At 39.8% G+C, this 72089-nt stretch overlaps 1 protein-coding gene across 1 annotated transcript; it reads right to left on the bottom strand.

Annotated features, from left to right (window-relative positions):
* Positions 1-24997: 24997 nt before the first annotated feature.
* On the bottom strand, positions 24998-30666 carry slitrk5 (SLIT and NTRK like family member 5). The gene is made up of 2 exons (XM_088408660.1): positions 30248-30666; positions 24998-28669 (listed from the first exon to the last, which is right to left on the bottom strand). Exon 2 carries the CDS (start codon positions 28609-28611, stop codon positions 25984-25986), a length of 2628 nt encoding a protein of 875 aa, XP_088264786.1. The 5' UTR covers positions 28612-28669; positions 30248-30666; the 3' UTR covers positions 24998-25983.
* Between the last annotated feature and the right edge of the window lie 41423 nt (positions 30667-72089).

Genomic DNA, 72089 nt, shown 5'->3' with positions numbered 1-72089 from the left:
AGGCACCAGCGGGGCAGCGACCCTTTTGAGGAGAAACGGCTACAGAAAATAGATGGATGGATAGCTCTCCTGTTACAAAATTAGTACTTGAAATACAGACTGTCTAGGTTTGTTTATTAATTGGACAAGATCATAACATCCCAAAACAAATTTAACTGTATGGGCACATGCCACAGCCATGCTAAGGTACAGAAAAAAGAGCATCCCCGTGTCTTGGTAAGGGTTAGGAAGACTTATAGGTGTGTAACTTAAAGAGAGTATGTGTAATTTTTCGCATTCACCTGTGGGAGCTTTAGGGGTAACACACACTCCTCCTCCTGCTGTCCGTAGCTATAACAGACATGGCGACCTCCGGAGGAGTGGCACCCCCCATGTAACTAGATTTACGGCCAAGCACAACTAATGATGGATTATTCACTTGTTAAGAGATACTGTTTGTGCAAATACTTACTGTATCTTCAACCATCAAAACTGGTTGTCAAACTGGTTAATTCTGGCCATACGTTGATCTTTCATGATTCTCTCTGTCAAGCAGGTGAGGAATCAGAATCCCTTTTGTCTGACAGCATGCAAAGAGATGAGCTAGAATAAATCAAATGCACCCAAGTGTCACAGCCGGCGAGTCACAGAGTGGTTCACTTTCCTTGCTGTCACCGTGCTATGGCGTGTCATCCAGTCCCGACTCTGACAAGTAAGGACAGTGCGACCAGCAGCATGTCGAAAAGAGTCATATAAGAAATGCTGCTCCCCGTGGCTGAAACGAAGCATATTATCATGCGTGGTGCAGTGCCACACATGGCTTGGACCCCTTCTCCTTCAAGAGCATGACGACAAGAAGTCACACTGTCAGTTGTTACTGCACATCTGACAAAGATGATAAGTAAAAAGGGTGGAACCGCACATGATTTTCAGTTGTCCTTAGCTTTGTCACCTACACTGTGTCATGCTAGAGTGAGAAGAGTGAGAGGATATGTGGGTGAGGTGGGGGGAGTGCCACAGATGGCTGCTCCTGCCTGATCGTCATATGAATGTGGGAGGACTGAGACTTTTTTCTCTTCATAGTTGGCTGGTGAAAAAGATGAAAGTGGGTCCTGAAGCTGTGCTGCCACTAATTTCTGCATTTTCTGGAAATACAATGTGCATTCTTGTAAAGCTGGGTCCTAAATGCCAAAGGAATCAGCATTAAAGGGACACCCAACATTTTTAGTTAATTAAGCTGCAAAAAGTGTATATTTTGTCTGTACTTAATTTGATGATTACTGTATTTTACAATTAATGTATCAGGAAAAAATAAATAAAAAAATTGCCACTTGCTAGGTTTTAACCGGAGCCCAAAGTACATGCGTGTTTTTTGGTCAAGAGAACGTGGCAAAAATGTGTCTTTGAAAGTATGAATTGGACTTGAAACTTAATTTAGCTATCAAAATATTTGTCATAAATTGACTTTTTCCTCCTGAAAAATCCTTGCCATTATACTGTATGTTGTGCAGTCCACAGTCATGGTTTCACCAAGTGATGTACATTCGTCTACGCTATTTTGCTCAACACATTCATAGCAGTATAAAGCAATGTTTAGGATTGTTGGGTATGACAAAAGTGTGGTTAAAATAAAAGTACACCCCATTTATTAGTTTGGTATGACTTAAAGAAAAAAATGGCCGACCGACGATGAGAGAAGAGGGCCCAGGACGGTGATGAATGATGAATGACAGACCAGCCAAAATGTGTACGTTTCCTACCTCTGTTAGTCAGATTCTTCACGTAAAGCATCAAACTACTCGAATTTGTGTTTTGGGAGTAGTGGCTATACTGTGTATGTTATTTCTTTTTTTTTAACAGTGAACATATTCTAAAGACTGACATGATTTGTACATGGGTTTGAAAACAAATCACATAATCCTGTGAGAATATACCCCTCCTTTCATCCTGTATATACAATACTTCATAATTGGGACAGGGGCATACATAGGAGGAAATATAACAACAATGTGTACATATATATAATGTACTAGATCACATCTATTTGATCAAAGACAAATGGTGCTTCTCCTGAAAAAAAACATGCTGTGATGACTCACCTGTTCCCAAAGACTAGTGACTAACATGACAGAGCTACAAATGGTCAGATACTGACATCCAAAAATGGCACAAATGCGGCACTCGCCCTCTTGGCAGTGGATCAGACGTGGGAGGACTGTAATCCCATGTGGCATCTCAGAGAGAAGGAGGTAGTAAGTATCTCTCGACAACACAAGAAAAAATATATAAAAGAAAGGCCAGGCATAGAGCTCTGGTGCAAAGAAAATTCTACCAGAAAGATCTTCCTGGAGGTCTTCTGGTAGTAAAATGCACAAGAGGATCGTATCAAGGATAATACTGACAGAGAGAGTGCATGGAAGCAAGTCAAGCAAAACGGTTTAAAAGAGAGCTGGTATGAAGTGACGGTGGGCCACACATATTGATGATGGGGAATTCAAGCTTTATCCCCCTGCTCCATCAAATTCACTTAAAAATTGTCAGTTGTGTCTATAATATCATCCCTAACAAATATCAAAAGCGATTTGGGATACTTTAGCACAGTTTTAGTGACCCGTCTGGTAAAACATCCATCCATCCATCCATCCATCCATCCATCCATCCATCACTCTTCTGACTTATCTAGGATCTAGGGTCGCGATGGTAGCAGCCTCAGCAAAGAAACCCAGAAATCGCTCTCTCTGGCCACTTCATGCAGCTCCCGCGGGAAGATCTCCAGGTGTTCCAGAGCAGACACAGTCTCTCCAGCATGTCCTGGGCTATCCCCGGGGCCTCCTTTCAGTGGGACATGCCCGTAACAACTCACTAGGGAGGCGTCCGTGATCTAACCAGATGCCCGGACCACCTCAACTGGCTCATCTCCATGCAGGGGTGCAGCAACCCTCATATAGTCGAGTTTGAGATCACAGTGTTGTGAAGAAGATAAGCTAACAGATTGCTTGTCAGGTTTGTCAATCGTCAGCTCTATCAAGACTTAACATCAAGAGAATAATTATTTACTCTACCAAGAAAAATGAATGGAATGCCAAGTGGCAAAGTGGACAAATGTTAACAATGCAACATAAACGCGCCATATATTTTAGGTGCAGGAGACAGCGAGAGGTACTCATACCACTTTACGACTCCATTTTTTTGCATACCATTCATCCCAAAGAGATTTGAGAGGGCCTTAAACAGACCTGCTCAAACTGACTTTTAATAAATTGGAAAATGCAATGCAAAATGACCTGTTACATAAGGCTCCTTACACTAACACTTTTGGTCAAGTGTTTCACTTGTCTAGTCCAGTTCCCACTCAGTGACCGTGCATATGTGACTGGAAATATTGTAGTTGTCATTCTCTAGATGTGACCAGTGTACTTCAAACAAAATGACAGTACACTCAAAGGACTGAGGAGGGCAAACATGGCAGCAAACTGTTTTGTGAATTGAATGTGTTTTCTGTTTGCACAAGCTGCAGATGTTTGACGTCTCTCTTATTGGGAACACAGTGTTCAGCATGAGTCCTTTTCAAGCAAATGTTGGAAATATGTGTCTATTTTTAAACCACCACAGACATAACGAAATGCCAGGGATGTGTTTGTGCGCGTCTGGCGAACATTTCCTTTTTCTTCCATGCCAATCCAGATAGATGAGTTTCAATGCTAAATGTGACATTTCCCCAAGGAGACCACTTTTAGAAGAGTAATCCATTTTTTGTCACAAACCACCGGGACCAAACACAATGAAAAGCACTCACTCATTGTCTTTCATCTTAATTAAGTCATCCATCACTTGCTGTCTGATGCGAGGGAAGAGTCACCGGCAAAGGCATGAGGAGACAGTTGGAGATGTCTCCCACCAAGCCGTCAAATTATTCTACAAAAGAAGTAAATGAATTTTGGGAGCAATTGTTGGCAGGCCCGTGCACGTTTGTCCACCAAGCAAAGTCGCACTCATATTTCCACCGAGGTTCAGCAATCCAGATTTGCACTGAACCATTTTGTGAACTGGGTGCAGCTCATCAATTAGGCGAATGTTAAGGGGGCTGGACACTAGGGGACACCAAAACGCAGGTGAAAATTCACATTCAATAGATTTATATTTTTCTACAGTAATAAATCTAAAATTTAAAACAAACCAAAATAGGAGTTAACCTTTTTAAATTAATATAAACAATTGAATAAGGAAAGAAACAGGATGACTTTATTTGATAATCATCCTTTCTGCCCACGCATGGTGTTTTATCTGCATTGAATGATCACTTGAGTCTGGATTGGTTTCTGTAAATTCCTAAATTTACTATTTTGGTAGATGCATGTTCAATGGTTTATGAAAATGGAATGATTCCATTCCTGAATACCTTAAGTTGGAATTATGTTATGTAGTGGAAAACAAGCCATACTAACAAACAACAAGAAAACATTTTACATGATTTGCTCTCAATATTTAAAATTAAAACCACCTTTTCCCCATTTGTTGAGAAAAGTGTAAGATGAAGTAACACTATGGCAGTTCAGAAGTAAAAAATGTGTGTATTATTCTGTTACTAGTCATTATACTGTACACAGGTACATACTTATACGATATACTTATTTAAGATAACATTTCCAGGTGTTATGCCAATGTAACTTATTCCCAGTGATGAATATAGGGCATAAAAACTGAACGAATTGTCAAACTACCAAAAACTAAAAAGAAACTCAGAATTTAAGTTACTTAGTAATTTCATTAAAGCATCCATCCATTTTCTATCAGCGCTTATCCTCACTAAGGTCTGTGACTTACTCGTCCCTTGCCAGTTTCGGACTGGTTGCCAGCCAATCCCAGGGAACACAAAAACAAACAAACATTCATACTCACGATTACACCTAAGGAGAATTTAGAGTGCCCAATAAACATGCTATGCATGTTTTTGGAATGTGGGTGGAAGTCAGAGCGCTCGGAGGAAACCCACGCAAGTACGGAGTTTGCAAAATCCACACAGGAAGGCTGAGGTGAGCTGGAATTGAGCCCGGGACCTCTGAACTGTGAGGTGAGCACTTTAACCACTAGCCCACCGTGCCACCCTTCTTTTTTTCCAAATGATAGAACATTTTTGCGGCTCTCTTGAAAAGTGAGGATTTTGGAGCTATGAGGATTCTGCTCGATGTTGGTGATATGCAAATCAACTTAACTAGATGCCTAGATGCAAAATAGTTTTTTCTCATTTTATTTTTTCCTGATTTGTAGATTAATGACATGAAGACATACTGATAAATAAAACATATGTGAAAATGTATCTCCTTCACAGTCATTGCCTAAATTTCCATGTCTCAGGATTCACATTATTGACATTATTGGGGTCTGGGCGATGTCGCAACCCAGTAATTATGGGCTTGATCCCTGGCCATTGTGACTATGTTGAAGTATCCTTGAGCAACAGACTGTATCCCCAATTGCTCCTGATGCTGCGTCGTCAGAAGGTGAAAGAGCAGTCGAATATTAAACACTTTCAGGAACTAAGGTGTAAGGTGGAAAAGTGCTATATAAGAGAATTTCCATTAGCATTCATGACCTGAAATGACTGAGTTCATATCTGGGCATTTCCAAGAATTGATAGATTGCTAGAATTACTTGACCTCATAAACTTAGAGACAATTTGAATTTGACGGTGTGTTTTCGAACTTTTGTCTGGTACTGATCATTTTATACAAACAACCTCAAGTTTGCTTTATCATTCACCGCGACAGGAAAGCACAAAACACCCCCATATTTGTGGGGTGATAGAGACTTTATGCTGTTTCCTTGCAGAAACTGGCCCGAGTGTCACCAATCACTTCAAAAGGAAGCTAGAATTGTTGTTTTTGTTTGTTTGTTTGTGTTTCAGCATTAAAAGTCACTCAGTCAAAGCTTCCCTGTGACCCAACATTCTCCCAGGTAGGCCTGTTGCACCATATCAAATGTCAAGTCATGTCAATGAATTGAGCACATCACACAAATAAAAGATGCACTGATTAAGTCTGTCAAGGTTTGACTACCAATGCAGGCTTTTCATCCTGTCAAACAGCGCGTTACCTGTCAAGTGTTCATTGACAGGTCAGGCGTCGAAAATTCAGGTTGGCTAATGAGGGTTAGAGGGTTTTGTGCCAAATCAAAACACACGTTGAAATCAAACAAGAATAAATGCAAGAAGTAGCCCACTTTCTGTCCTTTCTGGTGAGCAAACGACTAAACTTTGTGAATATGTGTCTCGACTATAAATGGACAGAGGAACGTGCAATATGACAAACAAATCATTATAATATGAGTTGCTGCGTGTGGCTTCTAACTGAACGTTTTGAGGTTCACTTGTCTGGTTCAATTCCTAATCAGTGTTCATGCAAATGTGACTGATTAAGAATGCATTTTTGTCTCTATATTTGCCCTGTGACACTGAACAGGACAACTGGGATAAAAATGGAGGGATAGATTGTTCCAATTCCACAATTTCTGCACTGCTGAAAACACAAAGCAAGAATTTTAGGAGCATAAAAAGGTAACACCTTCAAGTAGGTTATTCTATTCTTTCAAGAACAGAACTGTATCAAGAACAGATACAGTATGTTTCTTCAGCTATTATTTTGAGGTAAAGGTTGAGTACTCTTCATTCGATGGACAACATTGCCATCTTCAAATCTTGGTCAACTGTACTGGGAAGTGGAAGAATTGATTTTGTGGTCTTACTAATATGAATAATAGCTGTCATTATTTTTTGGTTTTCACTCCAATGTATCTGTCAACGTACATGCACCAGGCCACAAATAGAACATGGCCACACACATGCAGAATTGGGAAAGATTTCAGAGTAAATGAATGTTGAGAATGCTTATTAAAAATGAGAAGCTCTGAGAAAAGTGTTTGAATGTCTGCAATTTTGTACAACTTCAAGGACATATTAGTGACTGAAAATGTGTGTCTTACTGATTTGTATGACCCATTTGTCTTTGAAGGTTCCACTCTCGATAATTCAGTATTGCCATGGCAACAATGCAGAAAATCGACTCAATCAAGCAAAAGTGTAGTCACTGTGATCTTGACGCTTCTACTTGTACTTTAATGTGCTTTCTATTCCTTTAACCTTCTTTCATTGTTTAAGGCTCCAACATTCTGCCATCGTACTGTGTTTTGCTACACGGTATGTGTTTCATTGCAGTGTCTAATTGAGTCACTAGTGTGAGATCACGCTGCGCAGACCATATCACCTTTCAACCTTATCACTAAATTGATCATCTGTAAACTCATGGCTGCACTGATTAAGACAACACATTGTTGGGGAAGTAAATGGTTGAAAAGTGTTTGAGTTACTTGTCTAATAAGAAACACTGATTTTGAGGCAAATGTGTTGCCATCCAGTCGCATCATCAAATTGGACACGAGTTGCTAGCATGTGTTTATAGGTTGATGAGTTCCAGGACAAATTATTTAATTTCTGAATGTTATGCAATGTAGCATTTGAGTGGAATTTCTTTTATTTTAATGTTGCATCTTGGCCGGCATGGTGGAAAAAGTGATTATCACGTCTGCCTCACAGTGCAGAGGTCATGGGTTTAACTCCTGCTCCGGCCTTCCTGTGAGAAGTTTGCATGTTCTCCCCATGCCTGTGCAGCTTTCCTTTGGGTACTCTGGTTTCCTCCAACATTTCCAAAAACATATCGTACATGGAAGGAACATTGAACACTCCAATTTTCCCTCAGGTGTGTTTGTGAGTGTCAATGTTTATTCGTCTACGTGTGTGTGTCCTTGCGATTGGTTGGCAACCAGCTCAGAGTCTACTCCGCCTACTGCTTGAAGACTGCTGGGTTAGGCTCCAGGACAGCTGAAACCCTAGTGAGAATAGGCGGCTAAGAAAATGGATGTATGTTGTATGTTGCCTCTTTTACTGTCCAGAAATTCAAACACAATCCAATGGATGTGCACAGGGAGGGAGGGATATCAGAGTGAGGGCTGCAAATGAATGAGTGCCCCAAGCAGTTGGCTAGTTTAGTGCTTTGCCTAAAGGCAGGTGCTTGAGACGCCACCTGGCATCTTTCCAAAAACCTCTCTGATTCTTTCAGATGATGACACCATCATTGTAGAGCTGTTTTTTTTTTCTGTCAAATTACGACATAAAAACACACTAATTTGGAAGAAATTCCAGGAAAACTAAACGAAGAGTGAATGATAAAAGAAAATTCCAATTGTTCAAGGTCTAGTTGGGCTGGGACAGCTGGTCTAACTCAATGAATGTATGTATAAGGATGCACAACTGAGAGCTGAACTGGCTTACTAGAGTCATCCGGTTGTCAGCCTTTTTTTTTATTTCAGCCATTCTTTTGTAACACATTTGTAAAGGACACATTTATTTTTAAATATAAAAATGTCCCTGAAGAATTGGAAATTCTGTTCAAATATTAACATCAGATATTCTCCAGGTTTTTTTTACACTCATGTGCAAATTACAACACATTTGTCATCAGATTGTGCGTCAGCTCCTGATCAACATTCAGCTTGTTTGTCATCAGATCTGAATAGACAGCCTTTGAGGCACATTGCCCAGTAATTTACCTCTGTGACGTGAATTCAGACTGACTTAACTCAAAGGATTTGCATGAAATTACTCGAATGACAGATACGGGATTGTCCCTGACAATGGAGGCCATTCAACTGATGCTTTTTTAAAGGCGATGTATGATAATCTGGTTGCAGTTATCTCCGCAGGAGAAATCGCAAGGGACTGTGAGCAAGTGAGCGAAAGCATTGTCTGCCTTTGGCCGAGGCTCAGGGTATAATATTCAGAATGGATTCAAGTCAAAAGATGAATCTCGCCAAATATGTTGAAGGATGATTATCTCTAACACAGGCTGAAGAAGCAATGCATTAAAGTACAGTTATTTATGGCACAGACCGAGCATCTCTTAAGCCCATCTTCGATGCAGGTATCCCCATCGTGTCTACACACTGCATACCAGATCGGGATTTGCTGTCTCAAACTGCCCTGTGGTAGGCTTAGCTGAACAGTTAAGCCTGGTGGAATTCAGTGTTTTGGCTAATAGTAGAACAGGTAGTGTTCACCTATCTCCTGAATGAGATATTGATATTTGAAGCTTTAAGACTGAGCACAGTCCACAGGTTGAATTACATTCTAAAAGCAATTTTACCCCATGAAGTAATATGGTATCTTGAGGTACAAATAAGAGAATAGGTGTCAAGGGGGTGCACGGCGGGAGTGAATGCCGGCGTGGTTGCGGAGGAGGAGGACCCAAAAGCAGGGGAGCGTCGGGACAGGGGGTTAATGAAATCCATTTTTATTAACTCAACGTACGGGAACAAAAGCGGAAAAACAGGACGGCAAAAAACTCGAACTAAGGGCGCAGGCAGGCTGGCAAAACAGAAAGCAAAGACTACGGGCAGGCTGGCAGGCAAACACAGAACTGAGGGACGAAAGGCGAGACGGGACTACGAAAACGCGACAGAGACGATATGGCATGACATGACATGACAATGATCCAGCACGGGCTGTAACGAAAACCAGGTTTAAATCCATTCAACTCTAATCAGACAAACACACGGCAGCTGGGCAGGGAACAATAGGCTAAGGGAGTGGATTGGAGGACACACGAGGGGCAGGTAACATGGACAGGTGGACTAAATCAAAACTAACGCAGGGAGACGCGACGGGAGCAGAAACAGGAACTATATACGTAAACAGAAAGGAACAGAACCCCTCAAAATAAACCCACAACCCAAAATCCAACAAACCATGACAATAGGGGTAATATGGCTCAGTGCTACAGTGGTTCTCACAAACCAGAGATTGAGGTTGAGGTTTGAACCCTAACCCTGTGACCATGTCGAAGAATACTTGAGCAAGACACTGAACCCTCAGTTGCTCCTGGCGCTGCATCATAAGTAGGTGAATGAGTAGTCCAATGTAAGGGGCTTTGATGGCCTTGTAAAGTGGAAAAGTGCTAAATAATGGAAGTAACATTTCAAATTTGAAGTAATTCGGACACAAACGCAACAACTAGCGAACCCTTCAGCGGCACACTGATGAAATGTTCCCGTAATCTCACAATATTTGCAGGGATGGCACAGTTACATGCAGTTTGAATTTAAAAATTGCTTGTAAAAAGTTTCATTTTTTTACTTCACAGATTCCACTTTGCAGTCATTCATAAAGCTAAAGAGCCTGTATCATAGAAATTTATTTTTTTAGACTTTTTAACCATGTTACAATGTTAATTTATCACCCTAAACACATCCAAAGTGTTATTTTCCTTCATAGATGCATTTCTAATAATTCCTTGCTCATTGTGTGCTTCCAGCACTGGCCCCACCTGAGCCGATAAATATGGCTTGTAAGAATTAATATGACGATAACAGGTCATGTTTTTTTCATCGGGTGAAGCCATCGCCTGAGCCAATATAAATGGCTTGTAAGAGGCAATATGACAACAGGTCATCATACCGCCTCGACATCACCCCCATACAGTCCATGCGAGAATAGTCCCAGGAGACGCTTACATTGTTTACTTTTGTTTTCATTTCGCGGTTGAGGAGGGAAGATTTTGCACTGATTCGGCCAAGTAAACAGCAGCGTTTAATCATTTAGTTACAAAGGTTTTGAAAATGTGTGTTTGAGAGCACACAGCTGGACAATCAACGTCGTAGTACATAATTCACCTGGAAATGTTCTTTCCCGAGGGGATCGATTTGATAGGAGGAGCGGGAATTACTGTGTGCGCTCTGTTGACACGTCTTTTGCCTTGCTATCAACTCCGGTTCATTTCAATGTCACTAAAACGCCTGGTTTAAGCTTCTTCATTCACTCTGCCACTGACTCCCATTACTGATCTCTACAACGTTAGCGTTTTGTTGTTGTTCATCATAGCGGTCGGCTTTACAAAGGTGTTATGAATGGGACGCGGCAGCGAAAAGATGGCAGGTGCGGCTTCAGTCAACGAGCCATTTCACTTCCTAGTTAGAAACACTGTAACAACAACAACAACAACAAAAAAAAAAACGAAACGTATAACTGTGCTTTAAGTTGCCCATAAGTTAGCCATTTGTCATAATTTAAGTGGAGTGATTAACTACCCCAAAAAGCAGGGTGTGGTTATTGTACAGGGCGTAAACATTCACAGCCCATCTCTGTCACTGAAGTAACCATTTTTTATGGCAGTCAGTTTATCATGTAGAGGTCATGTCAAGTACTTTGACCATGTATTGGATTTGTGAGGTATTTGTGCAAAGGGATCGGGATGGGGGTGAAGTCTTCATGTTTACGTAAAGTCATTATGACCCGAACTGTGGATTTTTGAACATATTGGAGCTTTTGTAGGCTCTTGTCAAGGATGCCTTGTGTTACAGGAGTTTAGCCTTGATGAGACAAAGGCATGGAGGAGCATCTTTATAGCCAGACAGACGATAGTTCACTGGAGTTTGCCAATATTATCGTGGCGATAGAAGTTTTGAAAAATATGATTGTAAAAGCTAAGATGAGAGTCAAAACTGACTCCCTAATTGATCACGGAAAGGCACAAGGAAAAGTCGTGGCCAAGAAAAAATGGCTTCTGTATTGGAGCTGTTCAGTTGTGTGCAGTTATCCTTCATATGAGCCTTTATCTGTCCAGGCAGGTTTCCAGTTAAGTGACAGAGAAAGCGGGAGTGGAGGAGGTGGTGACCTTGAAGTAGAGTTGTGTGTTGTCAGCATTGCAATGGAATTGTATCCCATGCCTGATGATGACACAACCATGGGGAAACATGCGGATGGTGAAGAAAGTTGGACCCTGCTCAGAGCCCTGGGGGACCCCATAGAGAACAGTGTGGGGGCAGGATACGGGATAGGAGGTATGAGTGAACCCATCGAAGGGTGGTGTCAGAAATTGTACAAGTGTTGTATTGGAAAAAGTGAAGGAGGATATGGTGATCAACAGTGACAACTGCGGCAGAACATTTAAGGATGAAGAGTGGTGAAGTTGGACTAGAGCTGTCTTTTTTTTTTAATAAACACTAAGTTAAGATGACTGTGGAATTGGATGGATTCCATTTGTTCAATCATTCAAGAGATTGAAAATCAGTTTGAAGTTTGAATTTACGTTCTTTTATTAAAACATTATTTTTAACTCCTGCTGCTGCTCTATGAGGGAGAAGCGAGTACTGAGTACCTGTCGGCGTGGGAGAGAATTATGCAGCTATTGTGTATTTTGGAGGAAAAAATACATGTTAATGGTTTCGGTGTGGTGTAGTTGGAGATGGTGTTTGGCGGCATTGGTTGGTATTGATATACTCTGCTTTCCATATTGTAGCTAAGTCAAATGAGTTTTAAGCATACACATTGTGACAAGCAGGGAAGAGGAGCATAACGTCAATAATAGGAACTTGCAGTAGAGTGGATAATTAGCCTTAAGCAACACGATCAATTATCCCTCCACCCCCACCTCAGGTGTTTGTGCAGAGTAAATCCTGTTTAGTGCAGGACCTTTAGCTTGCTGTTTACCAAAGGGTTACAGGGTCACTCATCAGGCAGGATTGGAGTGCAATCTGGAAAAGGAACATATTAATCCACTATTGTATGCAGCGTAGATACAAAGTTTTGGGTCCCACCTTTTTAATGATTTTTTTGTTTGTTTTTTTAAACTGGTGAAATATTTCCCACAAACCTCCGCTTGACTTTGTGTTTTTAATGCCTGCTAAACTAAAAGTAAGTAGCCACCAGGAGACTGTATAGGCACAGCTGAACAATTTAACGGCTGCCTGTAAGATCAACATACAGACGTTTTACGGATTTTTTTTTTTTTTTTTTTTGCCAGATGCTGAAGAAGGTCTCATCTGTACAATATTCTTCTTATTCTTTAATTGACTTTGCAGCACCATACATGAGGATGGCTCTGCCTTGCCCATGTGGCAGTGTGTGACTTCACCGTGTTAAGTGGAGGAACTACAAGAAGACAATGACATATATGTTCATGTTGAACTCACGTCACCGTCGTCTTATTCTAGCTATAGAGTGTTCTCATCTTTGTTATTGGAAAGGTCCTTTGTTCGAACAACAGGTAGTCACTAAACAACAAAATTTTATGCTGAATCTTTTTTTTCCATTACAAAAGATACCAAGCCAGGAAAAAGTTTACAGCAAAGATGTTCAGTCAAATATTGAAAAATGTATCATTTTCGACTGTGAACTGTGATTTTAGACTGACTAGTTAGGACAAATCCATTGTTAACGCATCTTTCACATGAGGATAATCTTCTAAACCAATCTTATAAAACATAAGTTCTTTACGCGTTAGGTCATCTTTAGTTGAGAGAGAAAAAAAACAGCCTGATTTTATTTATTTGTGCACCGGGCCTTAAGCATTAGCTAATTAGGAAACATTTAAATGATTAGGAAAAACTGTGATATTGTGTGCCAGGTTCTTCCATTGTGCACTAGAGAACTCTGATCTGAAAACATTTATTTTTTTATTTTTTTTTATTTTATTAGGTGGACTTATCCCAAAGATATACTGCATAATCCACCTGAGAGATGGATGCAAAACACAAACATCATAGACTGTTATTGTTTGCAATATTTTCAATGGCCATTTGCAGAGTTTTACATATAAGCCTTGACATGCTGAATACTTGATGTGTACGTAATTAGGCAACCTAAAAGGCCAAGACATATTTCAAACACACACACCACTCAAGATCAATGCAGAATTTGATGGCGCAAAAAGGTCAACAGATCTTTTCTGAACTAAAACACTTTTGATTTCAACAACAACATTCAAACAAAGTTCGCAAAGGTCACAAAAGACGACCATTCAAGTACACATCACTTTTTATCGGCACTGTGGTACGCTTGATGAGCCACTCTCACAAAAATTACAGAATACTCTGCTTTTCATTTGTTGGATCAAATGATAACGCTTTTAATCACCACTATTCTCTCCGTGAAAGGCAGTGATGAGCTTCATTGATGTGTCCTGTCTGCAAAACAACCTGATATCCATTGAAAAAAAAAAAAAAAAAGTCTGTAATCTGTATTTTTTAGAACTCTTGATTAGCAAAACGTGGGTAATCTAAAAATCACAAATTGATTATTTGAATTTTAAAATTAAGCCGGAACCTACCAGGACCCCAATTTCCATACCACTTGAACATTATTCCTTATTTGAAATCAAGTTTTCATTTATAAGTTACAAGCAGGTTTTCACACAAATTGATGTTTAAAGCAGTGTGGCTTGCGATAACTTTATCTTGATATGAATAATTAATTTTGTCCAGCTGACTGAAAAGAAAATACAGTTGCTTCAGCTAAGGGCGGCGGAAGTGCTAAGTGGGATAAAGGAGCGTGCTAAGATGAGTGGAGCAAATAGCAGCTGCAAGGCGGCATCTTGAAGGAATAATGATTTATTTAAACGACAAACCACATCGTCACTTTCATGCCACAGGTGCATGAAAGTGACAGTAATACTGACTGCATACAATAGTTGTTATGGAAAAAAGAAAAGAGAATTGAATGTTATTACTGCATGTTTCTTTTATCCAAAGAAAGGCCAAGTGCGTAGTTAGGTGGGGCCGGATACCGTGATAAGAATTGCATTATGTAGCATGGGATGTCATACTTGAACGTTGGACTTCAAAGAAGGAGTAATGACAACAGGAAGAGTAGATACTTTAGGCCGTGAATATATTTATAATTAATCATCTTGGAATAAACAATTCTAGTGATTTTAAGTGTGAGGGAAAGATATTATCCATTGTCTAGGTTTAATATCATTGGCTAAAGTGGCTGCTCTGAAGTCACCATAGCAACAGCAAATATAGTCATTTGTGAGTGTGTGTGTGTGTGTGTTTCTTGAAACAGTATACCACTGAAATCACATAAAAAGTATGTTATTTCAAGGCTAAACTACTACCCAACTGCCTATATATTACCAAATGTATTACTGTTTGAAACTTTACATGAAATTCAAATTTGGTTGAACATCTGCTGCAAGGTTTTTCCCAAATGTAATAACTAAAAATTCAGTGGCAATGAAAATCCATTCAAAAATAATTTGCATACACCAAAAAAAAATAAATAATGTTTTTCTTTTTTATTCCTGCATCTTTTGGTTTTGCTTTACGGAGCATTCAATTATGTGCAAAATTCATGCAGGCGCTTATTTGTTGAATGAGCTGCCAGAGTTACACAAGAACAATATGAAGTGCATTAATAAAGGCCAGTTAGTCAACCGATACATCAATTTTCATTGGATGTCAATGTGAATTGGTTTTAATCTATGGAGTGACCAACAGACTCAATCACTTAAAAAAAAAAAAAATAATAAAGAAAAAAAAAGATCTAACATTTCCATTATCATAAAAATAACTGTCCCTCAACTAACCTGTAATATATAGAAAAAAAGAGAAAATAAACCATGGTCACATGCCATATTGAGGTTAGTTAGATTAAATCCACCCAACTAACGGTTTCATTTTGGCATAATTTAATAAGCATATGCTCCCATGACACCCCACTCATTTGAGGTCTATAATCGCGTCTTGACAGTTAGATGAATTTGGAATCTCATGTGGTTTCAATTGCTGCTAATTCTTTCTGTTATCACACTTATGTCTGGCAAATTAGAATGACCGAATACTGTCTTGATCTCTTGTTTGACTTTATAATTGTAATATTTCTATTTTTAAATGACTAAATTTGGTAGAGAGACATTTGATTGCTGTGATTTATAACATGCTGCAGAATATGACATGACGACTGCTGACGAGAAAGTGCAATAAAAAAAAAAAGACAATAAAAAAGTTCAGTTGAATAAAAAAAAAAGACATTTCCTCTTTGCTATGGTTGTGGTCTCTTTTACACATGATGAGCATTACTTTTATTTAATGTGTACGATGAGGAAAGACCACTGTCAAAAGATATATTTTAGTGTAGCACAAGCAGATACATTGGGCCGCACGTCAAGAGCCGCAGACGAGCAAAACCGTTGGATTTGTCCGTTGTTTAGCCATACGAGCACCGTCCTGATTTACGTTTCTGTGACTAAGAGCGATCTTTTTTTCTGCCTCATGCTGTATTATTATGCGAGTCCTCACTCAGCATGCACTCTAATTCCTGACGCACAAGCGTTGCTGCACTTTGAAAGAAAAAGAGATGGAAACTAAATGAAAGCAAGTGAGGAGTCTTACACGTTCAGAGAGAGCGAGCAAAAGAACAGTCAAATCATACAGTAAATCGAAGGCCCGTTAAAGCCTGAATAGCATGGAGCCCACCCGCCTGGAAGGCCACACACCTCAGAGTCCCTATGCGATGCCATCATAAACCTTGACAGAGGCTCATTCTGCCAATTACAAGGGAGCATCTAATTGTATGCCGGCTTTGACAAGCAAGCATATCTTCATTCTGACAAAAATTGAATTAACCTGCGGGGCAAATAATAAGTGACACACCTAATTCACAATTCTGCTTCAACGGCATGCGCGAAACTTGCAGTGAGCAAGTCGTCACCATGGAAATGCGCGGCACTGCCTTTTGAGCGAGCTTGGTGAGGTGAGGATGAAAAAAATGGTGACATGAATCAACAATATGTAACCATTAATTATTGTAATTATTTGCATTTGTAGCCAAAATGGCACATTGAACTGATTGCACAGTGCGAAACACTCCATGTCTGGTTCTGTATTATGTTGCAAGCCTTGTTAGAAGGAAAAAAAAAAAAGCTACTTTCATGCTGCAGTGCATGATGCACAACTCTTGATTTTTTGTTCAATCCGACACTTTTACGGACGCTTTCCAAAGCTGTAGTCAAGTCAACTTCATTGATTCCAAAATCAAGGTCAAATGACATAAATCAGAATCACAAAGGTACGACTCCAAGTCAATTCAAGAGTCCATAAGGTCAGAGTTCAAGTCTAAAACCAAATCGGTTCAAGTGTAAAACCCTCAGACAGAAAAACTATTTTTTACTGTCACAAAAGTTCAACATGTTCCCATATTTGTCTGAAATTGTTTTCTCATTGGATCTCCATGTTTTTTCATGTTTGTATGTTTCCTTTAAGATGTTATGTTTGATGCTAGTTCTCGATGAGTGGTAAAAACCACATTTTTTAACCTGCACTTGGCTGACATGACTAGAAGACTAAGATCATATGCTTCAGCATTCACAATCAGGTTAACCTGATGCTCTGAGATGATTATTTTGACTATCTGAAAAAAATGCATTTCAAGTTTCCAACCAAGAATGAATACATAGACAGCCTTGGTCGAGTTGCTAAAAATATTTTGTGAGTCCAATTTTCACGTTACGCAATCAAATGCACCTTCCAATGAGAACGTCCATAATGTCGTGTATACAAACAAAGGACGATATCCAGTAACATGCGCAAAACGTGTCACACAGCAGTGTTTATGGGAGTAAATTATTCATATTTCAAGTGGGATTCAAGCCAAAAATAGTCATCAATGACAAAAAAAAAAAATCTCAATTTAAAACAAACCGAACGGGGCTGCAGCGTCAACATCAACTTAGTAACGTAGTAAAAGAAAAGATCAGAAAAGAGGCTTTGTGACATCATTTGAGAATTCACGTTTAAAGTGACACTGTGTATGATATAGCTACGGACAGCAGAAGGAAGAGTGTTTATTGCCGCATTTACCGTAATGCCGCTAAATCTCCCACAGGCGCATTTGAAAAATTACACATACTCCTATGAGTATGTGTAACTTAGGGGCATTACGGTCAATGCAGCAATAAACACTCCTCCCTCCACCTGCTGTACGTAGCAATAAAAACAAGGCGACCTCCAGACGAGTGCCACCCCCATGTAATACAATTTAATGATAACGAGACCTACGAGTTCATATAAAACATACTGTTGGTCATCAAAAACACATTTATTTGCAAGATTTTGAAATTTATAATGTATTGTGTTCATTTTTAATGAAAAACGGTCCAAATCTTACACAATGTCACTTTAAAAGCTCCATCATATCCTACATTATACTCTATGTGAGCAAAGGACAAAATAGGACGGATTCCTTGAGAAGACTAACATAAGGCTCCTTTGATTAAAAAAAAAAAAACAATCGAAGGTCGGGAGTCAGTTAGTCTGTTCTTTTCATTTGATTTGAAATTTAAGGGCATTTTTATGAAAACCATTCCAACGGTTTAGAACTGGACAAGACATGGCCACGTGCTTGTGTTGAAAAGTCATTTTAGCCACACTTTTTTGCCATAACTTGAAAGCAGTCTGCACCCCCTCCCACCCCCAATAAAAAGAACTTCATTGCAAAATCTGACTTGTAAAAGAGCAAGTCCCTCACGTTAAATATTGTCTGCCAAATAAATCATTACCATCACCAGAGCAGCCTCGGGTCATGAGCAAAAATGCAAATGACTTGAGTGTTTGGGCAAAAAAATAAAACATGAAAAGTAGCCGCTCGGCATGTTTGGCACAGCGAGTTGAGGACTGCGGCGTGGCGCTGCCGTCGCTGCACTTCCAAGTCAGTTGATTGCTGATGAACATTTGCGCATTTCTGTATGCCTGAAGGATTTCCATTAACCACTTTGATGAAAGTAATCATGGGAGCCATCGGAGCCTGTCGGATGCCATCCCTGCCCTCTCAATTACCCGCATCACATTGAACTCAATTGCTCAGATCAGGGTGGCGGGCGCTTGGTGAGCAGACACTGAAGCATATGGAATGTGTCCACCTCCCCTGTGTGTCCATAGAGGCTGCTATTAACTTCATTATCATGCATACTGTACATATGGCCGTCATGCCAGGAGACTTTACAAGCACTTATTTAATAGCTCAACGAGGTAAATGAACAATGATAATATCTTTTAGGATGAGATTTACACTACTTGGTGTAAGTGACCTCATTTCCGTGTGTGTGTGTGTGTGTGCGTGTGTGTGCGTGTGTGTGTGTGTGTGTGTGTGTGTGTTAATCCTGCACAACCCACTTCAAATGTACGTCATGGGGACATATTCATTGGGGAAAAAAAAGAAAAAAAAATCATCTGCCACATGCCAGTAGCGTATGTTGACGGATGAAATACATGATGGCCTCATATGCTTGTTGTCCAAGGAATTTACTCGTACATGCACGACAGTACAAATGGGTCACTGATATGCCATTTGTTATTTCTGTGTGTGAGTCCATTATTTAATAACAAAATAGTTGAAATAGAAATTTTAAAAAGTTGCAATATTAATCATTTCAAAGTTGTTGAAAAAAACTGAACATCTTTTGTCTGGAATTTGACATTGCCTAAAACATTGCACTTTTATTGGGAAGGAAAAAAACAATTGCTGTAAATACGACGTAACATCTAATAAGCCTTGGGACTCAGCTACAAAATTTGCAGCTCTTAGTCAAATACTGATACAAGTTCAATGTCCATGTCCGGTGGTGCAACCGTAATATAAAGAGACTAAATGCTAAAAACACAGATAAAACAATTTCATTTCTAGGTTAGGCTAGCTTAGCTTTCTTCATTTTCTTGTGACACCATCACGCTGACCAATAGTAGACCAATATCTTAGGGAGTCGAGACGCTGACCAGTAGCAGACCAGCATTGTAGTGACGTGTTGCAGCGGAGGCATTTTGACAGTAACAAAAAATAAGAGCAATTACCGAAAAACGCCTAAAGAGGGAGGCAAAACAACAAACAAAGAAGCCCACAGGTCATGACAGTTGTCGATGTTAATCGTAAAGCGGGTTAAATGCCTTAAAGAGTGGATGAAAAAACTCAGTATTCCACACTGTAACATGAAAAAAATCGTAAGCCAGGGACGCCGTAAACAAGGGGTCCACTGTGTACACACACACACACACACACACACACATACATACACGCATATATATATATATATATATATATATATATATATATATATATATATATATATATATATATATATATAAGCCAACATTATCTCATAAAGAGATAATCAGGTGGTGCAACCGTAATATAAAGAGACTAAATGCTAAAGACACAGATAAAACAATTTCATTTTGGATGGAGTAATGGATATTCAAATTAAAATCAAGACTGGGGTGTTTTTTAATAAATATTTGGTTGCTATTTATGTTGTGACATTAAAAATATGTTTCAAAACAATGAGTAAATAAGAAAACATTCTAATTTACTATATTTCATTTCAGTGACCCAGGTTCAATTTGATTCAAACGAGCAAATACGTAAACAAGACATGTTCCAACATTTGTCTTACCTAAAATAGATATATGCATGTGTGTGTGTGTGTGTGTGTATATATATATATATATATATATATATATATATATATATATATATATATATATATATATATATATACTTAAAACCTTACACAAAAAATGCTTTCTGGGTTTTATTTGCCAATAACTCATTATACAGAAAAGTCATAGAAAAAAATACAATGAATGTTAGGGTCTGCAGAGGAGCAGAAGAAATGAAGCTAAATGAAATAGAACAATATCATGCAGCAAAGTCAATCAAGGCAAAACTGAAAGGTTTGTGATGTGTTTAGTATAGTTGGTAACATCAGTTGTGTTTTTTATAAAATATATAATTAGTTAGGTCACTTGAAATCAGTATTGATTAAAGAAATGGAATCAAGGCAGTGATTCGAAATCAAGCAATAAGACTCTTAATATTCAGTAGAAATAGTTAATAATATTGGTTGCTGGTTCTGATGAGCCTCAATTAAATGATGTACCTTTTCATGTGAACCTCTAAGGCGGGTTAGGAAGAAAAATAAAGGTTGATTCACAACATGGGGGCCCTACTGCTCAGAAGCATCTCAGGGAGCAAATTTAGCTCTACGTGCGTGTCCTGCATCCGGCTGATTCATTCACCACGAACACTTACAAGTATCTGCTAAATCATTTTTAACCAAAAAGGGTCCAAAAAGTAAAGCATAATAATGTTTGTCTTTTTAAACCTTGTGTATTCAAGAGTTAGAATACGTGATTCCTCATTTCCCAGGGTTCTTTTTATGAGCTAACTTAGCCCGCATCGGCACATACAACATGCTTTGCCTTGCAGAGCTCGTATTTTGACATCTTTCACAACAGGCAACGTTTTACTATTAGCGGATGAAGTGTTTCTTTTTCCCACATAATAAGGTCTTATTCTTTAAGTTATTCTTAAACCATTTGAACCACTGACAACATCGGATGGTAGCACAACACGGCAGCAAAACACACTCAAAGCTTTTGAGAGATTAATGGCAAGGGATCATAAAACCACCTTTTGTGCCTCCATTTATGTTAAGACTTAAAAAGCCCATTGGCTGATTAAAAGCATTATTTTAACTGGCAGGATTCCACACGGACATACACACAAACACACACGCACAAAGAAGCACATGACTTGCAATGTCTCCACAAATGTGGACAGTTCCCTTGTTCATAACAGCGATTGAAGCTTGACTTTCAAGGCTAGCACATACCATAATTCCTATAGTATGAGACACTCGTGTATACTATAGCAAAACGGAACATATCTCAGCTTTTGTAAACTCTTCATATTATCTTGTGTTCATATCCATAAGTTAAGTTTAAGTTAAGGGTCTTTCAGATTTCCTATATTGTCAGTGGTCAGTGAATGCCTCACCAATGTAACGTTGAATGCGCTCGAAATGCGTTTTTCCTTTTGCTCGCGACATTGGTTCAAGTTCAGTTTACCTTAAATATCTGACGTTATACAGTATCCGTTTCACCAAGTTTATTATTGTGTGTATTTGCCAAAAGACCACGATGAATAAACGAGTTAAATTAAATGCTTTTCCAATTTTGGTGCATTCTTAATTGAATCAACTGGAGAAATCATAATTTTTACATGATCCTCTCCATTTTAGTAATATTCCGTTGTGTGAAAAATGATTGACTCGGACATTGGTTCAGTATGCTCGCTTCTTTTGTCGAAAATAATGCCGTAACAACCTCAGCTGTTAGCTGCAACAGGCACTTGATGCTAACCGCCACCTGACATCCGCCCTCTTGATCATCTCATGACGGGAACTATTGTAAGAAAGAATACGGCCGATATAAAAGTACACATCTATAAGTCGGAATTTATGTGGCTGACAAATCTCTCTTTTCTGAATGGTGTCAAAATATATGCTTACTTTTCTTAGAATGCACTCCTACTTTTGGCCTTCATTTTTTGGGCAAAAAAAGTACATCTTATATTTGTGGAAATACGGTACTTGCACACACTCACAATTAAATGAAACTGTTCCTTCCGCAGTTGGAATTGTAATGCGAATTTGCCGTATGTTGGGCAATCCAAACCCGTGTTCATAAAAAAAAGCGTGTAAAACCCCAGGTAAAAAATAAAAATGGTATATACATATTACAAATTGATATCAAATTAGTATAGTAGGTGCTACTTATATATAATATACATGCATACAATTAAATAACATCATAAATAAAAAATATATAAAGGATTACTTTGCCTTTGAGTGACGCTTGTTATGGCCATATTCCCTAGTAAGGGTAGCCTAGGCTAGGCTAGCTTAGCTTTCTTCGTTTTACTTGATTATCTCCAGTTTTGTTTCCATATAAATCATCGTCTTACTTCTCTCTTTAACATCACTGGCAATCTTGCGACTCATGGATAACCGATTCAAGTGTGAATTCAGCAGTAAATGCATAATAAATTCGATATTGAAAGCATTCTCACACGAGATCAAGTCTTTAGGCAGCCATCTTTGTGACGCCGTGCGCCAACCACTAGCAGACCAGCATCTTGTGACACCATCACGCTGACAAATAGTAGACCAGTATCTTAGGGAGTCGAGACGCTGACCAATAGCAGACCAGCATTGTAGTGACGTGTTGCAGCGGTGGCAGTTTGACAGTAACAAAAAATAAGAGAATTGCTCTTATTTTACCAAAAAACGCCTAAAGAGGGAGACAAAACAAGAAACAAAGAAGCCCACAGGTCATGACAGTTGTCGATGTTAATCGTAAAGCGGGTTACTGTAAATGCCTTAAAGAGTGGACGAAAAAACTCAGTATTCCACACTGTAACATGAAAAAAAACGTAAGCCAGGGACGCCGTAACCCAAGGGTCCACTGTGTACACACACACATACATACACGCACACTTATATATATATATATATATATATATATATATATATATATATATATATATATATACACACTCTTTATTATGTCAGCCAACATTATCTCAAAAGTCAAATTGTGCTCACAGAAAAACACACCCACACAGTTATGATTCACTGCCCCTGCTACACGTTTGTGATATGTCCACAGCTGCACTCAGGTCCAAGATTCCTCATCTGTCTTCTGCGTGCTGTTCATGAAAAGATAGTGGCTAGTTTGAACACAAAGGCGACCACGAGACAAGACATAGCCAAACAAATTCAAATAATTTATGCTTGTCACATCAATAAACCTTCTTATTGAGTGAAGTTAAGTTAAACCACTTGCTCAGGATCTTTACATAGGGAATTAAACTAGCATACACAGTAAAAAGAGCCAACAGAACATCCAGAGGCAGTTGTCATTAGAATACACTTGAAAGAATAATGATAATAAAAAAGAAAATCCTCTGGAATGAATTTGCTACGTTATTGAGTATTAATCTTGACAGCACACTCATTAATTGGAATTCACGGTTCCACACCTCATTGAGTCACTCGATGCAGCTGAGTGAATGACTGAAATTGTATCTTTGACCGTCCACAACATAGTCAAGGTCCATTATAATTGGGTTACTGAATTACTTAGTGATAGCATTAATAAAAGAAAAAAAGTTTTAGGCTCACTTTGGTCCCAAATTATCAATAACAACATCCAGTATGGGACTTTCGGGGTATGCTTGTCTGTCCCAGGAAAGAATTGCCTCACTTCTATTTTTTTTTTTCCCAGACCGGGACGGTCCTGAACCCATCATGTATCTAGGAAAGTTGCTAATTGTCATCTCATGGTCTATCTTTTGATTTACAATAAGTATTCCCACCTACCGATCTCTGTCAAAAGGAAATTCACAAGCCCAGAAAAAAACGTATGCAAAACGTATGCATTACATTTTCTATGACTATATTACATTAACGATCGATCCCTTGGAACGGAACGTCCGGTACCCAGAACCCGGAAGCTACTGTATACGGAAACTCACAGTGGCGCAAATGCCGGAGGTTCCAGCTGCAATACTACGGAACTGTGTGTGCTCCAAATTCTTCAGTCTTTTATCATTGGATCCAAAACGGTGACATGTAAGTGACTCTTTAATGTTGCCAGATTTTAATGGTGTTCATTTACGTCCTGTAGATCATGGTGTTCATAAGAACAAGAACGGATGAAGATGATGAGCCAGTTTAACTCCTGATCGAAAGCCACCGTCCAGCTTTTTATGCACAAAGACATTAGCGATGGTCAACGGGACACTTACTTGCAATTAGCAATGCATCTGTATGATACGCAGGCAAGTATTTTCATAATGCAAAAAATGGAGCCAACACAACAAGTCAAAAAAGACAAAATTCAACATTAAAAATACAGTACAATATTCAGTATTGTACTTAAGTACGGTGCAATACTGTACTGTACTGTATTGGTGTTATTTGAAAAAAAATGTACAGTATTTGGACCATGTATTTTCATTTTCCAGTACTGTGTTCATATACTGTACATGTTATGAATGCTGCAGTTTTTGTTTAATAACAGGTTTTGGACAATATATTTTTGTATTTCGTTGCTTGTGCTGTTACAGAAGTATGGTATTTTGTTAACGCACTTACACGTTACAAGCAGGACATGTACTGTTGTTTGGCACTTAAGGAAAATTCTGTTATAAGGAAAGATTGGGAGACGCAGATATGATTCCTTGCTAGAGAATACTTACTGTAATACATGAGGCCATTTTGGGAACCCAATGAACATTTTACCCCCACCCAGCCCCTCATATTATCAAATCACTAAAAGTCTTGTAGGACATATATCATGAGAACCGACATCATGTTTATTTGATGACAACAACATAGTTTGGTCAATATAGTGCAAGAAGTGCAAAGCAATCCAAAACATAGATTCGATTAGGGATCGAGAATCTGCAAATGCTTGTATAAAAATAAGTGTTACATAGATTAAAATAGCAACATTACACAACAAAATCAAAACTTCAAATATCATTGAGGATGTTTTTTTTGGATAAGTCTTTATATTCAGAATCAATATCCCAATTCATGTTAAGATAATCTTTTATACGAGAGCACGTGAACTTGCCTTCTAATTACAAACAGGTGCTGAAAGCGTACAAATACACATTATTTCTTCATCCTCATCGACAGGCACAGTCTTTTTTTATTTTTTTTTTTATATTAGGGATGTGCCACTTCCCTCCAAAACTAGAAAGCCACTTTACAATGCCAAGCTACAGGAAATTAAACTATAAACAAAAGCCTTTTTTCTTTCTCCAGAAAATGGTGATGTATGACGACACAGGCAACATTGATGTAGAATCAAAAGTTTGATATTGAAAAGACATGGCAGGTTATATCAATAAATACTTACTTACAGACTACAGCAGGAAATAATCCTACACAGTTTGATCATCTGCTGTACAGTGTTTTTGTTTCTTTTGTGTTGTTGTTTTGTCCAGGGATGATTGTATCAACATTTTTTTTTCTTTTCTTACTGACAATATACCCTATGCACGGTTATATTCCTGAATTTGAAGCTGGACATACTTATTCATTCGAATTTGTGATCATTGCTATATAAAAATAAAATTTGCATCATTAGTTAGCAATTGTGTTCATCCCCCATTCTTGTAATGTCATGTTGCACAAATAAGAAGATTTTTCGGCACACCCTGCAGGACTTCTCCACTTTCCTCCTGCTTGTCCTTGTTTGTGCCAAGGCACCCAAGAAACAGAGTTTCTTAAAACGGGACAAAATGCTTGATTGCATGAATGACTCTGTGGCTCAGAACTGGCTGAAGGTGGTCTGTTTCTCAAGAACTTCGAGGTAATCAGGCTCAGACTGCAGTTTTGCTTTTAGCTCCAAGTATTCGTTTCTGTTGGGTTCCACAAATACAGTACTTGGCGACGTGCCGTAGAGCACTGTTTCTCTTATCCTGTCTGGGTGCAAGAATTGACGCCTGACATCAAAATTGGGATTATAGGTGTATGACACTGGGCCTGTATACTTATACTCTAAATTTGGCCCCACTGGGAGGGATGGAATGGACTGGTGAGGGGACTGCTTGTCTGCTTCAAGGATCCCTCTGAAGAAATGGTCTGAATCCTGGCCCGGGGAGGGGTTGTCTCTTGGTTCAATGGTGCTCACGCTGTATGCGGGGCTCCTCATCAGGCTGCGGTTCCTCTCATCTTCTGCGCTACTTCTGTAAGTTACCTTGAGCTCATGAAGGTCACGGTAATCCTCTACTGCGTTTCCTTCCCTTGATCTGTAAATGGGGTTTTTGCACATGTGACCCATCGGATGCGGAATATACTCGTAGACGTGGCCAGCTGGTGCTTTCACTTTGGTGCCTGAACGGTTGCTGTAGAGGCTGTACTGCAAGTTGAAGGAGCTCACGTCAGAGTTGTTGGTGCTCGTGCGGTCGCTTTGGGATTTCTTGCGCTTCTTCATCACCACGACAAATAGGCCGGCAGCCACGAAGACTGACATTATAAAGACAAGCAAGAGGCTCAAGATGAGGACCGACAGGGGGACAGTGCTGCCAGAGGAGCCAAACTTGAGAGGTGGATCTGTGGGGATGACCCGGTCGTCTAACGCCCCCTCAGTAGGAGGGGTTGGTGAGACGTAGGCGTCGGAGTAGTTGGGGCACAGCTGCTCCGATGAAATAGCGTGAAGGCCCATTTTTGCATGGCGTTTGGGAGTCTCGCACATCACATCGTTGACCACCGTGCCTGCGCTTAGTTGCTCAAGCCATATCTTCATACCTACTATATCACAGGAGCAGTCCCAGGGGTTTTCAAAGAGATCTATTTGCACCAGTAGCTTGAGCTGATCCAGAACACCACTTACAGGCAGGTTTTGGAACTGGTTGCTGCGCAGATTTAGACGAGACAAGGAGAGGCTGGAGAAAATGCCCACAGGTAAAGTTTTCAGGAGGTTGTTATTGAGAAATAGCAGCTGGAGATTCGTAAGGTATCGGAATACGCCGGCGTCAACCTCCTTAATTTTATTGTACTCTAAATAAAGATATTGTAAATTCTGCAACCCAAAAAACATTTCCCCCGTGAGCCTGTCCATGAGATTACCATTTAAATACAGCCTACGCAGATTGGTTAAATCCCCAAAAGCCCTGTCATGGATCACAGTTATCCTGTTGTTTCCCAGGTGAAGCAAATCCAATCCAACGGCGTCGACAAAATCAGATCTTCGTACCACGGGGATATAATTCCCAGTGAGATACATCTTTTTGGGATTGTATGGCTTGGGCTTTAGGTCAGAGATGCTTTCGATCTTTCTCTCTTGGCAATTTACATTCAATCCAATTTCAGAGATCTGCAGGTTGCACGTGCAGGCGGTCGGACAGTCCAAAGGCACCGGCGATTTGGTCTGAAAAGCAATGATGGGGCCATAGTTGTAAGGGCTGCCGCCCGGGAGTCGAGACGTGGGCTTTAACCGGGTGCGGTTAAATTGGCGCGTGCCCTTGGTAGGTCTGGAAGAGGACCGAAAGACCGCAGATGAGGTGGCCGAAGCCGTGATAGCGGGCTGCGTCGTTTGGTAATATCCGTTGGTGCTGCTAGGGGGAGCGGGCCTTACCGAGTCCTCTTGGGGCCTCCTCGGGCACAGTTCCTGCTTGGACACCTCGTCCAGGTCCCTCCCGTGCAGCCTGAATGGTGTCTCACACACCACTTCTCCCACCAGAGCTGTGTAGGCAATGCTCTCAAGCCAGGCCTTGAGAGCAATCAGATCGCATGAACAATTCCACGGATTCTCTTCCAGCTGTAATTCCACAACCTTGTCCATGTGCTCTAGCAGGCCGACGTAAGGAAACATTTTTAACCGGTTTCCCCGCAGGTCCAAATGCGTAAGGGGCACGTTGCGAAAGATGTTGGGGGGCAGGAAAGAGAGCAGGTTGTCATTCAGAATCATCACTGTCAGTTGGTGCAGCTTGTTCAACGTGTTGGGCTCAATGTTGCTAATGTAATTATAATCAATTTGGAGATATTCCAAACTCTCCAGTCCCACAAAAGTGTCATATCTCAGAATGTCAATTTTGTTGTTATTCAGGTGCAACCTCTTTAATCCCTGGAGTCCGTTGAAGGCACCTGTCTCTATCTCTGAGATGTCATTGTTCCCCAAGTGCAGAATGGTCACTCCAGTGTAATTGATGAAATCATTGACAGACAGTTTTTTCAGCAGGTTTCCTGTTAGCAAGAGATGGTACGTGGAGAACTGAACCGGGCTGATCTCTGTCACTCTGATGATTCCACGGTTCTCGCAACTGACGGTGAGGATGCCTTCCTTCTCCTCACATGTGCACAGGTTGCTACAGATTTCCCCGTAATTGTCATACATCTCGACCAGCCTCGGAGATGACGCAATCACAAGGATTATATTCAGGGCCCAGATATGCATGGTTCCTGGGAGAAGGTGCCCCAGCTCACTCAAGTGCGTTGTCGGTTTGAGGTGTCATCTAAGGAAGGAAAGAGAAAGGATGGGTGCCGTTTTACACGTGTACAACTGTCACTGTTAAAAGCACAAGTTGCCCAAAATACATATCCATAACCCGCCTTGGAAAATGCAAATTAAAGCAGCCCTACAAGGTGATCATGCAGACAAGGCAGCGTAATGTCAGTATTAGGGCACTCTGAAGCACACGAGCAAAACTTGAATACATGGAATATCTAGAAAAGAACCATGGGGTTTCTGGTAAATATTTTAATAATCTATTCATCAATTGTCGATTAATAGATTGTTAGCATTTTAATTTCCATCCATTTGTTTAAACCAGGACATGTTTTTCCATGTCGACTTTACATTTTTATTGCTGTTAATGCTTTGGTTGCTGTGTCTGTTCTATAGCATATCAGACAATCACCCAAAAATACGAATAACTGTTTTTGAAAATAAAAGCAGATGCATGCAAATGTTTTATTTTGATTGTATTGTATTAGATTGTATTCTATTGATAGTAAGTATGATTTCATACAGCACTCAAGATTGCTCAAAATATTTCCAATCCAATGGCAGAAAGTCTGTTCTTTGGACAATGTCATGTGCCTAAATGACCAACGGATTATAAAAAAAATAATTATCAATGTAAGTTGGTAATTGCTTGGTTGTCGATTGATCAACCATTGCACTTCTAACATATATGTAAAAGAAAGTTGTTACAATCTACAGTCATGATCGACTCTATTGATAGAAGGACACAACAACACCTGCCAGCTAAAATGTCATGGCTTGCTCATCGACTGCTTGTGTGAGAATCTATCCACCCAGATAATTACTATTTATTATTTTAATATAGAGCTAAAATGTAATTTCATTTTTTTTTCAAACAAACACTGCAATCTTAATACCTCCTCACGATTCCCAAAATAGTTATCACTCATCCCACATACCATGCATCACTGTGAGGGGATCCACATAAATTTGTGCTCCTATGGACAAATAGCCTGTACTTATTGATAAGAAAAAGCGGAAAAAAAATCTCAAAATGGAAACCTCAGCGGGCGTTTCCATTAAAACGATCAATCAGAAGGAAAATCATTTCATCCCAGTGCATTTAAGGGGGTAAGTATTCCAATCACGTCATCTACCTGACATTTGCTTTATAGAAGCTTACATAGTTTCCTTCTCCAATTTTGCCTTCTTTCGCACACTCATGCACGCACACGCGAAGGAACACACGCACACACATCACCCCGTCCCCTCCTAAAAGGACCACAAAAGCTTACACATCAGCGCAGCAAACATCCACAAATCTGCACCGTCTAACACCAGCAACATGCCATTGGCGTTTATGTGCTACCCGTCGATGAGGACTTTATATCGGGTGAATCTTGACACCCTTGCGCAATGAGTGCGTGTATGCGCGTACGTTTGCAATGCGTAAAACTGCCGTGGGCATAAACACGTTGGCTATGTTTTCATCGGCAAACACCTTTCGATACAAAAATTAACTTCAGTTACGTCAAATCCGTTTCAGAACCATGGATAGCTCAGGCTTACGGTATTTGTCTGGTCGGGTTAATAATGATCCGCTTACCGTGCAGATGCCTGTAAACGCCAACGCATCTCCCAACAACAACAAACATTAAAATGGAAAAAATATATCACGCCCATAGCCCGTCTTCGGACTCCGGTCTTGGCGCAAACATGAATTTTGGTACACCGCTCCGGTGTCGGCTGCAGGAGAATCTTTAAGATTCAAGTCTCCTCTGCGTTTAGCTCCATAACACAGTCTCATTGACGAGTCAGCTGGCGCGCCGATTTTGGCTCCAGTCTTCTTCCAGCAAATGAATTTAGCAGTGTCATTTCAAAAGAAAGCCACGCACAGCCAAAGTTGTGAGGCAAGACGAAAAAAATAGAATGTCGTTTGGGGTAAACAAAGGAAAAGGGTAAGGAAAAATGCACAGTAATCCCACATTAGAGGAGACCAGCGCCGTGACTTTCATTCATGTGCACGCAGGGAGAAGCACCAATCTCCCCCTCCCTCCCTTCCTTCCTCCCTCCCTCCCTCCGCGTCTGCTGCCACTGGTGCTGCGGTGTGCACCAGCCCGTTTCTTGGTGTGCACGTTCCCCCTCACGCCAAGCATAAGGCGTCTAATTCGGGGCATGTGTCCATGCAAGTATAAACAAATCGTCTTCCTCCAGCGGCGGCAGCACGGAAGCGTCCAGCTCATCGGCAACTAGTGGAACTTGGTGTTGGTTGATTGGTTTGTTGGCTGATTGGCGCAAACTGATCTGCCGCCCAACATCGAAAGCGCCATTCGCCCCGTGGAACAATTGCCGCCGAGTGACTGCATGCGCCAAAGGCATATATCTTCCATTCGGCTGGCTGCCACGGCAAGGGAGCGAAAAGTGATTTAATGCAATAGTCTATAAAAGGGGTACGTTGAAGGAGAAAGCGAGGTAACCGGGAAGGGGAGGGATAAAGTTGAGGAGGGGGTGTCTAAAGACGACCCATAGGGGGCGGCACAGTGACAAAGAAAAAAAATGACATGGAGTTTTTTGTGTTAAAATTTGCATTCGTTAAACGTACACCAGAATTGTCTGAATATTAGCACTTATGTAACAGGTCTGTTTTGAAAACTACAGTGACCCTGAAGTGCAAATCACACAAAAAACTGTCTCGGTGAGGCACGGCGGTTTGAGGCGGTGTGGGACGTGGGAAAGGTGGAACCAAAAAGATGCAGGGCAGACTGGGATGAGGCTCAAATGAGGAGGGTTTAATAGCCAACAGAAGTAGGGTTGTGAAGAACCAAAAATACAAAGTGCAACAAAAACACTAAACTCAACTCACTGGGGCAACAGAGGAAAGGGAGGCAGCACGGGAAGGGCAGGTACAAAGGAGCATGAGACAAGAGCGGGGGAATGACGTACAATGACCCGACAAGGGATGAGGCAAAACACTGGGGCTTAAATACTAACAGAACTCAAGACGCAAGACACCTGGGAACAACAGGGGGCGGGGAAATTGACTGGAGGAAACACACGGGCGACGGGAGAGGTTAATTACAGTGATGACACGCGGGGGAAACACAGAGAAACTATAACAGAAACTACCAACCCAAAACCCACAACAAAAAACATACAGATCATGACAAAAACTAAGCAAACAAAAAGAGGTAAAAAAATTGCAAATACACCTTACATAAGGGAAGCGGATAAGAAAAAAAGCACACAAAGAGCACGTAAGAAAAAAGAAGCATATGATCAAAATGAGTCTGTAAGAAAAACAAATCATGAAAGACATAAAAAGCATGCAAGAAAAAAGATGCACAGAAGAAAAAAGAATGAACGAAACAAGAAGCATGCAAGCAAAAACAAATACAGAAGAAAAAAGAAACACAAAAGAAAAAAGCACACAAGAAAAAAGACACAAAATTTAAAAAAGGCACGCAAAAAGAATCGAAGAAAAAAGAAGCACAAAATAAAAAAAAAAAGCCATGCAAAAAAAAAGAGAAATACACACAAAAAAAAGAAGACTAGAGCAGGTACTACACCGTGGTGAATAATTGTTGTAGATGAAATAGTCGGTGGTGTAATGGGTTTGTCTTGTTTAAATACAGCATCCTGGGTTTGAGTCCTGAATGTGGCAGCTTTTTTTTCTCTTAGGTTTTTTTTTTACTTCATTTACAATTTCCTGCAGACAATCAGTAGTTGATAAGCAGCCAGTGTTTCATGTATTTATTGATGAAAGAACAGTTAGGCCCTACGTGTTCTGTTCATCACTAACAGACATAAGAGCAGTAGTGTGCAGACTTTCCTGTGTCCTTACTGTTCTGTTCATCAATCAGTTAGGGCCTCAATGTGCTGTTGTCTGTCTGCGAGAATTGTAAATAAAGATAAAGACAGAAAAAGAAAGCTGCCGTCAGCAGGACAAGAACCTGTTCAAAAGGAAAACATAATTCACTACAATACTTGAGGAGGTCATGAAACCACATCTCCAATAATTATAGTTCAGTATAGTGTTTGGTTCACCATTTTGACTGGTTCCAAGGAAGTAATATGACAGGGTAACCCAGAATAATGTTTCAATTGGTAGTAGTGACCATTTTAAAATGAAAAAAAAAAAAAGTAAAAACAAAACATACAGGATTAACATCCTAAAAGTTGTACTTTGTTTACGTCCAATCAAGTGGCTCCCTGTCATCCAATCAGGAATGAGTCCACACCGCTCTTTCCCACCTATACCAACTACTTCTGGTAGGGAAAATTAGTGTGCTCCATTTTTCCTGTGTGCTCATTTTTGTTTTCATTCTTTATTCTTGTGTGCTCTTTTTTATTGTGTCTGTTTTCTTGCATGCTCCTCTTGGATTGTGTGTGTCTTCATTTGTGCTTCTTTTTTTTCTCATGTTTCTTTTTTCTTTTGTGATACTATATTCTTGCGTGCTCTATTTTATTGTGAGTCTTTTTTTTCTTGGTGCTTCTTTTTTTCTTGCATGCTTTTGTATTTTTTGGGTCTTTTCGTGCATTCTTCTTTTTTCTTGCATGCCCTTGTATTTTTTGTGTCTTTTCTTGCATTCTTCTTTTTTCTTGCATGCTTGTGTGTTCTTTTTTATTACATGTGTCTTTTTTGTGTGCTTATGTGTTCTTTTTCATGCATGCTGTTTTTATTGTGCTCTTTTTCAAGTGTGCATCTCTCTTGTTAGGTGCTTTTTGTTTGCAATTTTCTTTTTTTGTTTCCTTAGTATTTTGTTTGTGTGATTTGCACTTCAAGGCCAATGTAAAAACAGGTGTCAGCACTAAAATTCACGTGGAAATACTCTGTGGTTCTTTACATTTTTTATTTTTTTTTGGGGGGGGGTGATAACTTTCAACATAGGCGTCTTGCTGGCACAAAGGTTAACATGTTTGCCTAAAGGCTTATGGACCCAAGTTCTAATCCACCTCACTCTGGCCTTCAGCTATGGAATTTGCATGTTCTCCCCGATATCATGGGGGTTCTTTCTGGGCGCTCCGGCTTCCTCTCACACTCCAAAAACATGCATGGCATGGCGTATTGAAATAACGAAACTGTCCCTTGTTGTTACTGGGTGCGCAAATGCTTGTTTGTTTTTGTGTTGGCTGCAGATGGCTAGCAACCAGTTGAGTATTGCCAGCTTACTGCCTGAAGTCAGCTGGGATAGGCACCAGCAAACCTGCAACCTCACAGGCCTTGCAAACACACAGCTATGACTGTCCCAAGACCATGCACCTTACTACAGACATTTGTTTTGTACTACTATTTATGCTACTCCTTCCTTTGCACAACACGTGTTAAATAACGGTTCCTCATCTACAATGCACACATTCACTTTATTTTTATTCACCATGCACACTTGCACTTAGTGTAGGATTCTGTACAGAAGCTACCCACTTATTCCATTGTAAGGAGAAACCTGTTTCAACACTTTGCAATGAACACGTTGTATCTTGAATCTTTGACTAGAGTAATCGTCTCTAGCAAATAGATGAATGGGCATTCAACACAAGTGGACACGCCTCTAAACCCAATTTAGATGGACACTTTATTGACACATCAAAAACAGATTTGTCAAAAACACTTCTTGTTTACATTAACCAATAGATTGTCTGGATAGTGACAGGGATTTTTATCGGACAACAAATTTTCCTGGTTAGCCAAACAGTGTACACTTCACTTTAAACCTAGAAAACAAGAATTTAAAACAAATTTAATTTGATGTCCAGTTCTGATTTAATTCGGACTGAACTGCGGCATACAGGTAAGCTCAATGTCCTCACACTGCAGAGGTTCTGGGTTCAATTCCGTGCCTGCGTGGGGTTTCTCCAGATATTCCTCCAACATTCCAAAGACATTAAACAACATCAAAGATATGTCGGAGAACAATGCAGCCATTTTTTGCCCTGTATGCCAGCTTCCACAACTTTGATGTTTGTTGCCACAGCTTTAAATAATTATTTGGTTGAATCTGTAGTTAATACGACAATTTTCTTTTACCGTATTTTCCGTACTATATGGCACACCCAAAAAGCCTTAATTGTTTTTTAAAAGATGACGGTGCGCCTTATACTCCGGTGTGCCTTAAATATGGATCATATCATGTGCTGACTGCTTAAGCTATAGTTTATTCCTAAAAAAATCCTGTTCGAACTGACCTGGCCCGAGGGTATTAAAGCCTGACTTGGCCCAGCCCGATTAATTAACTTGATTTGCAGGCCCAAACTGATTTTTGACGACTCAGAGTGTGTGGCACCACACTCATGCTTGTCTTTTCAATTTCCCTGTCTTTCATTTATTCGTAAATTCTTTCTGCTTCTTATTGGAATAGCAGGTCAAAAATATGTAATGCATGCCGAGGGAAAATTAAAAAGACGGTGGCACCGCGCGTTCACCTGCGCTTGACACTTCACTCATACAGTTTTATGTTCGTCGTTTAAATTTTCCTGACTTTCGTTTATTTGTAACTTCTTGCTGCTCCATATCAAAATAGCGGGTCAAAAATATATAATGCATACCGAGGGGAAAATTAAAAGGACTGCGGCGCCACACGTTCACGAGTGCATGGCTTGATCTGTATCTATTCTGCGTTCTGCAGCTCCTGCTTTGTAGTTAAATCGCAATTACCAAGAACCCATTCTGTTTTATCTAAATGTTTTTTAATAACAAATATTCCTTAGTATAATAGCCATACAACGCTTATATTGTATGAATAAAGTTTATATTCTATAAAAAAAGTTTGATGACTTTGCTGATTGTTTTTAATACAGTCCCTCTAGCGAAGCATCATCTAGTGGCTGCATAACGCAACTCTAAATAGTGGATGCATAATGCAACCCCAGCCAGTACTATGGTTTCAACTCTATGTGCGCCCTATAATCCGGTGTGCCTTATATATGACTTTATTTTTTTCGAAACTCAGCCATTCATTGATGGTGCGCCTTATAATCCGGTGCGCCTTATAGTGTGGAAAATACGGTACATCAGCGGTATACTGCCAAGCTAAAAAAAACCTTGTCAAGTCCCCAGCAGTTGTTGTTTTCATTTTCAAGAGTGCAGGCAGTCTTCCATTGTCAAACCATCAACCAACAAGCATTTTTTCTTTCATCTCCAAGTTTATTGAAGAATTTTTGGCAACTCAGCGAATTCATCTTTGATCACATCCAAATGTGTGTCTGTGTTTTTTTTTTTCCACCACTGGTTGTGTTAAAACGAGAGAGCTGGTTGAATAATTTTTGTGTGTATAATAATAATAACAACAATGATAATAACAGTGGTGGATTGGTGATCATGCCTGGCTCACAGTGCAGAGGATGTGTGCTCGCTTCTCGCTTCGGCCTTCCTGTTTGGAGTTTGCATGTTCTCCCAGCGCGGGTTTCCTCTGGGCACTCTGATTGTCTCCCTCATTCCAAACATGCTTGGTGGTAGATATATTGGACACTTTAAATTTTTCTTTGGTGTGCAAGTGAGTGCAAACGGTGCCCCACCGTTGGCTGGCAACCATGTCAAGGTGTACCCTGTCTGCTAACCAAAGAAAGCTAAGATAGGCTCCAGCACGCCTGCAACCCTTGTGGGGATTAGAGGTCGAGATGGATAACTAATAATAATCAATGAATGAATAAAACAGCTTACATTACATTGAATAAATTAATACATCCATTTTCTAGAGCCACATTTTCTCACGAGGGTCACAGGCCTGCTGGTGTCTATGCGGGGGAGACTCTGAACTGGTTGCCAGCCAATTGCAGAGCACACAGAAATGAACAACCATTCACTCACCCTTTGACACTTAAGGACGATTTAGTACGTCCAAGAAATCTGCCATGCATGTTTTTGGAGTGTGGGAGGAAGCCAGGATGCCTGGAGAGAACCACGCAGGCACAAGGAGAACATGCAAACCCCACACAAGAAGGCCGGAGCAAGCTGGAACTGAACTTGGGACTCTCAACTGTAAGGTGGACGTGCGAATCATTCTTCCACCACAGGTTAAAGTATTTAAATAAATCCCAAAGGGCGGCGTATACATGACATTAGGTTAAGTAGGCAGTTGGAACAAATGAAATTAAGTGAAAAAGTCATTTTCTGTTATTGTTTTCCAACAATGATTTTGGTGTAAAGAAACCTTTTATCTGCCTGGTGTTGTAATCAGGGGAAAACGTGCAAACTGCACTCAAGTTTTCAACTTTTACGGACGTGTTTACGCCAGTATTCCATTTGAAATATCCTTTGAGCATATAGACTGCAAACAGAACAAACTGCCGATGCAAATAAATTGCAATTAAAGGTGCAATCAGCAGTCACAGTTGTTCTTTGTGGATTTGGTCCAATGTGTTCGAATACCTAATACAAAATCAACTTTCAAAATCTTGTCACATGAATTCCACAGCATTCAATTCTGGATCCAGTTCTTTTACTTCTCATACAATTCATCTCAACATCCGGACTTCTCTGCTGAGAACCCAACTCCGAATAAAGCACATAATCATGGATGGACGGATGAATAAAGTAATGTTCAATTGACAACCACAATTTTCAACAGTAATAACTTTAGGGTTATAATGGTATAGAACTCAGAAAGACTGGATTTACACTGCGCAATCCAAGTGACACAATTCCAATTTTTTGCCCTCAAGTGGGATCAGAATAAACCCTCATCCAAATAAGGGTAAAATTCAGATTTGTATCAGATGTTTGTCGTTGCACCTGCAAGCTGAAACAAACTGTGTATACCGCATCAATGTGACCTTGAGGTCACAACAGTGAATAATGCTCTTGCATGCTTTTGCAGAGGTTCGTTGTATGAGAGAGCCTACACTGATCGCTAATATAACGGCGGTGTCCTAGGCACTTCATCCACCCCTGGGCCCCAACCTACATTCATCTATTGAGAGCTCCGCGAGGCAAAAAGCTCAAGGTGCCAAGCTGGTGAGGTTCCCTAGCATACTCATACAACAGTGCAACGGAGTGTAACTCGGGTCAGACGTCAAAGGTGTGAGCCGTTTTACGGGCCAAGAAAATAACCATCTGTATATATCTTCTCTTGACAAGAATGACATGAAATTAAATCTATAGAAGCACAACCTTAAGAGAGATATGTTTTGAACAAAAAACAGTAATTCTCTGAAGGATTATACATCTGTATGCAATGCTGAGAAGCACAACCAAAGAGCATCTTATTTGTCCCATGGTGAAAGTGTTACCCTTTTCGGTGCGGAACAAGACATGTTAAACCCTTTAAAAAAGAAGCGTAGAGAAAAATCTAATTAAAGCAAGCATATGGTGGCCTGCCATGTCCAAGAGATTTCCCACTTAGTCTGTATTGTGTGGTAATAAGTCAACTCTTCCCGGCTTTTTTTAGCATGTGGAGAATGGTAATGAGCGGATGTGGCTTGTATGCCACCTCTCAGACATTAGACACGAATATGCATGGGTTTATCTTAAAGTCTTAGGCGCTGTAATCATATTAAGAGTGGACTATCTCCTTGAAACGGGTAGGCTGGAATCAGATGAATTCTGTCTGGAATAACACAACAAAGAAATTGATGCAGCAGGGTTAATGCCGCAATATCAATCAGCACACAAAACACACTGTACGCGTGTGTGCGCATGTCCATGTGTGTGTAAAGACATACAGCAGCATGCCTTCATAAAAGCTAATAGGTTCGTGCAAACTCAACACAATTATCATAAATCAACTGCATAAAGCATCATATGATAATTGAGTCTGAGGTTAAGTCATTAATGCAAATGAAGGTTCACGCTAAATTTAACTAAATTATCTTTTGCATGAGCCCCACTTGCTGTTTTATTTTTACTAATCTTCTGGAACTATAATTATTTATTTGGTCTTGAAAGGATGCAAAGTACTTGCATAACATCTATTACATAATGAAAAAGACATTGTGCCCAAATGATGGACATTTCTTTAAATATTTTTGAAATGTTAATGTCTTTTGAAGGAATAAGTAACATAACTCTTCCTGCGATTCTTACTGGTCCCAGCTATTGACTTTTTGAATGGAACCCACAGGGCACACATTGTCCAAACGTTTAGTGTGAAAATTCAGCGAGCCAATTCTGCCAGTTTCCAGCAGATCTACAACCAATCAACAGTAGAATGTCGCAATGTGTTCAAATGAATATGGAAATAGAAAGCACTGACAATGACAGCATAATGTTAACAAGATATGATGACAAATTGGAAACACTTGTACCAAGCAAAAATTACTCTCCATAAACAATGAATGGGCCTCGCAATGCATGAAAGCTAATGAGACAAGTGAAGATGGATGGTAGGGAAAAATGGAATTGGTCGGTTGTGCCACACACCCGTCACTCCAGTAATCATGCTAGAAATTGGTTCAAGCCCTTGCTGTGCACATGTTCACACACATGAACGTTAGCTCCTTGTCATTTTGACAGCTATGTTTAGCATGTTTGAAATAAATACTAACTCTAATAATGTATGACATTCACAAAATATCTGCACGTGTCTCCCTGTGAATGTAGTTTCCGTAGATGAAAAGAAACATGTGTGGCATTCACTTTGTCACTGTGAAAACAAGTGAAAACTAAAGAGCTCTAGAATGCAGCTATTTCTCAACATGGTAGTTGGATTTTAAGTCAGCAATGAAACTCATCAAAATGCCACAAGTTCAAGGTATAATGAAGGTTTTTGGGGAAAAATAAAGCATCTTAAATTACATCACAAAATATATAAGATATAAAATATAAATATAATATATAAAATATATATTTTATATAATATATAAAATATATAAGAAGGAGAGCAAAAGGCCCTGGAGCACAATGGTTTTGTAGTTTTTCAGAGGGTACCCCTGTGATTTTTTTTTTCCCCAGCCCCCCCCAAAACAGCGAAAAGCAATTTTGGTGGAGAAAAAAGAGTGCAGTGCCATTCATGTCTGACTTATTAAACTTTCAAACTTTCATTTTGTAGTGGTATCTCTTAGGTATATTTTATTCAACAACTCCAGAAGATGGATCTTGTAACAGCATCTGCTTTATATCTGGCTTGTCCGCAGGAAAATAGTTACTAATGAATATTATTATCAATATACAACTTAAGGGAATAACTCCAGCAAATATTAACAATGCATTGCTTTGATCATTTAGATTTAAAGAAAAATGTATAATTGCAACAGTAAAAGTTCCCAACATGGATATGAAAGTGGGATACATGAGTGCCGCTGATTCTGGGAGCATGCAAAAATTGTTAATACACATGAATTGGGCTTGTGTGCTTGAGCCACACACAAAGGAGTTGATCATACAAAAATGAGACGATACCAGGTATATCTCGAAGAGCAAAAGGAACATTATGCGCTTCATATGAAATACAGCGGTAAAAGACATATGAGGACTGACTACCAAAAGACACAAAGCCAACCCCTTCTAACACAAGCCCACATAGAAATATTGGTTCGTTATCAGCTAGTGGTTCTCTCTCCTGGAAGCCAATTGACAATCAGGCCTCTTTTTCTTTACCAATTGGTGGTTTGAGTTGAGAACGAGGTTCACCAATCAAGTGGGAGCAGTTGGAGCTTGCCAGTACAATACCGGCTCACAATCGGACTAAACAACACGATGCAATTTAATGGACACAAAATATCATGGGCCGTAACAATTCAGTCGCAGAGTGAGGTCGATTGATTGGGCTGACAGGATTAAATGTTGGAGAAGAGCTTCCTTGAGTTGCTTTGTTGGTCATTGATGAAAGTGTCCTCAGGTTTATTTTCATGTGTGAGAGGACATTTTAATATTCTACATGGTTTGGTTATGTTACGAGATGGAGTTGGATCAAATTGTTGGTAGCGTATTTACTCAAGATACATAAGAGTGCCACACCTAAAAAGAAGTCCGCTTTGTGAAATAGGACCAGTAATTTGACAAACCATTCAGAGCAGGGCCGTAGTAACGTAAGTTGGTGAAAAGAAAACACGCAAAGCATTAGGGATAGCTCTTCGACATCAAGAGGTTAGAAGATTCGTTAGGAGATATGCTGCCGCTTTCCAAAGTGGATTCACCAGAATTTGGAAAGCTTGTCAGCAAGATCCCCGTCGCAACTAGCATACAATACAAGGTAAGCTAATGCTAACTTTCACTGTACAATTGCTATTGATTACAGCTATAAATAGTTCTGGTAAATGTTTATCATGATAACACATACACAACTCATGTTAGCCAGTACATTAAACAGCTTAACAGTGATGTAGGCTAGCTGCTAACGTTGGCCCCACCGGAACCATGTATTTTTGAACCATTTGTCTATAACCTACACAACTGATTTGAATATTAACATTGAAGTTGTGAAATGCAGCGTTTTTGCCTACAGCATGAACAATGCATCACTATGCTGTGAAGCTAAGTTATAAAGGGATTAAAATACAAAAAAAAAAAAAAGATTCTGTATCTTGTCTTTAAAGGTTTACAATACAATACATATTTAATCATTTATACAGCATTTAGGCTTAGCCCAACCTTCCATTAAATGTGTAATGAGTCACATTTAGAATGGCAAATCCATATTTCCAGTTCTGGTGGTGAGAGTAATATAAAAGTAATGCAATAGTAGTGTAATACATTGCATTTCAAATACATTAATATTGTAACGTAACATTACTTTAAATGACAGTGATATGTAATAAATATTGCATTACAGTTTTTAAATAACTTTCCCAACACTGTTTAAAATGATATAGGCCTATGACACATTGAGGTAGCTCAAAAGTCAACAATTACAGAATTTTGAATTGTTGAAAATACCAACATTTTGCCAGAACAAGTCGTGCTATTTTAACGATCGAGTGAACTCTGAGAACACAGGAATGTCCACAAACAAGATTTGAACACAGAACTTTAGGCTGTGAAACAGGCATGTTAGTCAAAAGTCACATCAGAGAAATGTTTTTCTCCATCATAAATAAGTGATATTTTACAATTCATCCCTACTACGCAGCTTCCGTTTCAATGACTTGATTGTTTTTGCTAACGCCTGCAAATATGTCGATCACAGATCAGGTTGATGCAGAGTTTCACAGCCGGTCTCTGCAGCGCAGCAAACTTGCCGTCTGGCAGATCGAGAATGATTGATGGCGGAAGAAGAGTGACAGTTTGCAAGGGGAGCCCTTCCCTTTTGTTTCCCCAACGGCAAGGCTCATGTGTAAAGCATTGAATCAGGGACACGCAAAGTTAACCGAGGAGCTTTGATGAAACAAGCTGCTGATAATGCGATAAGTGCATCCTGGTCGTATCAGGGAGTGGATGGGATTGACTTATGGAGCTCCCCGCACGGAAGAACAAAAGCGCCCAACCGTGGCCGAGTCAAGTGCACTCATTTACACTGCAGTTGGGGAGGATGAAGGCTCTTAAGGTTATCAGTGAACCTCAGAGCACGATGCGAGAAGTTTAACTCACCTATCTATCAATATTTTACTCTGCCAAACATTAGCTGAGTAAATGAAAGCTGAGGCTTTTAAGGCTATTTTCTCATTACCTGAAAGATGATCGTTACAAAAGGATGCCTTGGCTAATTGTGTTCAATATGAATAACTGCGTGAGTGCACATTACCCTAAAGGTTCAACAAAGAGGAGGAAGTGTGTCTGAGTTGGATGCACTCTGCGCATCGTGAGATACCTCATCAGCACCGAGTCTTTCAATCCATTCACAAAGTGCCATGCTCTATTTCTGCTTCATGTGCACTTGTCTGAAGAGCATCTACTAAATCTAAACTGAGCGCCACCAGCTGCCTTTTCATGGAAGGCCTCCGGGGCAAAAACAACAACAACCGGTTGGATCTGAGCTCGCAAGGTGGATCTATGCAAGCTGACAGGATGTTTTCTCCAAAACATGCAGCAGCTGCCATGCATGATCCCCTGCATAGAAGATGCCTAAACATGCAGAGCTATCCGTAAATACTCACACTTCCTGTGGATTCCAACAAACCTACGTACTTTTTTTATTGAGCCTCATTACCTAGATTGCACTGTCTTCCATTTGCAAATGAAAGAATCACTGGGTTTTAATCTTTGAGCGAACAAGCAAGGGGAAGAGGGGGCGAGGCTTGCCAAGCCAATTAGGCAGGCAATAATGGATTTGCAAGCCACTGGAGGAACCATTTGCCCTCTATTTAAACAGTCAAGATAATTAAAGAAAATTCAAAAAATAGAAATGGGAGCGTGTACAAATCAATCCAGTTAGCAGCTCTCTTTGATATTTCTGTCTCAATCTTATCAGACAGAGACGTCTTTTTTTTTTCTTTTTTTTTTTTCTGGGGAGGTGTCAGCACCCGTGTGGCCTCAAACCGTTTTATCAAAGCTAAACACCGGCGACTGTTCAAAGACGACACGGAAAATCACATATTTTCAACAATTGATACAAGTAAAAGAAGAATCGCAAGAAGTAACAGTACCCTCAACAGCTGATCAAACTTCAATGATTCATTAAAAACCTCATGTAGCATTATTTAATTTCACACGGTTAGTGTGTCCTTTCCCATTCTCTTTCAATTTGATTTTCCAATGTGCCAATTGTGTAGGGCCAACCTCACGAGGGCTGAAAAGATCCAGGAGGAGCCGGGCAGTGGTTGTCTGGGCACTGGATCATTCAGAGGATTTGGATGGAGGGCGATGGGGCTGGGCGCAAATGGCTGCCGGCCGAAACTGTCCCCAGGAGGTCTACCGACAGAGCAACTTGCTCTATACACACTAAGAGCTTCTCTGTGTGTGTTTGTGTGTACCAATGTGGATAACCAACCTCCCGGTGGACTCTCAGATTACCCAGGTCCAAACAAACTACAAGCGTTCACAAAGAAAAGAAAATGCCAGGCTGACATTGCATTCATCATCATAGTGGAAGATGTCAGTCACAGTACAAAAATCAGCAGTATTTTATCCACCAGCGGGAAGGAACGAAATGACAACTCAAAAATGAATTGAATGAATACCGCATTTTGCCGACCATGAGCAACACCTAAACCGTAAATTTTCTCAATGGTTGACAGCTTTCCTTGTAATCTTAAACAAAGCAGAATCCCTTCACTTGGTCATCCTTAATTGAAATCCCTTTCTATTACATTCATATTCTCAGTCTCACCCGTATGTAATCACTATCAGCGCGTTTTTTTCATACTGGATTGTGAAATATTTCCTCCTTCTCTTAATAAAAATCATGGTAACTATAGTCCTATTGGCCTAATGCTGCGCCGAAACCAACACAAGTGGTGTGTTTCCAGTTTTTAAAACGAACAATCCTTTCCTCTGCTCAAAACAATTCCCATGTAGTTGCACTACGCGCAAAAGCAGCCGAGACGTGCGGCTATGGTAAATGTCGTGTTCTTTAAGATCATACCACTAAATGCAGTAAATAAAACCATGGTGTAATTACAGTATGGTAAACATTTTGACAGACAAGTCTTCACAAAAATATTGCACCCAGAGAGGCATATGTATGAAAATGATTTAAAATAGACCCATTCGTTGGTATGCGCCGAATTAAACTGTGCGCCTAATGGTCTGTTAACTGATGAATTATACACAATAATATAACCACAATAATGTAATGTAATAATGTAAATCTTTTGTTCCCTTCTATTTTATATCTGTAAAAATGGGAAAGATGTAATCAGGGCTTGCCATTGTAAAGATGTGGAAAGGACAATGCCCCTATCAAAGAATCTTTTCATTTAGACAATTGGATGGTAAGGTGCCACTTTTCTCTGCATTACCATACTTCCTCAAGTATCAAGTGAAACACGCAATGAGCACAGTGAGGACATCTTTGATGAATAACAATTGTAGAACACTTATACTCAGCTGGGGACTGCATCAGCTTGGACACACTACAAAGTAGGCCTCCTTTAGTCACCAGTGACCGAACACAATCGGACAACAGCAGCTGTTTGTTCTGGGCACTCGGCAAAAGTCTAGACTCTCAAAGCCACTTCCATCATTTGCTTGTTCAAAATGCTTATTGAAAAAAATATAATGATACTGGTCACCTCTGTACTGGTGTATTCTGTTAGTGTGTTTGAAGTCGACTAATTAAATATAGGTCTTTTGCCTACTTTTCCTCAAGAGCTTTCTTTTCTCTCATCTTGTGTTTTATGTAAGAGAAAGTGGGCTTCCCAAATATATATATATATATATATATATATATATATATATATATATATATATATATATATATATATATATAAACAAAGATAATTTTAATCACAATGGCATATTACAATGGCTGCAGCAACTCATTCATGTTGTAACTGTCACACTAAAAAGGCAAAAAAAAAAAAAAAATAGAATAACCATGTTTGTCAAATCAACACTCCAAAGAGGTGGCACGGCCCAAGGTCAAATAAGACTTACCATCTAACCAGGCGTAACAAACAACATTTTTTACAGATATGCTTGGTAACCTCCATCAATGTGACTTTTTGACTTGTGTGTCCTATCAGCCTTGAATCTCACCAGTAAGCAAAGAAAATTACTCAGCTTTAATCAATCCTACAAGAAAACACCATTGTGGATTGCCCTTTGACATGTTCAAATGAATTCAAAATAAATACAAAGGCTGTTGCCTTATGTTGGAAGGGGCTGTCTCTCTCAGGCCTTTCTACTGAAAATTAAATGGGGTTAAAGAGAGACTTAAAAGAGAAGGTCTCCCAGAGGTAATTACATATTGATCCACGTCACAGAAGATCTGAATTGTGACACCATTTTATCTTTGAACAGAATTTGTCAATGAGTTTCTGACTTTTCCTCCATTCAATTCAACTGTGGTCAAATGATATTTGGGTAATTGCATTTTCATGGTGCCTGTCCCTCATTACTCGCCTAACACTCCAGTCGCTCTTGTTCTAGACTTTACTTGATAATTAAATAGGGCTGGGTCTTTCACTTCTCATGTATTCAAAGTCCTTTGATTCCTACTTTGACTTTTTTTAAATTACTCAGTTATTTTTTTCATTTCAATCTAGTGCTGTTCATTCTTTTCTTCCACACCACAGGCCCCATCTGTCTGATGATACCGAACAGCCTTAAATGTGACCAAAAGCCCAGAGCTGATCAATTAAATCTGTTCCTTTTTCCACCGCCTTGGCAAAGGATTCAAAGTCAGTAAGCATATACAGAAATTGTCACACATTGCTCTTTCTGTTTCTTATGTGAGGGAAGCAGTGACATTTCAGGGACGTAGCCATTTGTGTCAAAATTCTCTTAAAAAGGCCCTGAGGAAAACAGCAATAAAAACAATAAAGCTGTCAAGCTTGTGCGGTGAATAGTTGGTGACATCATTCATGGCAATATCATTCAAAAAAGAACCAGCTAAATATGTTTGGGTTTTTTTTCAATTCACATTATGTCTTATTCCGAGTCCTTCCAACCAATTCCACCCCACCTTCCACTGTCATTCAAACAGCCCGTTTTATCCTGGTTAGTTTCTTTTCCCCAACACTCTCTGGGCTCTGTTTCTGAATCCCAGGCTGCATCACAAAGCCATGGAGTATGGATGACCCGAAAAGCATTCCACACTCTTTTCAAATCCAGCTCCAATGGGAGTGTGAGTGGATGAAACCAACACGATCAAATCCTCCTCATTCGATCAAATAGTGGCCTCTACTCTGATGCATGCCATGGCTCAATTAAATGCCGGGTGTGCCTCGCCACAAGAAGTAAAATACACTTTTTTGTCTTATTTTCTGCCACTCACACATCCCTCTGCTGTATTGAAAACTACTTTACATCATAAGGCAATGTTTCAGAGGTGAAATAGGCTCCACGTGTATTAAATCTGGCTCAAGATTGATTTGCCTGCCCTTATCTTCCTAAGAGCGAAGCTCTTTTTATTTTTTGTAGGTGACCACACTTGCAGCAAAGCGTAACAGACACATAACGAGAAAGAAATATATATATATATATATATATATATATATATATATATATATATATATATATATATATATATATATATATATATATATATATATATATATATATATATATACACGCACACAATTAAATAAAACATATAAACGATACAAAGAAAATATCATAAAATGTGATTATGCTAACTTTACCACGAGACTCAAAGGTGTAAAATCACACTGCATTATCAGTGACGTAATGTGTGTTTGAAAATGTTTAATTTTGGAAATGTTATGTTCCGATTATAGGTCCAGGAAGTGAAAATGCACTGATTCCATTAGCAAAAAATAACGCCTCTTTTATTCTTCACACATTACATCAGAGGATTTGAAGATGCAGGAAGAAAAAATATGCTTTGACAAGCGCTGAAAAGAATAAGGATAACAGGGGTCCCAAGGTACGGTGCCTTTGAAATGGGGCGAGTGTTTGTTATGGCCACTGGGAACATAAATAACATAAGGTTAAAACGAGTAAGGTCAATGTGCAATATACTGTAACTTTTTAATGAGAAAGTACATAATGTGGCAAAGTCTTTATATGCTGAGGCCTTAGTTGAAGAGTGAAATAAAACACGGCTCAGATGAGAGATGCTAATCCCCGGAAAAGGTCAAAATTGTAATTAATGTTTTGCCGTTTTTTTTCTCTTGGAAATGCAAAGGACAATCGAGATAAAGAAATCTCATCTCATTAAAGAGTAGTTCAATTGAAAAATCCAGTTATTGAAGATAATTAACAATATTTTCATTATGATTAATAATTTTAACACAAAGGACACATCATGCAGCGCAAGACCTGCCAGAGTACACAGGTATACTTGAATGTAGTCCCTTACACTGTAGCTCTTTTCCGACATGAATGACCTTGGCATTGTAATCACAGATTGTTTTTTTCTTAGATATAAACGCAATTTGCTTCGATTCAAGAATCTTGCACCGCTACTTCATGCATGAAGAAAAAGGAGCGAGAATGAGAGCCCTTCTCTTGCCATAATTCCTTCTTTTGAGGACAATAATGACATATCAGAAGTGGGAATGACATCTTTATCAAAGACGGCAATTTGCACCACTTTTGAAACTTCTTAAGACATGAAGAAAGGATCTGCAGCGATGAAGAGGACAAGTAGCACAAGGGTGTCAAAAACATTGTATTCACTTGTTAAGCACACTCCAAACTGATACACCTCCAGGCACGTACAAGAGAGGGGAGCATATTTAAAGGCTGTGCTATTTTAACCCAGACAGTGGTTCGTGATTGCAGCATGCTGTGCATGAAGAGCTCCTTAATCAACTCTGCAAAGCCACCAAATGCATAAAAAAAGAGAGATTGGACCCACAGTTGCTAGGGCAATAACAGAACAGGAGGAAAACATTATAAATCAATATTAAAGATGATGTTTGGCTATTGCGGCAGTGCGAAATGACTAATTATTGGGTTGTGTACTTTTACAAGTGATTGCATTTCAGGTGAGCGTATCTAAGCTGTGTGGGCGGACCTTTCCTTTACCTCCTCCAAGTCATTCTTGTCCAATTCAAACCTTTATTAGTTAGGGAAAACTAACAAAAATCAAAGTAATATTGGGAAGAAAAAAACACTTTCATTTATGAAATAAAATTCAGATCAAATAAAATGCTTAAATATGAAACAAACTAAATGACACTACAGTACATCTTACGTTTAAAAAACTATAAGTATTATTTTAATGAAAATATCATATATGACCTTTGTGATTTTTTTATTAACTACTGCTGCAAAAGGACTTCCAAGCATTCATTGGAATTTTGTAATTTATTTTGAACATAATACTTAATGACCCTGCTTTTTCAATCTTGTGCTGGTAACTCAGTAACAGGTCTCAAAAAACATGCTAAAAAGCATCAAAATAATTAGAAATGCAAAAAACTATTATAACCCAGGCCTGATTAAGAAGGTATCAGGCCAAATCCTTGTATCTGGTTGAGTTTTTCAGGAGTCCCCAAAATGACACGTGTTAAACTATTGACATTGCACCGTCGAAGAGAGCAAGCCATTTCCATCAAGTAAGATTACTCAGTAATTTGCAAAGACGACACCCACCCATGTGGACTGACCCATATAGAAGTTTGCCAAATTGTGTCTTGAGGCCCTGACGCCAACGACATGCAACAGCATGGTTTTTTAGACACATTCTTTATTTATTCAACATAACACCACATTATGACAATCTTAATAAAATATCCCCAGTGTGGGAATGTCCTTTGTGTCACCTCACACACTGTATGTACTGCACTGTATCTTCCCGGAACAGGTTCAGGGGTCAGTCTACCACATGAGGATAAACAAAAGTGAAGAAAGGAAGACATAGTAGTCCTAAACCAGTGCCGCCATGGAACATAAATAAATCCCCCAGCACTAGCTGACCGAAAAGTAAAAGATATTAGTCGGCGTACAGCCCAAATCTGTCAAGAAAGGTTTGAGGAGGGTCTCTTTGTGTTTCGCTTGTGTTTCCTTTTTCAACAGCTATTGTCTTCAGGGGAGTCAAAACATACGGAATCCCTTTATGCACATATAATTAATCACTCTGGGAGACCGTTGTGTGTAAGTATTCAGGTTACCGCAGACATCCACAAGCTAACTTAACCGGCAATGAAGCAAAGTCTTTTAGGTACTACATAACAAGTGTGTCTGCTCTCTCCTCAAATTATTTTGCTGTGTCTTTTCTATTTATAAACTACTAAGTTTAAAAGAAAAAAAAACATTGGCTGGTGATGGTTTGAAACAGATGATAAAAAATTGGCACTTATCTTTTCAGTATGATGGAAAAAAAGTACGAATTTCCAATGCCCATCTAACATGAGCAAGACAATGAAAGATCCGTCCGTGTTCTTCCCCAGTCTCCCTTGTGGGCAGTCATGCCTGCCCCCCTTGCTGATAAGAGAGTTCAGCATCAGTTCACCAAAAGATTAAAATGGCACCAAGAGCACACCCCTTGGATATGTTTTAGGCATTCTGAATTAGAAACATTTAAAAGGGCGCCACAGTTGAAATCCCATCATTGGTAATTTTGCAGCATCATCATTTATCCTGCAGAAGTGGAGAGAAATGGAGCAAGCAAGTGAAAGAGAGAGCAAGCCATTCACATCTGTCTTAAGAAATGTCACAATAAAATGAATGTCATTTGCTAATGACATTTATGGAAATAGTTACGGTGGCCCTGAAGCGCAAATCAAAACAAACAAAAACTAAGCTAAAAAAAAAAAGGTCGTCTCAAACAAAAACACCTTACAAGTCAACAATCAAACAAGAAAAAAGTAGCAAACAAGAAAAGGGATACACACAAGAAAAAAGAAGCAAACAAGAAAAAGTACACACGCAAGAAAAAAAGCACAAGGGCACACCCATCCATCCATCCATCTTCTAATGCTATGTTCCGGGGTCAGGTCGCTGGGGCAGCAGCTTCAGTAAGGAAGCCCAGACTTTTCTCTCCCCGGCCGCTTCGTCCAGTAGGATCATCAGGCGCTCCCCGGCCAGCCGCGAGACATAGTCCCTCCACCGTGACAAGGAAACACGCACCACACAAAGGAAGGTACATATTAGAAGCGGCGCACCTTCGGCAAGTGGCTGTTAGTTAAAAAACACAGAATTCCTGGTTCGAATCCTGCTGGCGACGGATTTTTTCCCTGTATTTTTTTTTTCTAACTTTAAAATTTCTTGCAGGCAATAGACAACTGATAAGAAGCCACTTTATTTCACCTGTTTATTGATGACCAGAATTAGGCCCTACATGTTCTGTTCATCCATAACAGGCGGTAGAGCAGTGGTGTGCTGACTTTCTTCCGTGTCCTACCTTTTCTGTTCATCGCTGCAAAAAATTGTAAACGAATGTACAAAATTTTAGAAAAAAACAATCTGCCGCCAGCCGGACCCCAATCCTGTGTTCAAAGGCAAAACCTTAAACAACTGAGCCACTTGAGGGCATCAAGACATGTCATACCTAAGATTAGATTTGAGACGAGCGCCCTAAATGAGTGCTAACAGTGATTAAAATATTATAGCTGTTATAAAAATGTGGCCCTGTCAGATTGCTTCTCATGAACAAGTCAAAACAGCAAATCTAGTCAAATCTAATCAAAATGAGATGTGATGGTCGGCCTGGTGTTTATGTGTGTGCGCAAGGGTGTCCTTCGGCTGATACAGCAAGCATACTTGCATAATAGGGTAGTCATTGATAACAAAAGTAGCTAATCTCAAAAACATTACATGACAACAACAAAGCATACATATAATCATCTACGGCAGGAATCACCAACATTTTTGAAAATGAGAGCTACTTCTTTGATACTGACTAATATGAAGAGCAGCAGATTATGTGAAGACACCGGTCATGTTAATGATTTCTCGCAATAATTATGGTACAGCTGTAGTAAATATGTAACTCAATATGTTAAAACGTGAAATATGTTATGTACATGTAATAAATGTATAATTGTTTGTAACATTCCTAGAAAATCACACTACTCATCACGCTGTTGACCCCTGGTCTACAGTATGTAGCAGTGACAGTCCGTGCGTTTCACACTTAGGCCTTCAGTGATTCGGCCCCCTCAGAAGCACACGTACGCACAATCAGGCTATGCAGGCTGTTTTTCGGGGCATTTAAACATCGATAAACCCGCATCAGCAATTGAAACTTATCAATTAAGCTGACCAATGATACAGCTGGCAGTATCATTATACGTGATAATGCCAGAACTTAAAATAATTAATAAAAACTTTAAGGTATTTGTCCACAAAGTTTTATGAAGTCCACCAAGTGTCATGTCGGTGCTGCATGTTGGCGACGGATGTAGTAAGGTGGATCCAAAATGCAGGGAGGCAGGATGAGATGAGCCCAATAAAACGATTTATTACTCGCAGAAGCTGGGCAAAACACGAAACACTAGAGCTAGACTAGACCTGGAACACGCTCATGACAGGTGACACAAATTACACTAACAACAGACGCCGGGGAAAAACAACACAAACCCAAAAGCAAAATAAGTCAAAGCCACAACAGGAAAAACCCAGACAGAAAATGACACCAAAAGCAGGCAAGCTTTAACAAGATTGTACGCTAAATTACAAATCAGACTTTAATATAAGAACATAAATTTATTGCATTACCGCTAATTGAATATGAACAAACTACAATTATGAAAACATATTAAAAAAAACAAAAAAAAAAAAACAAATGCTCGACTCACCAAAACACGTGTCTCCCACTGCTTTCGATACAAAATACATTCTCCTTTCTTTCTTTAGAAAGATTTAGTTGACTTGCTTGTAAATTTTCCGTGTTTCATTTCCAATAATAAATCATTTTATATTGACGTGGACGCCAATGCCGAAAATCACACTGGTACAATTTCCATTTTTGTTTTCTTCAGCCATTAATACAGAGAACAAAAAAAGCAAGCAGATTTTAATTTTCTACTAAATGATTGACTATTACAGCTACCTATTAGGGAATTAGGGCCACTAACATATCTATTTGTGCTAGCGTAGAAGCCTGCACAGTGTTGAAGCGAATGCCCTGGCTTCTGGGGGGTTAACTGAATTCTAATTGGCAAAAAACTTTAACATAAAACGACAGCATTGCAAGGAGCATAACCAAATGGATATAAAAGAACAGAATATGGAGAATAATTTTACATACAAAATATATAAGTTATTCAAAATAAATGTAAATGAAATTGAATTTTATAATAACTATTATAATTATTGTAGTTTAATATAGTTATGATACTATTTTTTAGGCTAGCAGAAAAAGCCTCGGTGGCCCTGACGGCCCACCACTGGTATGTAGACCTGTATATTTGTAATACAATAATTTAAGAAAACATCCATATAACCTCAGTATTCAGCTTCATAAACCCATCCAACTACTGAGCAACAAATGCCAAATAGGGGCAAATCTGTGCCATGCCACCATAATCCTTGTGCCAATCTGTGCCCTACCCTGGGGTGACCACTGCAACGGCAGTGTGTTTTCATCTTAAATTCACAACACAGGGTAATCTTTCAAGTCCTTAGATATGTAAGCCTTTGCTGGTCTTGCTCACAATCATGCTTAAATTCAGTCTAGTAATCTTTATGTATCTAATGTGCCTTGCAGGATTTTATATCCCCAATCTGAAAAGTTGTTTTGTCAGATCTGTCTTTATGTCTTATAATCTTCATAAAGTTTTAGTGATTAGCACCAGAAACTTCTGTAGCAGCCGTGTTCTACTGATTGTGCATCTTATTATTTTCCCATTAAAAGTCCAGTTTAGCAAACCATTCTTGCTATTTCTCCCTCTAAAATAGAAAAAAAAATCAGCACCATTGATAAGAAACAATCTGATGGTGTGTTACAGCTTCGATTGACTCTCACAGTCATCAAGCCTTTTCCACGGTTCAAGCTTGCCGACACAATCAATATATGTCATCACAATGGCGCCTTCATCCTTGCCAGTCTCATGTAAGCTGAGAAACTTGCGCGGAAGTGACAAAAGCAATGTGGGAAATAGTCCAGGTGACAAAAGGAAAACAGTGCATGCTGTTAAAAAAATATCCAAGCAAAAGTGCAAATGCATGCAAGATCACCTGAGAATTGCAGGAAGGCATCCTCCTAATGGGTGCAAGAAGGACAACAAGGAGATGAAGGAACTCCAATTTATTTCATGGCGGGTTGAATGCGAGAAAGGTCAAAGAAAGTCATGTCTGCATAAGGACTTGATTCAGCGTGCAGCTGATGTTATTTTAAAAGCGTCCCGCTCTCTACATGAAGATTATTAAACAGGTGAGCAAGCAGAGGTTGGAAAAAGATATTTAAAGTGGAATAATATGTGCTCACAAAGACTCTCACTGCTGAAAGTGAAATAAGATTGTAAATATATCCTCAGGAGAGGAGGGATGAAACATTTTGTTAGAATGCCAGATATGGAACAAAGAGAGGTCAGTCAAACTAATCTATAAATATAGTTATATATTGTTTTTTGGTTTTGTTTTGTTTTAACTGAACATGTTGAAGGACACCAAAAATAAGTAATCCTTCCATATTGGAAGAAGTTGAAGAATCATCTTTATTAGTCATGTACACACACGCACACAAAATTTGACCTTTGTATTTGAACTTTCACAGTAGTCAACACAACAAACACACCCAGTAGAGGGGTGCCACTTAAACCTTCAAGCCACAAAGTGGAAAAATTGCACGAAGCAAAATTGACAAAGTATGCCTTTATCAAGCAACAAACGTTTGTAAATACCAATATAAAAATGTGGCACCAAAAGAGTTATCACGTGATGACCAGAGCTTGGAGTCAGATCCAGGCAGAATGGGAAAGTGATTAAGGAAAAGTTTTTTTAGATGCAAAACTACCAATAGAGCAGAACAAGATAAAGAAGACAAACAAACAACAGTGCCACGCTGAAGCAAGGAAGATAGTTTGATGTTTTGATTGTGTCACTGAAAAAATTACCTTATATACCGCTGCCTAACTATAACTTACATGGGAGACTGAGGAGTGTGACTCCTCTTGGTGGAACACAAATTCCGGTCCACTTTAAATGTAGGGACCACCAACACGGTCTGCCAATCCAGAAGTACTATCCCCAGTGTCCAGCTGGTATTGCTGGCCGGCTTCTCCACAACTGTGGCACGAAACACGGCCCACCCAGATTTTGATTTACCCCTCATCTCCCTTGGGACATGGGCGAAGTTCTGCCGAGGGTTGCAATTAAAACTCTTTCCGGTAGGGGATTCTATCAAACATTCCGAGCAGAACCTGACAACGAATTTGGCTCTTCCTTGTCTGACTGCCATCTTTCCCCACTATCGGAGCCAACACACTACTAGATGGTGAATCGGAGGATACGGAATCTGCCTGAATATCCGAGACATATGAAACAAGAACCACAAAGTAGATCATTGAACAGCGACATGGAGTGTCCTGGTGCCAAGTGCAAATATGGACGACCTTGTTTTTGATCATCAATGTATGGTATGGACAATCCATAATAAAGACCAATAACAGAACATTGCTCGGGTTCTGATCGGTATGGCAAGTACTCACAATCATTTGAAGCCTTGAAGACAAGTCTCACTTTCATCGCCTATGTGAGTATTAAAATCACGCAGCCCAGTAATGATATTCTTGCCGCGAACTTTCAAACACTCTCTCCAAGGACTCTAAAAACAGCAGGTATTCTCAGCTTCTGTTTGATACGTAGGCACAAACATCAGTCAGGACCTTTCCTACCACCCAAAAACAGAGAGTTTTACCCATGAGTGAGGGTAATTTATTATTTGGGACAATTAGTTTCTTGAAAATACTTCAGGCATGGCATCCCACCCCACCCCCGACCCCCACCTCAAAAAACTGTGTGGATGTTGCAACCAAATGAAAAACCCTGAGTAGGCTGCCACAATAACTGACAGTGTCCTAAAGACTCTTTGGCAGGCCCACTCAGTCATTCACAGTGGCCTAGGAAGCAAAATAGCTGTACCGTCTTGTGATTATAAGAAACCGATTCATGTCTGACTCGCCTCCTCTGCTTAGAGCAGATTTTTTCTGAATATTTTCTTTGGTCGTTTAAAAGCTGTGAGTTTTCAAGGCATGAAGACAGAGCCATAAAAAGGATAGAGGTTATCTAAAAGGAAAAAAGGAAGGTTCGGCAAGAATAATCGTGTTGAAACTCATTGTGCCTCACACCCACCTCCAGAAATAAATAACTCAAACAAGATAAAAGTCTTTTAGGCAATTCTCTTTAAAGCTTTCAATGCCAAGTTCTATTGACCTTATATGAAGATGTATGATGTGCAGCTGTGAATGTAATAACATTTCTTGTTGCAAAACAACTTGGAAAAAACTTAGGAATCGATTCAGTAGGATACAACTGGGCAATATTGTACCCAAATAAATAAAATATTTACTTTATTTTGGATATTATTGTGAATACTTGTGATTTTAATTGTAGTAATAAACCCCAAAAACATTTATTTCAAGGTTGGATTTCTTCGAAAAGAAATCTGATGCAAAACATTAAGACAACGATAGTATTGACTGAATGTCCACTGTCCAGTGCCCTCTTCCAAGTTCCACAAGTATTTTTACTGTTCTCTTGCTGCGCAAGCCCATATCGGATGAAAAAAACAAAAACAAAAAACGTGTACCATGAACCAGTAAACCAGTACCGAATCAGTCCACTGGATACTGAAGGTGTGTTGAGTACGGAGTGAGTGATTTGTTCAAAAGAACAAATCCTTTGAGTGAGCATGAGCAAATACGTCACTTCCTCGAGTGATTTGATTGATCTTATGACCAATCAAAAGCCAGCGTCGGGGTGGGGGAGGGACTTTACTGCATGCGTACTGCCATGCTATTGACATTGAATGAAACTTATGTCATTTCCCATTCAGAATGAGTGAGTGAGTGAATCGTACTAATGTCCTACTGATTCGTATACATCACGCTAGCGATTCAGTGTTTGAAACATACCTTATTTACTGTTTGGATCTCCGAATACAAAGTGGTGTCAGTGATAAACCCTCTGAATGGAAGGCCAGTGCATGAGCTACACGCTAAGAAATAATGAAAAAGGCATTCTCATAATTTAAGCTCAGCAAAAGCTTGCTTTTTACTTGGATTTGGTCCTTTGTGCGCTGCAGATGTGAGCTGTGAAATGTGTTTTATGGACCCGTGACTCAGCATGGTGTGGGGAACAATGACAACCTTGTTACTGTGAATGTAAAGAGCAACAATGTTTGCATTTAATTAATGTCCACACAGATTTAGTTAATCACTGCTTGCACATCAGGCTCATTTATCCAACGAATGATGGACCAACTGATAAGCAAAAACATTGTAAAAATGCCCACCTCTGAATTTAATCAAGTTGATTTGATTTATTACCCAGCTCTATTCTGAGGGATTACATTGGATTTCCCCGAAGGAACACAGAAAGGGAATATGATATTGGAGGCTGCAGTTTAAGGCTTGATGTTTTCTCCATCCAAATTTCTGGTCTTGCTGAATGCATTTTCCACCAACATACTGAGAAAATAAATGCCAGTATCATGACACAGCACTAAGGTCGACCATACTGTACATATGATAAAGCACTCAGATATAACAATGCATTTCAGGAAGTCAAAAAATACATCAGATATTTTGCACAAAATATCTGCATAGCAGAAGAAGTGGTGCATGTTTTGATATTATGCATTAAAAAAGCCTGCATATTTGAAAATGACAAATAGTTAAATTCCTCACAAAAATACTCAAATAACACTTTTTTTTATCATTACTATGGACAACAAAATGACTCATTTAGTTGCATGGGGAAATTATTTTCTAAATATGTGAAAAATTCTTACCAAGTTTTGCATTTTTTTTATGCAACTTGGCATCCTTCCAAATGAGATGGTCTTCACCTTTGAGAATGTGAATAAAGACATGTCAAGGACAATCTCTACCTTTCATATTTCACCCCTTTGGGTGAGGTTGCTAAAGGTTAGCCTTCCAGATATAAAAATGCCATCGACAGCAAATTATTTTTTATGAATGCCTGGGGAAGATTTTTAATTATAGATTGAAGTGTAACTGCCTTAGGATCTGAGATTGAATACAGTGCAATGGAATAATAATCGCCTTGAGCAATTAAGAAGAAAGTTGCAGACACATTTTCATATAGTGGGGCTATATCAAAAGTATTATAACACTATTACTACAAATGTTATTAAAAAAAAAAGTACAGTCAGGCCTCTAAGAGTGAACTCAAGAATTATTGCAAGTAGGCAGAATAATTCAAAGACCTAAATTTCACGATACATCTGAAAACGCTAATGTGGGCTTTGCTGTCTCTGGAGCTCAAGTCACAGAGTTGGTCAAAAAAATTCCTTGGTGGCAAGGCCCCGGGGATGAATGAGATTTGCCCAGAGTTGCTAAAGGCTCTGGATGTTATAAGGCTGTCCTGATTGACACACGTCTGCAACATCACATGGATATTGGGGAAAGTGGCTCTAGATTGGTAGACCAAAGTGGTGGTCACTTTTTTTTTAGAAAGGGGGACTGGAGGGTGTGTTCCTACTAAAGAAGAATCACACCCCTCAGCTTGCACCGAAAGGTCTATTCAGGAGTGCTTGGGAGCAGGGTTTGTCAGGAAATCGAAAGTCAGATTCAGGAGGAGCAGTGGGGTTTTCATCCTGGCCGTGGAACAGTGGACCAGCTCGACACACTCAGCAGGATGCACAAGGGTCCATGGGAATTCGCCCTCACCGATCTACATGTGTTTTGTCGACTCGGAGAAGACATTCAATTATGTGCGCTCCTTATGTTTGGATGTTGAGATGAAGGTGAATTAAGTCTGTATCATTTGTTTCTGTTGTTATTGATTTGTTTCTCAATGTATTGTAATGTGCTTTATAACCTGGTGTGCCATATATAAAGAGATCTCCTCCAAATAAACCTTATTGAGACTCGTTCTCATAATCCAGTCTGAAATTTAGTATGAAAATATGGTACTTCATAGGGCATCAAAACTTGGAGGCAATCTATTGGAAGGGCAAGAAGAGTTTGTATTTTTCGGGCATCTCAGTTATCTTTATGTTTTGTTAGTTGGTGCCAAATTTTCTGTGTATAGTTTTATTTTTTTTTGTCCTATTTTGACATAAGCCATCACGGTTGCCACAACAACACTACGGTGTATAAAAGCCGTTTCATCGTGCTAAGTCACAAGACATCCTGCTGTTACTACATCATACTGTGCACACAGAAAGGCAGGATATACCGGCAGGACATACAGTGACTGAAGCATTACTGCTGTGTTAATGTGATACATGGCAATTTCATTTGGAAAAAAACTACCTTTTACGGCTTGCATCAAATCATCCACGCAAAAATTAAAAAAATTAATAAGTAAATAAATTGTTAGCTTCTCCCTCTGAAACCTTCTGTCGATAGAAGGACCTTGCATTGAATGAAAAACAAATCCATATGAGCTGGCTCCGGTTAGGGGTTCTATTGAAGCATCGTTTTTTTGTCAAACTGGAGACAAAATAAATGTCTCCTGGCACACATTCACATCCTTACTGTGAGTTCCCTTCCAAGGCTTTGCCGTTTAACAGGTTCTATACCTTCTTGTTCACTGATTCAACCAGCCTCTAAATAGAAGTTAACAATAGCTGCCTGTGGAAATAGTTCCTCTCCTCTTTGACTTGATGCTAATAGCAAAAAAGCCCATTACATCGCCGCATGAATGCAGATTACAGGTACCGGCAGTTTTAAATGGTGGCTTCAGCAACTGGCCTGTCACTTGTTGATAACATGCATTACCATCAGTAAATCAGGCTTGCTGTGTTTCTTTGTTGTGGCTCAGTTTAGCCATGCTCACGGCAGCCTGTTTTGTTCCTTGGTTTTCTCTGTGCATTGCAGGTGTTCAGTTACTTTAGTTTATCCACAATTGATGTTGAAAAATTTAAATAAAAACTTGAGAGGATGAGAGCTTTTATGACGAATAAACTGCACGTTAATACTCCTTTTTGCGAAAGAAAGAGTCAAAGATGCAAAAAACAAAAAACAAAAAAAATGGTGAGACTTCAAAATGTTATCACAACAAATGATGAATGGACACAAACAAAGGCTGACTGTCTACTGCACAAACTGCTGCTCCAGAAGTGAGTCAGTTGCTACTTTCAAAATAAACATTACAATATCACATTCAATCATCAAATTGCTAATTCGGGGAGCCAAGTATGGACTTAACTACGCCAACGTTTTATTGTACCAGCGTTTAGTACAGCTTCTAGCATAAATTAGCTGCTAGCAAGCAGCATTTGAGTATTCTACATCAGTTGTGAACGGTCAGATAACTTTTCAAAAGTCAAGTCGAAGTTAATTTATAAATCGCATTAAAAAAAAAGAACAACCTCAAAGGGTGAACCAAAGTGCTGCACAATTACTAATATAAATGATCAAGCACAAATATAACAATAAATAATATAGTCATAAAAATCAGTCGAGTAATGTTTGAATTAAATAGAAGGTAACAAATGCCATTTAAACCATTTGAGCTTAGGTTTGAAAACAGTTCATAAAACTTTCTAAAATGAACGGTCCTTGCCTCTGTGTACTGTCTGCCCAGAGTAATGTGATCTCATTTTTTTTTTTTTTTTCCTCGTCAACAAACTGCAATTTGGACAACCTGTAAACATCAGACTGCTAACTAATCGAGACCAACAAAGGATTGCGGTTGTCTAGGCATGATGTCACAAAGGTATGGCTAAGTCATTGAAAATCATTTGTGGGGAGATACTCCCTTACTTTTGCAAACTCTCAATTTTTTAGTTACCTTTAAAATCAATGTCCCAAGGTTCTTTGCTGAAGAATAACAGTGAGACTCAAGGCAGACAAAAGGCAGTTTAACTGGCGTAAATGACTCTTCACCCTTCGATGCTGAGAGCCTGGGTTAGTTGCCGTTTCTATGGGCCACTTTTTAACAAACCAGGCTGACTTAAATGTGTTCTGTGATTCTGATGTCACACAATGTATGGGGAGAACGTTGTTCAACCTAAAATCTGAATTTATATTCAACCAAAATAATGTTGATTATCAAAAATTAAATAAAAGTTGGTCATTCAAAAACAAAAACCGAAAAACATTTAATTAATACCAGAAGATACAATAGATGCAGCCTTACTGTGGAAATACTCAATGCTCCCAATTCTTTCACACGATATTTTGGTTTTCCAGGATGAAATCAAAATCTTCTATTGGGAAACAAATCATGTATTATTCTTCGAGTTATTCTCCTCCTTATATCAAAAATAAACATGATCACTTATGGGCATTCCGTCAGTACTGACAGACATCAGGGCGACAATGACCTATGCCATTTTGCTGAAGAACAATGAGAACATTTTAAAAATTTGCACTGACAGACATGGGTTTTCATCCATCACTGTAATTGTCACGGGTCAAGTACCAATGGTCCTCTGAGTCGTTCACTGACAAACGCTCACTTCCTTAAGAGGCACAAAAACATGTCATTCTCTCCCACGTATGTTTATGTGGAAGAATACATTGGGGTTTTCTTCAGTGGCATTGACGATAAAGAAAAGCTTTGCAAATCCTACAAAGCATGTGATGGTAGAGTACTGCCACAGACTGCACTCACACTACAGTACAGCATGTAAAATGAATCGTGCGTTGGTACTGTATAGTCAGGCAGGAAAACATCTAATTCATATGCTAAAATTGTAAAAGTTGCTTCAAATACAAGAAAAATTTATTGATTTTTTTTCCGAGTTAAGCTTAAAATGTTTATTTTTGAAAAGAGCCAATTTAATAGGAAGCTGTGAACACTTGATATCAGAACGTGGCAGTAATGCACCAAAAGTTGTTTGCCTACCACCAGTAGCCGAGAAAAAAAGAAGAAGACATTCATGGATTTATCTGAAAAACAGATAGAAGAAGAAAGATGACAGGAGAGGTGCAACGGTGTTTCTTGGACTGCTTCTAACCTTGGCCACATACATACATGGATACGTACATACGTACATACTGTACATACATACATGAATACATACATACAGTACATAGATAGATTAACTTAACAATTGACTGACAGGAAGAGACAGATTAAAGGCCCGTCGGAATGCGCCACGTGGAGAAATATGGTACAAGGGGTGATTGAGGAGAAAAAACAAATGAGTCTTCGGCTATGATCCAGACAAAAGGCATGGAACAAATCTGGAAAAAAAAAAATCAGCGCACATGTGCCAAGAAAAAGACAACACAACGTAACATGTAGATGGCTGGGGGAGTGACAGTGGGCGAAGGAGGGCCATGAAGTAGCGCCTGTCGGCAGCAGCAATTCCGGCTCTTCCACAGTGACAGTCATGTTACGCGGGTGGACATTAGCGCCAGCGGCAACATTGAAGAACAGCCGAGTAATTCTCGGTACAGCGGTGCAAGCCTGGCAGCCGCGGACCATTCCTGCTATGGCAACGCAAGCCTGGCAGCCGCTCTCCATCCTTGCAACGGCGCCGCAGGCCTGGCAGCCGCCCTCCATCCTTGCAACGGAGCCCCGGGCCTGGTAGCTGCCCTACGTTTCTGTTACGGTGGTGCAAGCCTGAGAGCCACCCCTCGTTTCCACTATGGTGGTGGAAGCCTGACAGCCACCCCTCGTTTCTGCTACGGTGGTGCAAGCTCAACCTCCGCCAGCCAGGCAAGTTCAAGCCCAGCGATGGCCTACTGTGTAAGCCCAAGTCCAGTGGCAGACATCTCAGTTGCTGGTGAGCGTCCAGCAGCCGCTGCTTCCTCAGTCCCCGGTTGATGCTCTGCGGCAGCCACTTCCTTAGTCTCCTGTCAGTGTCCAGTGGCAGCCACCTCTTCAGTCTCTAGTCAGTGGCCTTCTCCTCTGCGGCATCTGGGTGGCCAGTCTGCCTGGTGTTGCCTGGTGTCCTTCGTCTGGCGTCAGGAACGCCTTCCTGATTCGCCCCGTCGAGCGATCCTCATCTGACGCCTGGTACGCCGTCCTGACTCGCCCTGCCTAACGCACACTCTCTCACAATCCACATCAAAACGGAAAAAAAAGTGCATGTGATCCTGATGATTCCTGGCGGAGAAGTTAAAAAGAATGCGTGGATGTGCGCATCCAGTCCTTGGATAAAAAAAAACAACAAAAAAACGGAATTCAAGGCAAAAGAAAGGTGATGTTAAACGCAAAACACGCAGACCATCCTAAACTGTCCCTGGTTCATTGGGCCTCGTTCCCACCTCTGGCCGAGCCCCCTTCCGTCCACCGTTCTTGGGGTTTTTTGTTTTGTTGTTATTGTTCTGCGATTTTGTCGGGTTTGGATTCTGTTTTTTGCCCTTTGTATTAGTGTCTTGTTTAGGTTTATTGTCACCACATTGTGTTAACAGTCAGCTCTCTGCCCCAATTGTCTCTTGTCCAGGTGTTCCTTGATGCCTAATCAGTTTGTGCAATAAGTCTTCTATTTAGTTTCACTTCCTGTTGGATCATTGTTATGTTTCGCTGCCTGCCTGTATTTTGCAATTCTGGTTGTCTGGCTCCTCAGAAACGATGCTGGCTTAGGCGAAAGCTTGATCAACAGTGCAAGCATACACGTTAGTCCAGGCATCCACGATACATTCACGAATCACGGCGTAACTTGCCTAGCACTGCCTACCGGTCTTATTAAAACTGTGTTCGGCATCTATCATCAATGACTCCCATGCCACTCGCAACTTCACTTTGAATGCACTGTTCACGCCGATGTCCAGCGATTGAAGTTCCTTTCTCAAGCCTCGTCAGAGCGGATGTGAGATGTGCGCGCATCAAGGCACAAATCAACAACGACGGCGATGTGTGAAAAAAAACATGGGTACGTGTGAAAAAAAACCCATCCGCTCTATTTACATACACCTCACTGAGCCATTATCTAATTTTGGCCTCATCCATTCAACCCTTTTGATTAGCCTGAACGATGACACGGACTGGAAACTTTTCTTCGGGCACAGTCTTCCTTCTAAAAATCACCACTGGGGACAGTTTTTGTCCATTAGCATGGCAACCAAGCACAATAGTAAAAGCCGACTTATCATGACATGTTGTGCGTATCGCCACCATGCTGGTCCATTTCTTTTCGTCCATTTCTTGTGCATGTTTGTTATGTGGTTTGGTTCTATTTTGCCGGCAATCTTTTTGCAGCAGTAGGAGCGGAGGTTGGCCATCCTTTCCTCATAATCCGACGGAAGTCCTTGCCTGGATGGACCAATGGCACTGTTTCATAAATCAAAAGTAACAAGATAGGCCTCCACAAAAATGTTCAGTTTTCATTTCTTCTGCAAGCTTTCCTGCCCGAAGTCGCATCATAAGACGTCTCACCAATTTTGGCGATAATTGATGACTTTTAAATCCATCCTATAGCCAGGAAAATATGGTATATAAATTAAATTACTTCTGTGAAATCTTTGTCAAATTACAACAGATTACAACAAGTACTCTCCTAGACGTGACTGCTTAGGATCTTTATGGTCCAATCCTGCTTTATTTTTGTAATAAATAATACGATCTAACCAAGTGGCGAAAGTTGCTCCTGTTCCTACAATACCACGTGGTGACAAGAATGGTGGGACTGTATGTTTCAGTATGCTGGTTTCTAGAGTAGTCTGGAAATTCAGCCAGACAGTGCCAGGTTCTGTGAGAAGAGAGTCAGAAGGAAAATAGAAAACAATGCAGAATAGCCTGCCATCTGTCCATTCCCTGTCCCATTAATTCTCCCGAGGGTTGTAGGTGTGTTGAACTCTCTTCCAGTTAACTTTGAGTGAGAGCTGGTGTACACCGTAAAAATGTGGCCAAGCCAATAGCAGGGCAGATCTAGACCAAAAATATGTGCACATCTGTGATCAATTTCATTCTTTCGTGATTTTTGTGAATGACAACCGGAATTGTTCCGGTTGTCATCTGCTGTCACATGGCAGAATATGTCATCGGTCTAACTCCAACCCAAGTCCACAGTGTAAAAAGACAGCTCACTTCTCACATTCGTTTCCACAATTCCCTTTTAGTCTCGTCAGGATAAAACAACTAAAAGAAAACAAAACTCCGATTTGTTAGTCAATGCAGGTCAGGCTCACCGACCATTTGGACTCTTTGTCACAGGCAATCTCATGGGTATAGACAGTCACAAATGTGCACTGATGCACAATGTCAGGGACAATCACTTTGACCAGGCACAGTGCCAAGGGCTATGTAAGAACTGTAATTTTATCCGATTGCCTAGATAGGTCAACGTATGCTTGACCTACAGCGAGTGCGTAAGCGTGTGTGAGTGCAGGCAAAACTGAGATGTGAATTTACTGGCAAGGAACCATGTGAGGTTTTATGGAGTGATAAAGCACTACTGGTCTCTTCGAGCAAAGGCGAAAGCAACATAATGGTAAGTTAACACTATGGACATATAACTCCTATTCCATTTTGCCTGTTCTATATCTCCTCATAAGGAGGCACAAGACAAATACTGCACTCTGCCTGCACAACACACGTTTACAGTTCAGCATTTTACATTGAAGTTTCACAGGTATTCATCACGGTCATATATGCACATTCAAGACTGTGTTTTGTGTGGGGTCAATTCTGGGTGCTATAAAAGCAAAATATGAAAATGCTTGGTCTCTCACAGAGGTTTTCATGTTGATGGAGAACATTCATTTTCCTCTCGGATTCTTTGAAGGATGGAATGTGCTTGAAAGAAAATAACACAACTGTCTTCACAACTGTCCTCTGGAGTTTTTGGAATGCTTATGAAGCGTTTGTGGCAACACATCCAATGGAGTTCGCAGAGATGGAGCACCAGCCTGTTTTTTACTCAGTGTTGTTTTGCACAGAAATTCATTGTATGAGTTTGAGTTACTTATTTGCCTGTATTAGAAGGGCAAAACATGTCAATCACCTGACAATGAAGACAATGACACCATTCGCCTAAATTCAGAGGACATTGTAAAGGCTGTATATCAAGTAATCAGACTACAAAGGTCAGTGGAGGTGTGTGATTGAGAAATCAGAAGTCAATGCTGAAATATAGCTGCATCCTGGTCACATTTCAAAATATCTGATGTACAGGAAAACTGCTCTGCAACGAAACCGGCATGTGCTAAAAAACAAAAAAACACACACACATTGTGGAAAAAAAATCCATGTATTGAAGTCCCTCTTTCTTACTTCCTCATACAATGAAAAAAAAAAACCCTGTGCATTGTATGAAATGTTTTTTTCTGCATTTCCGTTGTACCGAATTTCACTACGGCAGAAACAAGCCTGCAGCAAAAGTCGAACTTGGAATATACTTAATGCTCTGGTGCGCGTTTTGCCCCACTTTATCTAGTGAGCGGCTTTCCCGCACAATCAGACAATATTCTCCCATACTCTAGGTGACGGTAAATGCACTCTACACCATACAAACAACACGACTCTACAACAGAGGTAGATAATCCGCCGTGAGTATTAATTTTCAGACAAATCATTAAGGTGTATTTACTGAACTTCCATAAGCAATAGTTCATCTGCCATTTTTTTCACGCTGGACGTGAAAAAAATCCCAGAAGATACGCGTGGTTGAAAATCTTTTCTGGGTGGACAACGCGCGGAGGGGCTTGGCTGGCGAAAAACAACGTCGTTTGATGCACAGATTTTGCAGAGGAGCGTCAAGTTTAAACCAAGTTTTACACTTGAAGACAGGATTAAAGTAATAAAGTTGAAAGATTGATGAAGCAAAGTGAAGACAAGATGCAAGAAATTGATGTAAGTATGAAAATTAATGCATATTTTAGATTTGGCAATTGCTTTCTTTTTTTTTCATTGTGGAATGGTTTTGTTTTTAACTTCAGCCAGATTGTAGATTGCACATCACAATTTTTTTTTTTTTGTCCGAGACGTAGATTTGCTATAGTGAAAAGTCCCCTGTTGTGAAAAACTTCTGGCTGCAAATATGATTTTTTTATGGTGGAGTCTACTGTAATCCATCTAAATACACCTAATATTGTGTCAACTATACCTTTTTAAATGTTTTTGCCTATTTGCAGAGACAGGCTTTGAGCATGCTCAGCGGGAGGTTGTCAGCAAGTGAACCAAATGAGGCCGTCGATTGAATGGAATTAATCAGGTGTCAGCCCTGCATGGGGTCGCCTCTCCCCGATCTGCCACCTTCCTTTCTACTGTACAAGTAAATCAGTGTAAACAAACACATCTTTTTGAAGAGCCATTATGATAACCAGATGATATTTGGCTAAACCTTAATGAGTAGGAGTTAAAAAGTTATCAATCCGCATCCGCTAAGACAAAAGTGTAAACATGCCGGCCGGTATCAATATCAATGATTTTGATTTATTCTTAGAATGAGCTGCCTACAGGCTGCAAGTGTTTTAGACACTCCCGCACTAAATTTCCCACAATGTGACGGTGCCATGCCTGAGTGTGAGTGGCTTCATTCCATTATGCATCAAAAGTCTTTAGCTAGTGTAACAACAGAAATTAACTTTCAGATACCTAGCAAAAATGGCAACATCAACGATGGACACTGAAAAACAAAGGTTTCAAACAACACGGGTGTCAGATTACATGTTCACAGACGTTGCTGGAAAAGTTGACGATGAGACTGCGTCATGGAACGAAACAGGTGGACTACAGATTCTCGGAGCGCTGGAAAGGGCCATAGAAGGTCCTCAACTCTCAGCAGGACTGTTACCTGCTCCTTTGTGCAAGGCAGAACAGGCTGAGCACTGCTCGTGCCCTACAGAATGACCTCCAGAGGGCCACTGGTGTGAATGTCTCTACCCAAGCAATCAGAAACAGACTTCATGAAGGTGGCCTGAGAGCCGGATGACCTGTAGTGGGCCCTGTGCTCACTACCCAGCATCGTGGAGCTCGACTGGCATTTTCTCAAGAACACCAGAATTGGCAAGTCCGTCAGTGGCGCCCAGTACTTTTCGCAGACGAGAGCAGGTTCACCCTGAGCACCTGTGATAGACGTGAGAGTCTGGAGAAGACTAGGAGAACGTTATGCTGCCTGCAACGTCGTTCAACATGAAAAGTTTGGTGGTGGGTCAGTGATGGTCTGGGGAGGCATACCCATGGAGGGACGCACATCCCTCTACTGCCTAGGAAATGATGCTCTGACTGCCGTAAGCTATCGAGATGAAATCATTGAATCTATTGTCAGACCCTGCGCTGGTGCAGTAGGCTCTGGTTTCCTCCTGATGCACGACAATGCCTGGCCTCACGTGGCAAGACTATGTAGGCAGTACCTGGAGGATGAAGGAATTGAAACAATTGAATGGACTTCCATGATCCCCTGACTTCAACTGTCAGGTTCATTTGTCAGACATTTGTAAGAAATTGTACACAAAAAAGGAGACAAGGCAATCTTCCCAACTCATGCATGAGGGGAGCGAAGAGGAACCGGCCAAGGACAATTCTACTGCGCTCTGCCAATCTCTCCGACTCCCCTTACTTTTATTTGTTACAGAGATCCCTAACTACATGAAGGTCCCGGCCCTCAAGGGGCAGGGAAAAACGCAAGTCTATGGCCGGGACCTTGTGTACTTGTCCTTCTATGTGTGAGCATGTGGGTGAGAAACTAATGCATGTATGAAAAAATACGTAGCGAAACATTCTGATAATGCATAGCAATAACATCGATAAGAGTCACAGGTGTGGGAACGCTCCGACTGGCAGGCTTGAGCGGCCTTCCTTCTGCTTGAAAGAAAACAATGACGAGACAGTTCTTTTCCCACAAACAGTGCACTCATTCTCCCAGCGTACCATCAACATACCTAGCAGTACATCAGCAGTTTATTCATTCATTATTATCATTCAGTATATATTTATTCATTCACGCAGCAAAGCATTTCTTCATTGCGAGCATTAATATTTTGTAGCAAATGTATAATCACTATATCTATAACTATTCTAACAATAATTATTCTAACATCAACCCAATACAACTACTATATATAAACATATATATATATATAAACATATATATATGTATATATATATATATATATATATATATATATATATATATATATATATATATATATATATATATATATATATACACACATACACATACCGAAGGGAGGTCATGAATCAAAAGCAAAGGCGGAGGAGGAATTAATCTATGTAGACAGTGCACACAGAGTGGCGAATCTAGTTCCGTTAGCCCTACCAGCTGGCATTGCTGCAAGGAAAGCACGAGTGATGTGTGGCAGAAACAGAAACATCAATCTCCTCCACCTTCACATTCCTTGAATCCTGTGGGTCTGAGGGCATTTTATCTTCTTACTTGCATGCATACAAAAACACAAAGCCTTGTTGTTTCAATTAAAAAAAAAATCTAAAATACTTTTTTTTCCTTCTTCTAAAGTGTTGTCCTATTGCCATCAATAACAGGTTATTAAGAGTCCACTTCAAAGAACACCATTTAAAATACAATTGCAGGAACACTTCGTGCTGTGCAGCAAACTGCATATCCCTCCTCTTCTGGCCATACTGTTGCTTGATTTTAGAGCACAAAAAACACATGTATTGGTTTTTCCTGCATGCCTGTGACAGCATCTCCTGAATCTTAGTCCTGGATTTGTCCCCATTTTACGCCTTGGCACTGCAAGGTACTGTACCTTTACAGATGTGTTTATAAGTCTGAAAGTGCCTGACCATTCCCATGTGAGCGAAACTGATTGTGTTTTTATGTGAGCATTTGTGCAAGTTTCAGCATCCTTGGGGGACAGAACACAGTATAAATGATAATCACACCAATTCCCCAAGAGAAAAAGTGCTGCTTCTAAAATTATTATGAAAGGATCCGACCTGTGCGCTGCAGCATGTGTGCAGAGAACAAAGCCTGCAGCTCCTGCTTAACGGTTAATTAAAAGGATCAATAGTCTTCGTCAAAAACTAATGTTTGGCAGAGCAGGTTAAAACACATGCATTTAAAATGAGTTCTTGCTGAAGTACCACCATTCTAAATAAATACTGTAAATAAATAAGATACCTGTTAATAGCTAAATAAAACCTGATGGCAAGAGCCCCAGCAACAGGTTGGCAGTGCTGGGCAACCATGACTCAAATCATTGAGCAGGTTGCACAAGGACGGAAGGTTCAGCTGTCAGAATCTTGGCTGTTAATGTTTTGTTTATGGTCTTGCTTGTAATGACCAACAAAAAAAAAAACCAAAAAAATAAAACAATGGGAACCGGTCCCATTAGCTCTTTGAATATCTGAGGTTCTACTCCTGTTCTACATGGAGCATATAGAGGACTTGCCAAAATTATAGCACCGAGCAGCTATATTGAGATGTTCTTGAAGATTAATACCTGCCCTTAGATCCACTGTCAAGAAGGTATGCTCTCATTGTTTTTTCTAGAGTTAAATTGTTAGTGGTGGATTAGTATGCTAATTAACAATTCCAGATACATATGGTATTTCTTAGTTTGGACATACCATTTATTCAAGCATTATATGTCATATGGGTGTATGGGTTCTTCAACAATCTGTTGGGCATTAGAGGGTCAAATCAAGTCAGACATCAAGAAGCACGAAATAGGTTCGCAGTGTGAACTACATGTAGGGTTGCTTAACAAGATTATGAGGAGGTTTATCCCCATTGTACCTTAAGTTCTGTGATTTCTTTCATAAACAACTCTATTTTTCTTTTACTTTAACTCTTTCAGTGCCATGAACAAGAATTGTCATCTTTTAAAATAGTAGCAACAATACAAAATAATTATAGTTATAGCATCCCTGGCTTACGATGTGGAAGAAAGTGGTGTTTTGTCCCCTCTTTAAGGTATTTTTGCCTCTTTGTGACAAAAACAACTGTCATGACCCTCGGGTTGGCTGTATTTGTGTTTTTTTGTCTCCATCTGCAGGTGTTTTTAGGTAATAGCACTTATTTTCTGTTTCAGTCAAACTCCCTCCCTGCAACGTGTCACTTCAATGCTGGTCTGCTATTGGTCAGCGTCTCCTCATAACGATGCTGGTCTGCTATTGGTCGGCCTCACTCATTTCAAAATGGGGGAATTGTAAAGCTTTTCTTTTATCGCGAGTGGTTACAAAACCATATTTATAGTGCATTTTAATGCTTAATTCAAACTTGAGTGGGTTAGCCATGGGTCCCAAGATTGCTAGTGATGTTAAAGAGAGAAGTAAGATGATTTATATGGGAACAAAGCTGGAGATAATCGAGAAATACGAAGGTAGCCTAACCTAGGCTACCCTAACTAGGGAATGTGGGCATAACAAGCGCCATGCAAAGGTAAATAAATCCTTTCTACATTTTTTTATTTATGATGTTTTCTGATTGTATACATGTATATTATATATACGTAGCACTTACTATACTATTTTGGTCCCAATTTTTAATATGTATGTACAATTTTGATGTTTTTACCTGGGGTTCTAACTGGATTAGCTATTCAACATAGGTTTGGATTGCCTGCTATACGGTGAATTCTTTTTACGAGTCCAACCGCAGAAGGGATTAATCTCGTAATCCGGGAGCCCACTGTATAAGGCATATGAGCACTGTATTTATAATTGTGACCATTGGATGACAGTGTTTCTGCACATATAACACAGATATTACCTACATGCAATTCAAAGTAGGGAAAGTAAATCCTTAAAAGAGGAGTGAAAATGCTAAATATAGTGGCCCTCTAGAGGGTTCTTCTGATAACGTTTGGCAGTGAAAGAGTTAACATTGTCTGGAATTTGTATTTCATTGTATGCATCGTTCAAAAACAATGTTCCAATTTATACCTTTGGAATTAAAAAAAAAAAAAAAAAAAGATTATAAGGCTCACAATCAACTGTTTGTTTAAGTCCATATGTAATGATTGTTTGAGTCCATATACATGAATGTGGTAGGCCAACAGCTAGTTAGCAGCTAGTTTATCTGTTAATTGTGAGATGTTTCCAACAATTCCTTAGAAAAGTCTTACAAAGCATTCAGAATTGACAAAATTCTGCCAAAACCATCTATCTTTGTCCAAATGAAGAGTCACAGAAAAACCTAGATTACAGTACAGATTAATTTGTTTTGTGGTTAGTGTCGTAAGGCGTATTCGTCGTATGACGGGCAATCCAAACCTATGTTAATGTGTTTAAACCCCCAGGTAAAAACATCAAAATTGTACATACATATTAAAATTTGGGACCAAAATAGTGAAGTGCTACGTTCATGTAATATACATGTATACAATCAGAAAACATATAGAAATATGTTTCTATAAAAAATATACAAAGAATTTATTTACCTTTGAGTGGCGCTTGTTATGCCCACATTCCCAAATAAGGGTTATCTCCAGCATCATTTCCCTATAAATCATCTTCTTACTTCTCTCTTTAACATCACAAGCAATCTTGGAACCCATGGCTAACCCTTTTAACTTTGAACTAAGCAGTAAATTGCACTAGAAATACCGTTTTGTAACCACATACAATCGAACAAAACTTTGCAGTTCAGCCATCATGAAACAAGTGAGGCCAACCAATAGCAGACCACCACCTCGTGAGGAGACGCCGACCAATAGCAGAATTGTGGTGACGCCTTGCAGGGACAGCAACTGAAGAGAAGTGTAATTACCTAAAAACGTCTGCAGATGAAGACGAAAGAACACAAATACAGCCCAGGCCCTAGGGTCATGAGTTGTTTTGGGTGCAAATCTGGAAAAATGTCTTAAAGAGGGGATGAAAACACTCAATATTAAAGGTTGCAACCTGAAAATAACGTAAGTCAGGGATGTTGTACAGTGGTCCACTGTATTCATTCATCTCTGACAGGAAAGGAATTGCACTGATATTATCATGAGGAGCACAATTTCAACCCATAAGTAGTTTCTTTCTTTTTACCCCAAAAGCCTACAGTTAAATTGAGCCAATTTATGTAAGTGGTAGAGATATGTGTTAGACAGACGTGGTAGGC

The sequence above is a fragment of the Hippichthys cyanospilos genome, chromosome 2 (genome assembly GCF_059441005.1).
Source record: "Hippichthys cyanospilos isolate Australia breed blue-spotted pipefish chromosome 2, RoL_Hcya_1.0, whole genome shotgun sequence".
Classification (NCBI taxonomy): Eukaryota; Metazoa; Chordata; class Actinopteri; order Syngnathiformes; family Syngnathidae; genus Hippichthys; species Hippichthys cyanospilos.
This window is presented reverse-complemented; position numbering and strand designations above follow the sequence as displayed.

Coding starts and splice junctions, on each gene's coding strand:
- slitrk5 (XM_088408660.1), bottom strand. CDS start 28,611: ATGCATATCTGGGCCCTGAATATAATCCTTGTGATTGCGTCATCTCCG.